Raw genomic sequence first — 61,788 nt, forward strand, 5'->3', positions numbered from 1 at the left:
TGGTAAATACAAGAAAGAAAGTGACTGGTCCTTAACATGATTAGTTTGCATGATAAATTAAGTTGGAAGTGCGTTTAGATTAAGTTACTTTGACAATGAAAATTAATTTTAGAAACTGTGTCCTAGCTATGAAGTCCAAAAAAGCATAAATTGATTTAAGGTTACCACAGTACAACTGAAAATATAGTCATGTTGAACAAAAAGAGGGGCAGCCCAAGTTTATTGTGGTACCCTGAATACCACATGCATAATGCATTAGTTATTTTAGGGCCTGTTCTATCTTTCAAACCTACCACAGAGTGACTGAAGTCATTCCACAGTACTTGTACCACACTAGAAGTTTGCCTATTGCTAAAATCAAAGTTCATACAATTTGGCTCATATTTTGTTTGGACTTCTTAGGAAAAAACTATCCCTAACAAGTTTCTGCACTGTTTAAAATGAAGAAAATAATCCCAAGCAATTAAGTTTAAAAGTAAAGAATCAATTATCAGCTTTGCATAACTGTTACAACCTCAACACCCCACACAATGACCCTGAACCTTTCCTGTGGCCATACATACTCTTAATTTTTCAAGAATCTTCAAACATGGACCCAGAACTGCAAGCAGTGACCTGCTCATGTCGCTTTTGCAGCCCACACGTGTCAGAATATCCTCCATGTCAGCCCATTTTTGGCAGAGCACAGCACTGGGACCTTATGTTACAGCTGGGCACCTTTCAGTGCTTCCCCCACAGCCTGTTCAGAGGCCACATATTTCAGATCCAGTCCCTAATATTGTAATATGTTTCATAGTACTAGTGTCCTGCACATCAGCCAAATTCAATATGAATTGATTTTTTTTGTCTGGGTTTTTTGGATTTTATGAGTTTTGGGAGGTGTAGTCTCCTCACTGAATCACATCAAAACATCCTTTTATTTTCACCGATTTTAATCCACAATCTCTATGATCTTTCATTTGATTTTAGAGACAGTTCTTTCTAATTCTCACCTGTAATGCAGAATTCATGAAGCAGGTGTTTCCAAGGTTACTGAGTCCACAAAGTCCAGGCTGTGACAGGGAAGCACTGTCCCTGCAGTTGTAAGAGTTACAGACAAATCCAGAACCTCTGGAAAAGAAGACAGCACAGTGTACTCCACAATGAGTTTATCAAGTCTCAATTCTACTTAAAAGTCACAGCAAACACAAGTCAAAAAACTGTTTAATGAAACTGTTTAACCAGACTATGTGTTTCTGTTGCTTCATAGTGGCTAATACTGAATACCAAGAACATGAAGTGTACGTGCTAACATTGGAAACATTAATCCTTATACAGTCTATTATTAATTTATGTCTCATAACACATAAATTTCCTCTAAGTACACAGCACACTACCCTATTGCAGCAAGAGTCTATGTAGTACAGAAAGAACAAGAAAATTCTCATCTGTACCTGGAAAGGTTTCTACCATAATGGCAGATGGAGAAAAGAATATAATCCCTTCCCTCATACTCCCAATCCCCTCATAAATCAGGCAATCCTTTGGCAGTTAGTAAGCTCTGGAACTTTTGCAAGTGAGCAAGGAAGAGCAGAAGGCAGTGGCTTCCAAGAGCAAAGTCTGATAAACAGGTACACAAGAGAGGCAGAACTCCTCACAGGGCACCATCACACTCCTTCTCTGTGCTGGCAAGGATGCAAGGGATTATTCACACAAAGGATGGAGAAACAAAAAGAACATTCCTGCTCTTACCCCCTGCCCAGGTGGGAGCTGTTCAGTCCATAGGAGTTACTGCTATCACCGTTAGTAATGACAGAAGTGGCAGACACTGAGGAATAAGAACTTGATGATGATTTTGAAGAGGTAGTAAAGTTTCTGCTAGTTGCAGTGCTTGATCTGGGAGAAAGGAAAAAGAAGTAGAAACAGTGCTACTACTTTTTTTATCCCCAACCCCACCTCCCACAAAAGTCCAAGGACTTGCCATGCTACAGTTAGTTACCCCACACAGAATGTACTGCTTTGATTGTGCAACCACACTTCCAAACACTTGTCTGGAACAGGAACATTGGGGAAAAAAGTACCAGAAGCAGGAGCAACAATTCTTGCTTAAAGCAAAATCTGGGTCCTAGACAGAAGTAAGTAGCAATTCAGATGGTGTGAGTGAGAGGGAAGCAAGCTTTAAGTTTATCAGTAAATCACCTTGAAACAAGCAAGCAAAATCCCCTAAATCTTAACACCAAAACACACTCAACCAGCATTAAAAAGTGACAAGGTCAATCCTTCCCCACCTGACACCCAGACCACCCATTCAAACAGAACCTTAATCATAAAGAAGATAACCAGGATGGGCACAAAGCAGTTTGTTCCTTAGCCTGGTTGATTTAAGTACATTGTGGTACAACTACACATTGCAGACAAGACACACCATCATGTACATGCAGCATGCACAGCAATCCTCAGCATTTTGAGACTGGAGATATTGAAACAGATTAAAAAAGGTCACATATCCCAAGTTTATCTGATTGTGAATCCCACACTACTATTGTCCTCACTCCCAGAATAGAACACAAGACCAAAAAGGCATTAAAGTTCAGTGTCCTAACATAGACAGCTCCATAAAAAAGCAAACCTACAAGATAGTAATACGCTAATAAGCTTAAATAAATTATTTGGACACTAATTAATTTCTCTACAGCAAGAGTTGACTGGGAAATGGTCTATTCTCTCCATCTTTGCCCAAATAAACACGTAAAACCAAAAGCAAAAAGGTGCAGGACACCAACAGCTATTCAACAGTGGCTACTACCCCAATGCAGAGTAGAGTGCCAGCAGAGGACAGGGCCCTCAAGCTTTGGCTTGTCCACTTATCTTTTTTAATGTGGCACTCATTCTCAAATGATGCTAACTGAAAATGCATATTCATAGCTTAGATGGTGCTAAAAGAACTATGTTGGAAAACCTCTGTGGGGACAATGAACAAGCCATAATGGCCATGACAAGGTAGAACAGCTGGACAGCCTTCAAAGTTTGGAAATATAACAGCAGTAAATACCAGCAAAATAAACACAGAAGTAAACAAGTTACAACAGGATCTTGCAGATGAAAACACCAACCTCAAACACCATCAAAACCTGAAATATGTTAGGGAAAAAAGAAACAAACACCAGCCAGCACGACCAAAAAGTACACTGGAAAGTATCCTAGAAAGAATGAGATCTACCAAAATAACTAAGGTAACCATTTCTGGGACAATAAATGCCTGTCATTGCATGTTGGAGGTGGGACTTCTCAAGATTACCTAGACACAAAAATAAGTTCAATGGGAGAACAAAAGGGGTCTGGACTAAACAACAATTATCACACTTATACTGCACATGGATGAGTTTCAAGGGTCAAGAACAAACTAATTTAGCTAACAACAGCATGTAAATCTGCTCAGAACACATTTTAAAAGTTTGAAGGAGTGAATTATCTAGAAGCAAAGAAGGGCAATCTAGAAAATGCTAGACTTGAAAACCCAGCATCTCTGCTTGACACATTTGATCCCAGTGAGAGAACAGAAAAAGATGCTCAGAAAATAATATGAAGAAAATCTATCAGGGAAAAAAGAAAAGGAGGACAAGCTCTTAAGGGATTTCAATGTTTCAAGTAGAAGCATAGAGACAGTGCATAATCAAGAGTCACATGGCAACAGAACAGTCACAAGCACTTCAACAGTATCCCACACACATACAAAAGCTAAGAAACACAGGGAGGATAAAAAAGGGATCAGAAGGCAAAGATAAGAGACAAGTCACAGAGTGGGGGAAGGTCTACCTACAAAGACATCAAGGTCCTCAAGAGAATTCCTGTTAGAAAATTGTGAAGGTTCATATAAGCAGTAAAACAATAGAAGAGAGGCCAAAACAGTTTTCCAAGCAGGCAGACAAGAAACCAAATCAAATACACTTGGGAAGATAAAAAAATTCTAAGAGGATCTTACATTTTACAAGTTACTCATCTATCTGTAATATCTGAAGGATCTAGTAAGCACAGTTGCTCCCCCTTATTTCACAAGATGTTCACAAAGGGAGCCATGATTCCAGGTGAAGGGCACAGAAAGCAGCTGAGAAAAAACATTTTTCTCTGAAAGCTTCCCATTTTAAGCCTGGGAAGCTACTGTCAATGAGCCCACAGTACTGAAGGCTCTCAAGAAGACTGCCTCATTCACACAGAGGTGACAACAGAAGTCCAGGATGCCAAGTATTTATCCCCAGTGCTCCATGTTTCACAGAAACATGAAGACTTTGACTGGTCAAAGGCATCTGCCCTCTCCACTGACATCTCTCACAGGATGTGACTTCTGCTCCCTCGGAAATGGAGGCCCCAAGACCTTGCTCTGAAGGAAAAGACAACTGTTATTTCTTCTTTGAAGTTTGTGACTTAAAACCTTCCAAAATGTTCTGGGCTTCTCAGTGGGTCATTACTGAAACTACCCTCAGTTTGCTTAGTTTGCTCTTTGCATGCACAACAGCCACTGGACTGGACTGGAAGGTGCCAAGCTCCTGCAGCTTCCCTTTGACCACCACAATGTTTCTGACAGGGATAAACACGTTCATTTACATCTGATCAACAAAACCTATACAAGAGTAAACCATAGTAAAGAAAGACTTCATAAAACCATGCAAGAGTTCAGGGCTTGAGAAAGTAACTTCACAGGTTTGAGGACAAGACTCCAAGGTACAACTGCTCAGTCAGTCTTCCTGCTTAAGCACAATTTAAGTCTCTCAAATTAAATCCTGTCTGAGCTAAAATACACCTTCCAGAAAAAACTCCCACCACAGTTTCACAGTGGCCAGCATCAGCCAACCCAGAAGAGCACAGATAAACTCTCCCAATGATCAATACCCCTTATGGTCAGAAGAAATGTGCATTTCATGTGCAGCACAACTATCTGGCTTCACCATCTGGACATTGGTTTTTGCTCATCTCTGTCTGATGCCTGGAGAGTTCCTTCTTCAATTTTCATTTCTCATATCCCATAGAAGCTTTTAAGTGTTACAATCACCTTTTAAATTTATCACCAATATAATACTTTAACTACCAAGCACAAAAACTCTTTGCTAATTCTTCAACAATTCTCTTGGCTCCTTCTGAAACCTCTCATAGTCTACTTTCCAAATTTGCTGACAACCTCACGGGACATGATCATTTCCACACACAGTTTTATTAGTGTGCATCAGAAGACTTTTTTGGTAACTGGCACACCAATTCAGGAGAACTGGCACTCCCATTCAGGAGACTGAACCAGGACTGGAATCACATTCCTACAGAGTCCAACATGTATTTGGGGCTCATGTTCTTCACCCCATGTACACAACTCCATCTCACAATACTGATGCACATTGCCCCTGGGTGCAGGTAAAGACCGTTGGTTTATGTCTCGCTGCAAAACATGTCAAAATCCCACATAAATGGCAAGTGAGGAGAAATCTGGACAGTTGCAGCATAAAGAGGACAAGGTCAGATTAATCTAGTACAGAAACTGAAGCCATATGGTTGATAAGCAGAAAAACTGCTAAGCTGAACAGCTTGAAAAAAATACTGAAAAAGGAAAGAGAGGGACAGAAAAAGTGTTTCAATTCAGCTGAGGGTACCTTCAGAGCTTACAGTAGAATTAGTCCTCCTCCTTTAAACTAATACTGTGACAAAAGGTTTTTGTCAGAGCGAGAAGAACCAGGAGTTCCATTTAACTGACAATAAGAGATTTTCATTTAGGAAGTTCCTACATGCAAATGCCTCCTTAACTTATGTTACACACTTAATGCTCCTCTGCAAGCTCAGCATCTGCTACAAACTCAAGCACTTCAAAGTCAGGGAATAAGGATCTGCACACATAATATTCAGCCCAGCTGCTGAAGGGGTCCTTTAAAATCACACAGTGTCAGGACACAGTGCCATCAGTAAACAGAAGAGCAGAAGAGGAAACAGCAGGAAAATTCTAGCTCCAACCAAAGAACCAAAACGTATTTTACTGCTGAATATTGCAAAGGGAGGCAGACAGTTAACGAGGCAGACACTAAATACAACTTCACTTCTGTTTTCAAATATACCACCTCATGGAAAAGATGCTATTTTTATAGATCTAACAATTTTTTGTTTGCTTTTGATAAGACAATGATACCCAGGATAAAAAAATGTGTGCTAAGGCTGAGCTGGAACTCTGCTGGCTCAGGATTTTATTTTGGGAGCCTTGTAAGCAACAAAGAGTACCAAGTTCCACAGAGTCATTGATATAGTCTCCCTTCAGAAACAAAGTATGCCCCCAGTTCTGAAATTCCTAGAATGAGTATAATCAATTCTGTCTTCTGAAACCTACTTTAGTAGTGAAAATGGTTTCAAACTACAAGAAGAAATTATTTTTGTTCTTTAGGGAGCAGCAAACTAACAAAAAGGAGTGGCCAAGCATAGGCCAAATATACCACCCAAGGACTGCTGTGGAGTTTAAGAGCATTTTTCCTGTAAAATATCAGCCAGCTGATGGCTGGGGAAACACACAGAAGGTTGCCAAACATGTGGAAAAGCTAATTCCTCTGGTAGGGGTCAGTGCCTCTGACAAGCAGCAAATGGTGTTGAAAAATGATCACTACACAAAACCCACCCACCCCACAGTCACCTTGCACACAAGTTCTGTGAGTAGTGACTGATATGAATTCCCAGCTTTCCAGACTCTCTTTAGGCACACAGGCAGTGATGCAGGTGCTCACCCTTTCTCTACCAACAACACTCTGGTTTATGTCATCAAAACTCTAAATTTGGGGCAAACTCTCTCATAAGCTTCAAGCATTAAAGTGATGCAGCTCAAAGAAAGAACACCAAATACTGAAGTTCTCCATGGTGTTGACTAAACAGTATTTTCTCCAGATGAGAAACAGAACATTGAAGTTGTCAATGTTTGCCTGAGATAGGATTAAGCACAAGTACAAAAGAACGGGTAATCTTGTACATATGACACAGAACAATTCTTTCAGCCACCATTATCAGCATCAAGTCAAACACTTTCACAGGTTTCATGTTATAATAAGCAAATATTCATTTCTTTGCCATTGGAAAATATTAATCTGCATACCAATAACAATTTTCATTTACTTATCACTGGAGATTAAATCAAAGTCTTTACACAGCAGACTTGCTGTTGAAAAAGGACAATTCTGAAGCCTGGGAATGCTACAGGGCTCCTTTTTAGCTTTGCTTCATGTGGAAACAAAATGTTATGATCTGGTCTTGCACAGCTGTCTCTCTAATGCTGTCAACCAGTACTTGAGTAGGTACTTGATATGAATGTTTAGTTGCTTTTCACGTGATACTCCTACAGAAAGTTCACTGTAATCCCACTGGAATTCTAGTGATTCATTTACCCAGTATGATCTCTCAAAAGTGTTGTTTCAAAACAGGTTTCACTGACCTACCTGATCCATTCTTCAAGTTTAACACTAGTGTATCTTGACCTCAAATGAGATCACTTGGCAGCAAGTTCTGTAAGTTAACTGTATTGTACAGAAAAGCATCACCAATATCAAGACTGATGGCTCCCAGGATGGGAACTGAGCAGGCCCATCAGACCAGGAAAAAAACTCAAATTCTGCTTTCTGTAGTAGGACTTCATAGGAGCAGTTCCTTGTCATTCCAAGCAACTTCCATTCTACACCATTCACTCTATACACACATTATTTCACCAAGTCCCCCCTCCTACCCATCTCTTCCCTAAATCAGACAGCAGCAAGAGGATCTGTGTCATATTTCCAGGCTTCTATGATTGCCTCTGGGGGCAGTGGGGTGGGTCAGCTACTTCTGTACCCTTTTAAAGGGGGAACTCCCAGAACTCTGAGCATTCACTACTGGCAGCTTTGGAAATACACTCAAAGATCCTTTCTGTCCTACAACAGTAAAAGACATTATTTGTTTCTCTGTGCAGTCTGCAGAGGCAGCTTTTTAAGTAGACCAGTTCAATGCAAATAGCACTTTTGTCTAAGCACTATAGAAACCCTAAGCTATTTATTTAATCCTCACACAACCTACTGGAAACAGGCTTTCAAACAGAGGCATTTGCTAAGACAAGGGACCAGCAACGGAACTATTGAAGAATATTTATATTTGAGATTTTCTCTGCTTCAAAATAACCAAAGCAAAGCAAACCACAACAGCCATTGATAACCAGGCTTCCACAGAGAACACGTGGTCACTAAAGCCAAGCAAACAAGCTGGACAACATAGCAGAAGGCTTTAGAACATGCTTGCTTACTTTGCCAGGAAATGCTGTCCAGGCCACGTGCCATCTTCATTTTTCACTTCTATTAGAACCACCTGAAAGAGAGTGCAGGTAATAAAGGTAACTGCAAGTCTGTTACACATTTTGCAAAAGCATTAACAAATCACATTGTCAATGTTTGCTCAAAGCACACAAAAGCAAGTTAAAAAAACCCCAAAACATACCAGCAAGAGCACTACATGAGACTGAAAAGAAAAAAAGAAAAAAAAAAGGAAAGTTATGCCCCTTACCTGACCCTGATAGAGCCCTGCATCTTGCACTGTGCTATCCAGCTTGCTGAGCTGCTCGTAGGTGTTGCTCATATACCTGTTCCATAACCTGGTTTCCTTCTCAGCTGGGATATTAAATAGTTTTCTCATTTCTTTCTCGATGGTAGCTGTTCAAGAGGAAAAAAAAAACACCACCAAAATTCCTAAAACGTGAGTGCTCTTGAAAAATAACAAAGGCAAACCAGACATTCTACATCATTGATCCTTCAAGTTCGTTCGAGTAGAAAATGTATCATGGAAGTTATAACTGCTCATACAGCTTGTCTAATATTAGGTCTGAAAGAATGAAAAACTTCAGTTTTACATCATGCATATGCCTGTCAAGCCTTCAAATCAATAAAGCACAGAACACATTGAGAACTTTCTGCCCCAAGGACAACTTCTGTGAAACAGTCACCATTTGACAACACAGGCTCAAGATGGGAGTGTTTTCAGTTACTCCTGTAACTCCTCAAGCCAAACTGAAAAAAAAGCATCTTTATGGACATAGAGGACAGCTGACATTCAGCATTTTCACGTGTGAAAAATATAGCAATGAGAGACAGAGAGAGAGAGAGAGAGAGAGAGAGAAACCAAATTTCAGGACAAGAGAAGTGTAGAAAAAGCCAATAAGAAGATGTTTAAAATATTCACACACTAGGGAGAAGGAATTGTAGAGGAATCAGAGAATCAACTGCTTTACATGAGTGACATGGATGTTTAAGGACATGTTAAGCCATGTGCTCCATAAGCTCTCAATCACAACTCCCTGTGTTGCACACAGAATCACTGTGGCTGGAAGAAACTAAGGAGGTTCCTACTCCAACCACCCTAAGTCAGGGATCAACACTGAATTCAGACCAGGCTGCTTGGGGCTTATCTAATCAGGTGTTCAGCATTTGCAAGGAGATCCCCACCCCTCCGGGCCCTGCTCACATGCCTTGCTGTCCTAATATGGAAAACATTTTTATTATATTCAGTTGGAATCTGTCCTGTTTCAATTTACAACTACTGCCTGTTGTGACTCAGTAAACAGCCTGACTCCAAGTTCTCAGTAACCTCCACACAGGTGCTATGAGGTTCCCCCAAAGCTTTCTCTCCTCCAGGCCAAAGGCAGCTCCCTCAGCCTCTTCTTGCACACCACATGCTCCAACCCTGTCTAGTTTAACAGCATCCTTCTTGCTCTGGGGGTACAAATCACCTCTTGAAGCTGTGCTCTGAGGCTGCCTCATCTACCAGAGAATACTCACCCACAGTATCTGCTTTGCTGAAGTGGCAGCTGACGACATTGTCGGGGTCGCTGCTCTCGCAGAGCTTCAGCTCCAGGAGATAAACTTCAACCTTGTAGTGCTTCACAAACAGCCCATACTCCACCACCTGCAACACAGAACAGAGCAGCACGAAGCTGAAACCCTGGGCAGTCCTCTGTGGTACACTGCTCTAAACAATGCAAGCTTTTAGGAGTCTTGAGAGTCAAGCCATAAACTGAACACTGTCCTCAGTCCAGATTCAGTCACCTGTGTCAGCTTGTTTGGGGGGTTTTTCTTTTGTTTTTAAAACACAGGAAATCCCAGTGCTTTCCTTCCACAGTGCAAAGTTCCCAAGGTCCCCCATCACAGCTGAACTGATAGTGTCAGCTAATTATCCTTGAAAAATATTTGATCACACAGAGAATTCTAGAAAAAAATTATCTTTTTGCCTCCCGCCTTTGGCTAAGGTTTACATAGAGAAGGAAACAAGCCCAGAACAGTTGGGCAAAATCTTTTCTATTAGAAGAGAGCAAAACAAAGCATCAATTGTTTTTCTGCATGGTACACAGAATCTGCCTCATTACTCTCTCCTTGCAAGAACAGAAAAAAGCCTTTGAAGTTGTTTTGATGACATTGCTTTACTTCAGAGTAATTTTCAAATCAATTTTGCATCGGAGAGAATACTCCAATAGGTGCATTTACCCATCCCAGGATATTCCAGCATATTTTTAGAAATGTTTTCTCTAAGACTGGACACCACTTTTTACCTACACATCATAAGGCACACTGAGCCAGAAAGAAAAGCACATTCCACGGGCCAGTTTTGAGACAACTGCAACATAACAGGAGGGGAAAGAAAAAAAAGGTCACACCCCACCCAGCAATAACAAAGAAAACCCCACACCTCAATTATCTCCCGGGTTCTTGGCAGCTGTAAAGCCTCTGAAATTGAGACCATATTTCATTGAAGAAGCTGGTATAGTTTTTAAGAGTAACAGTGTTTGAGAGGCCTTTGGACAATGCCCTTAATTTGCATTAAGTTTCAGTCAGCCCTGAATTGGTCAGGCAGTGGGACTAGATGATTAAGTCCCTTCCCACAGAAATATTCCATTCTATTCATGTGACACCAGACTTGGTATGAGCTCCATCTTCAACATTTTACAGAAAAAAACTTCACCCAGCTTTGAAAGGAAACAAACAATTAAGTGAGAATTACACTAAATTATGCTTCCCTCTTCTGAGCTTTTAGAGGGTTGTGTTAGATATGCAAGGTGCTTTAAAGGTAAAAAAATTAACGAACACATTTGGAAAGATCTTCAGTATTTTGCTGTTACAACAGAAAGAGAAACTAAAGCTCCCTGGTTCAACAGCTTCTTGATAGGCAGAGTAGACCTTTTTCAAGAAAGCAAAGGAACCAAATCACAAGTTCTCCATTTCTTTTTCAGAAGGAATTTCAGTAAACATGACTTCCTGTTCTCCACTATTACATACTTAGGAACAAATAAAGAGCCATATTCAGAAATGGAAGAGCTCTTTCCAAGAAGTTCCTGATCAGATCACCATGTTCATTAGGATGAATGATAGGTAAGAAGAGTCTCTAATCACCTGCAGATGCTTTTTAAACACTGTCTGAGCAGTTTGCTTGTTCTCTGCCAAAGTAAAACTCAGGGTCATCCCTGGACAGCAATCTGAGCACAACAATTCAACAACTGAGGAAGCACATTAAAACACTTTCTAGTGGGACTCTATAGAAGACTGACCAAAAATACGGTTTGAGATTATCAAAAGAAACCTGAATCACAAATAAATCTAATCTAATCCTCCTGTACTTGTTTTTGATCATCAAACACAGAAATGGAAGAAATATCACCTTGTAAAATCAAAGATGCCTGAAAATTACTTCCCAGATCCTACTTTTATGGTTATTTCAATGTATGAATTACAGTTGATCCAGCTTTAGGAAAAGGCTTAAAGCATTCAAGGACCACAAGTTTAAGTGCTTTACTTCCAGTGCTACCTGGAGAATACTGTAACCAGATCCTTCCCATGTTCTACTCAGCTGCAGCACTGCAGCTTCTGTGTCCCACTGACCCACTCTGTATTTTGGTAAGAGGCTCTTACATCCCACAAACCCACTATTCTGCTACATTTCAGCATCTTTTTAGATATAAAAATCCTCTTCAGTTACCAGGTTGACATTTAACAGAGACAGTCTCACAGTAAAACTTTAAAAACTGACTCTTAACTGGACCAGGATAACGTGGCATGTTCTGTCTGAGCTCTACCCCTTGGTAATTACAGTGTTGAAAGTGGCATCTGATACCCCAAGAAAAGGAGGCTCATACAGTTAAGCCTGTGTTTCCCCAGTAGCTCCCAAAACCCTTGTCAACTTCTAAATCATTCAGAAAAGGGAGTGTGCAATAACAGGACAGGCTTTGTGAAATCAATTCCTCAGTTTAGGAAGGAAAGCATCCCCACTGAGAGAGGCACTGATCAGTAACAGTCCCATTCTCCCTCTCAGTGCAGACTTGCTATTCCTCAAGAAGTTCTCTAAAACCACATCTCCCTTATGTAATTCTTTCACACTTCCCTGCTTCTTGTTTACACGGGAGTTCTGTCTACTCAGCTGAGTGAACCAGGGGTCACCTGGTGATCCCAGTTCATTCAGGGGTTCTGAAGATGTCAGAATTTCTGCTTACATAGCATTTCTAGCCCACACTGATTGACAACATTCCACTACCACTGATCAGCACAAGCAGGCCTGCAAGAGAGGGATCATAGTTCCTTGCCGGTGCCACACTTTCCTGGGTCTTGCACACCTTGAAGCCACTCTTACTGTAACACAAGTGCTGCTTAAATGTAAGAGATACTAATTCTGTTCATGTATCAGTGCTATTTCACTTGGTGTAGAGATTAGCCTTTATGAATCCCCCAGACTGGCACTGCTCAATTTAGTCCCTGCAAAACCACAAGACTAAAATAAAACAAACAACCCCTTTTGCCCACAAACAAGAGTCTGAGAGATTTCCGAAAAAGCAACTTGCAAATTCCACCTTCTGGAACTCAGAACACATAAATTACTGCATTTGCCAGACAAAAGTGAGACTTACAGGACAAAACCACAAATATGTCTCAAGATTTTTGAATCACAGAATTTTGGAAGAGAAAACAAGAATCACCTTAAACTCCAGAGGAAGTTCCTAAGCCATCTGTACCAGAAGACAATTTATTCAAATGCCTCATTCTGTCCTGGAAGATCTACGGGCTTGACCAACAACCTGCATTTGTCAACAAAGCACAAACTATTCTATGCAACTTAAAAGCACTGCACCAGTCCAAACAATCATTATGTAAAAAGTTCACCAGGACAAGGTTCATGGTTCTCACCCCTGAATAATGCATCAACTGAGAACCCCTGAATATTCAGGCATTTAACTGCAATACAGGCAGGTCTTTCATTCAGACAAGGCAAAAAGACCTCTTGTTATTATCTCCAAAGAGCTGCTGAGGATCCTGTCTTAGCTGATATCTACAAAATAAACCGTCTGAGGGAGAACAGAAAATGAAACCAGGACGAGGAGAACTTGATTCGCTCGTACTTACTTTCCTCACAATAGGCTGCTGCCCGTCTATGCAGCCATACCACGCTACTAGTTTGTTCCAGGCTTCAGTGGGCACCAACACGTAATCCAGCTCATCAATGAGGTGTTCTTTCAAACTCTGAGTTTCCGGATCTAAAAGGGAGACAGAGGGCAGAGCGTTCGGCATCAGACTGCACCTTTACATCCCCAGACCCACACACGTGCTGCCAGGGCGCCCAGGAACCCCAACGCTGGCAGGGCAGGCAGAGCCCCGCCGGTCCCGCACGCACAGGGCGGTGCTGCCGTGTGCCCTCTCCGAACACCCGGCTCCGAAAGCGAAAGCAGCGCGGGGAAGTTCCTCGGGCGAGCCCGAGCCGCGCTACCCCAGCACTCACCGTCGAACAGGCCCGAGTTGTCGATGGGCCCCGGGAACAGGCCCGCGTTGTCCCCGGGCCCGGGGAACAGGCTGGGATCGCCCGCGCCGAACATCTCCCAGTTGTCGAAGCCCACGTACTTCTTCCACTGCTTGAACCACCGGCTCTCCACCAGGTACCTGCAACGCACGGCCCCGCCCGGCGCGGCCCCTGAGCGGCGGCGCGGCCCGGGCCCGCAGGCCCCGCCGCCCGCAGGGGAGGGGGACGGGAGATGGGGACAGGGAGAGAGGGAGAGGAAGGGAGGCCCGTCCGCGCTCACCAGGACTCTCCGGGCCGGAGGGCCGTGGCCAGGAGCGGCCCCAGCTCCGCCCGCTGCGCCGCCGGGTCCGGCCGGGCCCGCTCCGCGCCGCCCGCGGCCGCCGCCATGTCCGTGCGCGAGACCCGGCGCGGGCGGAGGTCGGGGCGCGCGCGCGCGCGCGCGCGGGCACGAGCGCGGGGAGGGACGGGACCCGCCCCGCCCGCGCGCGCCCTGTGACTAGAGGGTTGGGCGGGGCCGCGCGCGCCGTGGCGGCAGCCGCCATGTTGGGGCGGTACCGTGAGGGGCCCGTGGGGGGTGCGGGAGCCGCCGCCATGAGCGTCCTACCCGGGCCGGGAGCCGGGGGCGCTGCGGGACTCAGCCCACGGGGAGGGGTCTCGTCCCCGAGCAGGGTCGTTCTCGGGGCAGCCTCTTCAAGTGCTTCAAATAAAGACACACCTGCCAACACGCTGTTCCCTTCTGTCTCTGCAGTAGCACCAACCCAGTGAAAGGGGCTGTTATCACCGTTAAATATTTTTGCTTAGCTTGCCTGAGAAACTTAGTTGAGTGAATTCTTTGTTTCACCATCATTCGCCAGACCTGCTGCCAGCCCGCTGCTCTGGGCTCCAGATACCTTGTGCTTCACTTTCTCACCAAGAGTCTTCTCCCTGAGCTGTGGCTCAGTGTTTTCCACAGGCTTTGAAGATTAAACCCCGTTCTTCATAAATACTTTATTCTTCTCTCTCCCGGGGCAGCCTCTGCGAGAGCAGGTGGCAGAAACTCTTTGGGTGGACTGTGGCTCCGCTTTCTCTCCTCGTTAGGGAGCACACTGGTCAGGGTATGGGTTAGGGAAGGGGACTTCAAATTATTACGGTAGTAAACAGGAGAACAGGTCTGAGTAACTGGCTGGGGAGAGCTCAGAGATTTTGAAAGTGTCTCAGGAGAAAACTTCAGGCGTTTGTCTCTCAAGTAGCCCATCCTGTGCTGTTCAGGGAGCCTGTCCTTGAGAAGTGGGAGAACTGGGAATGGCGATTCAGACTTTGAAACATGCCTTAAACTGATACCCCAAAGAAATCCATTCACCTTATGGAAAAAAAAAAAAAAAAAAAGAGGCAGGGGTGATGTGCTGAGGCTGTGACTGCCTGCACCGGGAGAGTTCTGGTAGCACCATGGGCAGGTGGGCTCTGCCTCCTGCCAGCAAGCTGGGCAGTGCTGCAGCTGTGGAGTAACACGATAAAGGGCTCTTATCTTTCTCAGAGTAGGGCAAGTCAGTTTACTGAACACTGAAAAGACCATTTTCTCCTTCCAGTAAGTGTTAAGTGTTACTTATTCCAGTTTTCCTCAGAGGACCGGCCCCTTTGGGCTCTAACACATCCTGTTATGGCAAGGGTGGGTGTGTTTTTAGAATGAGTCAGCTATTCTGAGATAGTGCTTACATGGCTGACCTCACTCTGCTAATGAATTACATGCTCCTCAAAGAAAGTGTGGTAAACAATTAAATGGTTTCATTCAGACCTTTCTAATTGAGAACAAGGAAATTATATTGTTACAGTTTCACTGTAGACAGGGATGTCTCCATTCTCCTCAAGCACTTTCAGCCATTTGACTTCCTGCTCTTGCCTCCAGCTGAACCCGATGGCTTCGAGAGTGGCACTGACAGGAGCAAAGCCCTCTCAAGTGCCACACAGCTGGAAGCAGGTGTTTCCTACGTGCCTTACAATGGCAATGATCAAACAGGGTGACTGAAAGCTGTCTTAAAAGTTACTGGGTGCAACAAAGCTCAGCAGGAGGAGAAAGGGATTCTAAATAGCTGAAAAAACCTTGAACAGGCTGAGTAAGAATGGTCTCAGACTCCAGCATTCCTGTTCAGAAGACACTTCTGAACACCACATCTCACCAGCCAGGATTTCAGGAGATGGGACAGGGGTTGGTGGGCAGAACACTAGGGAATGTGGGAGAGAGAGGTGGGGACCGGAAGGATAATTTTCCTTGGAACTAATTAACACTCCTGACAGCTTCAAATATCTGAACTTGTTTAAAGATTTAAGAAGTTGGTGGCAACTACCAGCAGCTAAAGGGGGGAGGGAATCATTTGGAGGGGAGAGGAGAGGGGGCAAACACTTTCTAGAAAGGAGAGAATATATGGAACTCTGATGGGTAGAGGAATGGAAAAGCAGGGGAATACTGGCAGAGAGATTAGCTGCTTGCAATAGAAGTGCAGAAAGAGCGAAAAATAGTGTAGGAATATAGATTTGACAGATGGGAGATGTTTAAAGGACAACATCCTCAAGCCAGGGAACCACCCAAGTGTGCTAAGGTAGTGTTTATTTTAAGGTTTCCCTCTGAGTCAGTCTGTTTCTCTCTGAAATTACAGAAATTACAGAAATAGAACTGGGCTGGTTTATAATCCCTGTGGAATCGCCTGGGATTATTCATGTCTCCCCTCAGCACAGAGCTGCTCCCTGTAGTGAAACATCTTCATCCCCTCTGGTCACGACACCAGCCAAGGTTTGGATGCGAGATCCTGTGTGGGGGCCGTGCTCAGCTGCCCCTGTCACTGCCAGAGGGCTCCAGCCCATGCCCTTTGCACCACAGCCCACTGGAGCCCAGAGCCAGCTATTCCAGGGAATGTGAAACGTGCCAGGGAATAACAAGGCTGGGTGGCTTTCATCCACACTGCAAAGTTCCTGCTGGTGTGCTTACACTGGGAAGGTTCGTTTTCCTGCTAGTATGGCTGATTTTTGTCCTGGAATTACGTCACTGTGCTGCTGCTGGCACGGCTGGATCTGTTCTGGAGCTGTTGCTTTGTTTTTCTGCTCGCACAGCCCCTGCAGCCGAAAGGTAAATAAATCCCTTGGCCTGAATAAGCACAGTGTAAAGTGCCTTTCTGACCAGCAGGGTCAGCCAGAGGCCCTTTCTGGCAGGGTGGAAGAGCAGCAGGTGTTGGGGTGTGCTCCCTGTGGCAGTGGGGCTCAGTCAGAGCCTGGTGAGGAACTGGCAGAGCAAAGGAGGCCCCGCTCAAATGGCTCGAGTTTGGTGAGTCAGGATTGAGGAAGTGCCACAGCTCACGTTTAGAAAGATTTTTCAGTGCCGTGAGCTCCTGCTGAGAGGCCCTGGGCTCTCCACGTATTTCAACATCCTGCATTAATGAGGGAAGTAGACTTAACTGAAAAAATAATCCCCTAAACCATATATCATCTGCTCCAAAGTTGAAATAGCTGCTGAAAACATCCTGTTGTTTTCTACGAAGCTGCGCTGGGAGTTAAGAAATAGCCCAGTGAGGATTGTGCAATCTGAATTCAAAGCTCAATGACTCAGGGCTACAGAGTGGTGCCAACTGGAGGATCTGCCCCAGCCTCTCCTCAGCCTTGAGAGAGCCTTGGATGTAGGTACAGTAACAAAGCAGCTGGGGAATTTGTGAAGTGAGAAGCTACAAACAGGAAAAAAAAAAAACCAAACCCTCAAATCTCAAATGTTTTTATTATGAAAACTAATGCTTGAAAGTGTTACATCTTCCCTTTGAGAGCCCAAGTTTCTAGTCTGGGTTAGGACTCCTCAGTCCCACACCAAGTTTATAATCAGTGCTATGAGGCCTTGTGAGGAGTGGCTTGTAATGAAAATGTGCTCACAGAGCCATTTAAGGAGTGAAAATGTCCCTGCAGAAGGACCTGAGCCACTGGGCAGAAGGACAGCGGGTAAAATTTGGCACAGGCTCACAGTTTTTCAGGGAAAACCAATCCTAATTCCAGCCATTCAGCAGCAGCCTATAAAACCAGGATTACTGTGCAGGGACAACATGTCAGAATTATTATTGAATCATAGAATCATTAAGGTTGGAAAATACCTCTAAGATTATCGAGTCCAATTGTAGCAACTCCATGAAATACTTGTCAGCTGCATGGTTGCCAGGAGTCAAAAAACTGTTAGGGAAGGAGTAAAAAAGAAAAAATATTTCATGAACCCTGACAGACCTGCACTTGGAGTGTCACATGCACTTCCCATGCCCAAAGGGCAACAAGGACACTCCAAAGCAAGGCACAGTTCCATGGGAGAAGTGGCTGAATGGGCTGGTATTGTACTGGGAACAGGACAGAACTGGTTATTTGTGTGATTCCTGCACTGCAAGGTGTTGGGGATACACAAAGGGGATTCAGGTTTCATGTAAGACTGAGCTAGTATGTAGGGATCCATGTTGGGCTACCAGCAGTGCAAAAGGCCACAGAGCCAGGAGACACTAAGGCAGTGAGGGTGCAGTGGCTCTGGGACAAGGGGAGGTGCAGCAACAACAGCAGGTGCTGCTCCTGTTCTAGGTGCCCCCGCTAACAGAGGGCAGATAACAAGATGGACCTTGGCCAACAGGCTCTTCTTACCCCAGCCCAGGCTGCAGGATCACTCATCTCCCTGTCCCAACAGTTATCAACGTGTTGCAGCCTGTTGCTGGTAGCTACGCTGGGAACTTGTCAGTGTAAAATCACCTCCTGGCCATGTGCCAGCATGTTCCCTCTGCAGGTAAGTCCTGAGGGAGGTCCAGTAAGCAGTGGGGTGAGGTCTGTCTGTTCCATGCCACCCTCCCGCTCTGCCAGGCTCGCTACATGTGGGGCAGACTCTGGTTCACAGCTTGCAGAGTTCATGAAGGTTGCTTGCCCATCACGCTGCCCTCGGCCTGACTGCACCACCACACTCGAGTGCTCTGAGTCTGTGAGCACCCACGCAGGCTGATGAACAGCTAAAGCACCCACCACGTTTCACCCAATTCACCCAGATTTATCAAGCCACAGCCTTAAAGAAAGTACACATTTTTTTATTCAGAGAATCACAGTAAGGTACTGAGATTCATAGCTGCTTGCCCTGGCTTAGCTTCCCAAACATTCCCGTGCAACTTCTGAAAACATCAAGTACACTTCAAGGATTTGGAAGATGCACCATCATAAGCAAAACCTGCACGAGACATTGGGATTTCTGCCAGAGCAGCAGCTCCCTGCGAGAAAAACAAGCAGGTGCACAGCGAGGGGAGCAGGGAGTGAGGGGAACGCGCAGAGGACTTTCTAGGGAGCCTTCTGCAGAAGCAACTCGATGTCGTCCTGGATCTTGATGGTTTCGAAACGCCGGCTGTAGCGTTTGAAGGGCACCCCGTCGGGGCCGATGAGGAACTTCTCGAAGTTCCAGGCGATGTCGTTGCGGCAGACCGGGGACCAGATGATGTACTGCGGGTTGGTCATCAGCGAGGAGGGGTCGTCGTGCGGGAAGGGCAGCGCCTCTTTCAGGAACGTGAAGAGCGGGTGCGCGTCCTTCCCGTTCACCTCGCACTTCTCGAACATGAGGAAATTGGGCTTGAACCCGTTGCCAGGACGAACGTGCTCCAGCATGGGCAGGATCTCATCGTTGGTGCCATTTTCCTGGGGAGACAAAAACGAGCCCGCCCCGCGCAAAGCCCGTGAGAGCCCGCATGGGGCGAGCGGCTCCTCCCCGCTCCCCGGCCCCGCTCCCCGGCCCCGCTCCCCGGCCCCGCTCCCCGGCCCCGCTCCCCGGCCCCGCTCCCGCCCTACCTGGTGGCCGAACTGGTTGCAGGGGAAGCCGAGCACCTGGAGCCCGCGGGGCCCGTAGCGCTGCTGCAGCTCGTTGAGCTGCAGGAAGTCGCGGGTGGTCGTGCCTCAGAGCGACGCCACGTTCACCACCAGCAGCACCTTCCCCCGCAGCGAGCCCAGCGACAGCGGCTCCGCCGCGCCGAGCGGCCGCGCCACCAGCCCCGCCAGCCCCGCCGCCAGCCCCGCTGCTCGCCCGCCCGCGCCCGCCGCCGCCATGGTCCGCACTGAGCCCCCGCCGCCGCCGCGCTCGATCCGCCCCGAGCCGCCTCCGATACCCCCCCGAGGGACCTGCCTCCGGTACCACCCCGAGCCGCCGGGACCCGCCTCCGGTACCTCCCCGAGCCGCCGGGACCCGCCTCCGCCACCGCCCTGAAGTGCCGGCACGGCCCTGCTGAGCCCTGCCCCGGGCCCGCGGCATCGGCGCCCGATGGAGGAGTCCCAAGGAGAATCGGGCCAGGCGTGTCGGCTCTGAAAGGCTGGGGTGGGTCTCTGAGCGGTGGAAGGCACGGAGCGGGGTGGTTTGTTACGTCCACGGGTAGTGGATGTAGAATCCACAGGGAAGTGTCGCAGCTCCTCGGGAACTCTGTGGAAAAGCAGCAAAACGCAAATTGGTCAGGGAGAGTGGTCAAAACGTTGGAATGGGCTGCCCAGGGAGGTGGTGGATTCACCGTCCCTGGAGATATTTAAGAAGAGACTGGATGTGGCACTTAGTGCCGTGGTCTAGCAAGCAAGGTGGTGTTAAGTGAAAGGTTGGACTTGATGATTTCAGAGGTCTTTTCCAACCTAGCTGATTCTGTGATTCTGTGATCCCAGGAGCTCCAGCCTTTGTGGTGACAGCGCAGCACCAGGGCTGCAGCATCCTCCGAGGGCACTGCTGCTACTGAGAGTGGCTTCAGGGAGAGGAACACCTTCAGTTTGTGTCCAAGAGGGGCCATAAATTCCCTTCTAGTATCCTTCTATAGTTTTTCCACTTCTTTGAGGCTGGTAAAGCCTACATACAGGGCTACAGCTTGCTATATCCTCCTCACTAGATAAAAAGGAGGAGGCTCCCTCTCTAACACCAGGGGTTGCTTTTTCCTATCCTTGACTTTTCCATTTCTTGCCTTACTGCTTCCATAAGTCACACAGGAGTGACTGCTCTTTTTTCCCATGGATTCAAGGCAGCCCTGAGTGAACTAGGCTGTGCCCACACCAGGCAACGTGGCCCAGCCCCTCCTCCACGGGTCTTTGCGAAACACTGCCCTCCTCCAGAGCACCTCATGAAGAGGCAGGTCCGGGGTCAGGCCTCGAGGCCATGTCCATGGGTTGGGCCAGCAGGGACCGTGGGGAAGCACAGCTTGGCAGGGACAAAGAGCCAGGGCCTCAGCTCCAGCGCAGCTCCCAGGGGGAAGCAGGGAGCCCCTGCTGAGGCTCCTGCCAGCATCTGTGCCAAGTGAGCTCCGTTCACAACAGCCCAAGGTCAGACAGCTGCTTATCAGCCCTGGCCCCCAGCCAAGGCAGCCTGGGCCCCGCACGGGGGATGCACTCAGGCCCCCCCCCCGTGCTGTCTGCCTCTTTCATGCTTGGGAGCAGCGTCTTGTCACAAAATGCCAGCTGTCACTAACGGGCACCACACAATGCTCTGTCTCTGGCCTGGGTGCCCAGGTGACTGCAGGGTCTGGGGGTTTTGCTTTAAGCCACTTCTGGGCACCTGCCCTCACAACTGGGAGCTGGAATAGTTCCACTTCCTGGTTGTGGCAAGTTCTGGGGACTTGCCCGATTGTCTTGCATCTTTGGGGACCTGCAGTGTGTTGCAGCAGCAATGGCATGAGCCGTGACAACTGTCCTGAGGGAGATCAGAGCTGGAAAAATGGCTGATGGATGAGCAGAGACACATGACTTCTTGAGTAAATTGACGGTTACAGTCTGCACAGATTCCTCCTCACCTGCCCCCCGGGGCACAGCAAGCCAGGGTTCCTGGAGAAGAGGAATTGCCCTTCGGGGTGACCTCTAGGGCAGGGCCACAGAGGCATCTCTGCTGCCACTTTTGACACTTGTTCAGGCTGGCACCTTCAGTCCTGTCTGGACCTGAGGAGTTCATCTGAAGTACAGAGTTTACTGCTGGGGCCCTGCCCTTTTCAGAGAAGTGTAGGTTAGGGCTTTCCTGTCTTTGATGAGCGAGGTTTGACAACACTGAATGAGCTGAACTTCCTTGTTGGCTCAGAGTGATGGTCTGTGCCTGGACACATTCTGTGGAGCCAGCTGAACTTGGAGCCAGAGGAGTGCCAGAAGCTCCCGAGGGACTAGATGGGCTCAAGGGACACCTTTTGAGGTGTGTGACAAGTGATGGTTGTCCTACAAGGTCAGAAAACTGCTGTTTAACAGCAGTGAGGAATCACAAAGGCCACAAAACCACACCTTCTGGCCTCCTGCTTACATCATCTCCCCAGTTCAGGCGATGAACTCCCTCCCCTGCTCAGGGGGCTGGCACTCCCAGCTTTTCCCCTGCCCCTTGCCAGCCTGGATCACTCTGCACAAGTGCCAAGCTCTCATTTCCCAGGTCAGGTCTGGCCGTCTGTCTCCTCAGCTTGGTTTCATCCAGAAAAAACGTGGCTTCCAGAGGTGACAGATATGGCAGGAACCTAAAGGGAGCCAGGCTGCCAGACCTCGAAGGCAGATGGTGCTGGAGGTCAGCAAGAGCTTAAAATTGGGATAACAGTCCCTGCTGGGTGGAAGTGCATCCACAGATACACAGTTGGCTCTGAGGAGCAGGCCTGACTCCAGGCCCCTGAAGAGCTGCTCTGTAACTGTGACCACAGCAAATTGCAACCCTGTTGTCCTGCAAGACTGAAAAGCCCCGGTTTTGTTCAACTGCAACACCCCCCAAAAAAAGGGAACTGCAAGTGAGTAACTAAACTTGTCAGCAGAGCAGCGAATGAAATCCTCCCAGGCAGCCCCCGCTGCAGCTGTGAACTTCCTGCTCTGTTCAGCCCAGTCACCCACGGGGGGAGGACAAACACCCAGGAGAGGAAGGAGGGAAGGGTGGGGCAGGTGACACCATCGGGCTGGCCAGAGGCTCACTCTGGGTGTTTGTGGCTGTGCAGGGAGCACAAGGACCAGAGGTACTGGGCACTCCTATGGCTGGGTCTGTGTCTCCTTTGCTGCAGGAAAAGGAATCAGGAACACTGTCCAAAAAAGAGAAAAAAGTGACATGGGTGTTTTGTAGGCCATTATGGGATGCAGCCAGGTGCTCACTGACATGGGCTGTCATCAGCAATTGGACTCCCTCCTGCTCAGCCCAGCGTGGAGGCTCTTGGCTCAGCAGCAGCTGCTGTAAATCCCAGTGTGAGTGTAGAGATGCCCGCTGCTGTTCCCTGTCACTTCTCCCCCAGGAGCAGCACAATCTGCTCTCCAGCCTGGGTACAGCACAGGGCCTACACTTTGAGCCCAGCCCTTGCTGCAGCACTCCAAGGCATCCCTCATGGAACAGCCCAGCAAACACCACCTTGCCAACCGCCTGCAAACCATCACATGCTCCCACAGCAACACTGCTCCTCCCTTCCTCCTGCACAGTCTCCTCCTGCTCCTCTAGTCTTGTGCTCAGGACCAACAAATTCAGCTCAACTGATGGCCTCTCATCTGGTCTGAGTATCAAAAGCTCCTGGGAAGCTTTACTGCTCACTGCAGGGGCCAGGTGAGATACTCCACCTCTGCTCTGCTGCAGCACTCGGAAACCACCATGAGCAGCGGATGGCATCACTTGCTGGGAAACAAAAATGAGTATTAAAGCACTTGCAACTGCTCAGTGGATCCTCTCACAGCTGTATCAAAAATGGTATTTCTGATTCAGGCTGTCAGATGCTGGGCCAAAAACCCAAAGTGAGGAATACAGACACCAGGATACAGGGAGCTTAGAAAACTGCCTTTATTCTATTAGTTCTTGGAAAAATGAAAATACAGAAAGAGTTTAGTTGGCTGCAGAACAGCAAGAAGTTCACAGGTTAGGAGTCTGATCACTACATGGTAACCAAACTTACACAAAAAGTTTCTTTTTTTTTTTTTTTTTAAAGTTTTGAAACTGGGTCCAGCAATGAATTTAAGGCAACTGAACAGTTCAGAAGCTTTGAGTGTGAGCAGGCTCTTTTCTCATCCCTACATCACGTCATGGAAAAAACTCCTCCTGGGTGTGCAGACCACTCAAATCATTCGAATGGGTCAGACTCTTACAAATGAACGGGGAAGAGGATCAGCTGCTTTCCATCGGACTTTATTTTCAAATACAGTTTCTTAAAAAACCCAGAACACCTTAACGCAGAGGTTACAAGTAACAGTATTAGGAAATCCAATTATACAAAAAATACTACATCTAAGCTGGGGTAAATAGATTTATTTTTGGTAACATACATTTAAACTGGCACTAATTACACAGTAACTAAAAGGTAACTAACATGAAACCACAGAACCCTCACTTTTCCTTAGCTGAATGGGACTTGGTCATTTCAGAGTGATCACATTTTCAAACTCATGTTTTTACACCACCTTGCCATGAAAATCAGATCTTCCTAAATGTGATAGCACTGAAGCTACGCTCGATTCCATACAGCCTTGTAACTGTTGTACTCAATTAGAATAGGACGTTAGTTATAAAGTAGTTACAGACCAATCCTCTGTGTTGACAGCTTTTTCTCTTTCTAGAGAGAAGAAAGAAGATAGAGAATTGTCTTCAATTAGCGCCTGGCATATCCTGTGAGTGCAGAAAAGGTTTGTTAGAGGAATGTTGAGGTTAACCTTGGGTGCACAGATGAATTTGATGCAGATTGTTATAAAAATCATGGTTGGCTTCTAAATACTGGTAGCAAGATGACTCGATTTTTAAATCTCTTAAGTAAATTATAGATAATGAAAAAGGCCAGTAATCATACACTAAGATTAATAAACAGCACTTCAAAATTACTCAAGTGCAGGGTGCTGCTTTGGCCATCTTCCTCTGGCCACGCTTTATAAGAGAAGGCACCCGGACTTTTTCTTGCCACGCCGGGCTTGCAAAGCAGCTCTAGTGGCCATTTCAAACACCTCCCTCACACCGTCTTTGGTCTTTGCCGAACACTCCATGTACCCGAATGCACCAATGCGGTTTGCCATATCCCGGCCTTCCTCGGGCTTGACAGGCTCCTGAAACAGCACAAAACCAGCAGGTGAGGTCAATCCAAACCCACACCGATCCTCCTTTTCCCACCCAGCTTCCCAACAAATGCAAAGGAATTTCTGGATTCAATGCACATAATTAACTGGATAGTTAAGAATCCGATGCCTGAGGACATGATCAGGTTTCTGACACCTCTAAGCCTGAAGGCTGCAAGACCCTTTGCAACTTGAGCAAATGATTGCTTATTTCTGAGGAAACATTTATGCAATTCTTCACTACAACTGCAAAAAACCCTATGAAAAAATCCCAAAATTAATGCCTCAGTCTTTGTATAAGAACCTCAAATATTATGCTACAGGAGCAAAAATTCCAGGACAGAGCAGAATATCTGCAGTCCCATTACCAAGCTGGGGGTTTCAGGCTCAATCTGAAAATGAAACCTAGTGATAGGCTCAGGAATGAGCTACAGCACCTGCAGTTATCACCTCGGAACACCCACCAATAAAACCATTTCCTTTCACATCCTGAACACACCAAATAAAGAACAGCTCCAGAGTGCCTGCTCTGATGTGCTGATCATCTCCTAATTAATTCCTTTCTACCTCAGGGATCCAGCTCTGCAGCAGAGAGCAGCTGACTGTGAGTAACCCCATACAGCCATTCTCATTGCTGAGGATGCCTTCTCTAAAAATTACATCTCCAAATAGGAAAAAAGAGACACTCAGTTAAAGGCAATAGATACTCGTGGTGTCTGCCATGGGCAGGTGTTGATCACACAGCCCACAGCAGCTGACAGCCAGCTGTGGGTGCCTGCTACAACCACCACACATCTTCCCTTTATTGTAAGACTCCCAAAGGAACCTGCCTGCTTCATTTTGGCCAGCTCTCGTCTTGTGTGCTCGTCATTCCTCAGGTCCTTCTTGTTTCCTACCAAGATGATAGGCACGTTGGGGCAGAAATGCTTCACCTCTGGGGTCCATTTCTCTGGGATGTTTTCTGAAAGAAATAAATAGAAGTATGACTGTACTAAAACCCACTTCTGGGGAGTTTTAGTTTAAAGCTTTTACCTGAGTGGTTGTATCTTGCTAATCCACACCAATGCCCTTTTTTTTTTAACTCTAACAGCAAATAGACTGTTCTGGTATTGCCAAAAAAACCAAGCCTTTCTGTGGTAATTTGAAGGCTGAAGGGCACGTAACCTCTTGGCTTCTCTACATCTCTCAGTAGATACCTGGCAAGGGTTAGCATAGAGGCTGCAAAGAACAGCATGCAGAAGAATTCTGAAGTAGAAAGTTATGGAATATTTTGCTTCAAGAGAAACATTTTATTCATCTCCAGAAGCTAAAGATGGGTGCAACACTGAAGCCTAAGTTTTAACTTCACTTTTTATAAAGCAACATCAAACAACCGCTTCCAACTCTGCCATTAACTGTAGCAGAAATGCTCCACACACTAATTAAAGATATACAAACCCAAATGCTTTGTGTAACTCATTTCCAATCTGCCATTTCTCCCTACCTGTAGCAAATGAATTTGTGCTCATATACAAGAAACCTTCTCCTCCTCCTCCTCACGGCCCTCCATGACTTTATTTTTTTAATGGAAGGATGATTTAAGGGCTTTTGAAAGCAAAACCTTGATAAATTGTATAGAACAGGAAGTGCTGAACAGCCCCAAACATCTGGCTTTGCTTTCAGAAGCTCTCAGACATTTGAGATTCACCTGTGGATGTATCTGCAGGCTGTGTAACCCCATTTTATCTTCATGAAATTCCATTCAGCTTTTGAACAGACATTCACTATTATGTATTATGGTATATTTTCTTGCTTGAAAGAACAACTTAAGGATTTTGAAGCCAATTTTTGCTCTACAGCCAAATCATCAATTCTGCAGCTGCACCTGCAGTGCTCAGGTGTGCTGGCCTTTAGATACTGCACAGCTGAAAAGCTCTTCACTGCTCCCAGGGACCCTGGGATATTGGTGAGCAGGAAGGGAGGAGAGGAAAGAAAATTTTTACAGAAACTTACTTCTTTGAAAAAATGCTACCACCATGTATTTGTTTAGCAGACTACACTGGACGGATGGAGTAATCACCATTTTAAAGGGACAGAAATCAAAGTTCCAGAGATGCTGAGTCTTAGAAATGAGAGTATCTCTATCTCCTGCTCCTTATCCTCTTCAAAAACATCTTTGCAAGATCAAGTACATCAACATCTACAAATTAGATTTATATATCAATCAGTGAAGACTTGGACTGCACACAGAAGAGGTGCCCATCAAATACACACTTTTGAAATGTATTGTTTTTAGAGCTCAGAAGTCATAAATCAGGCAACTCTTCTCTTTTCTCCAACACAAGCAGATGGAAATCTCCATCTCTTGAAAGCAGACTAGGAGAGTGTAAATCTCCAGTGCCTGATCATTTCCACCCATGAGAGCCCCCTCCAGTGCAGCATTAGCCCATGTTTTTAACTCACGAAACAAAGAGCGAAAACCCCGGGGTTATTTGGGACCGATAACTCACAGCTTGAACAAATGGGGGAGTAAGGGGCAGGGAGGGTGGAAGGAAAGAAAACACAAAGCTAGTTCTCCCACATAGAAAGAAAGTTACTCCATTTTCCTGGATACAGTGTGGTCTTGAGTGTGTAAGAACCTACAGCTTCCAAAGAGAAATTAAAAAAAGAAGTAAAATTAAAACCTGGGAGGGCCATGCCCCTCAGTGGTCCCCTTCTGTACTCACAGGGCTCCTGGACACAGCAGAGTGTAGCTGCAGCCTTTGTGTGCTGGGGGTCCCCAAGGCAGCCCCTCCAAGGGACAGGCACACAGCTGGGCTGGGGTGCTGACCTAGGGGAGCTGCCCCCTGCTAAGAGTGGCTCAAATTAGGCAGCAGAGCCCTGGCAAACACAGAGTGTGCTGTGGCTCTCGTGACCCTCAGTGCTGCTGAAGAACACAGGTTCCTTTAAGGTCCTATGTCTGACAACTGTACACTCAAACCAGCCCCAATTCTGGAACTAGGAAAGCTCTCAAGTGAAAATATATTCTACAGCATGATTTCCAAGGGGAATACAGTGATACAGAGAAGTGGTTCCAACTCAGTGAGTGATCTACTTACCTAAACTATCAGGACTATCAATTGAAAAACACATAAGTATAACATCAGTATCTGGATAAGAAAGCGGTCTAAGTCGATCATAATCTTCCTGTCCTGCTGTATCCCACAAAGCCAACTCAACCTGCAAAATAAACATAAGGAGTTAGTCAGATCACCAGGGATGTTCTGATTCAGAAGCCATTTACCAAACAGCAGTGGATAAAATATTTCAGTCAACGCCACTCAAAAGGAGGAGACTATGGGACGAACCGCTTTGACAGGAGAAATGTGAGGAATTTTACATTCTCTAACCCCAAAAATCAATTTATTGCAGCTTATGAGATTTTTCTTTATATCCATGACCAGTGTCAATTCTTTGAACGGATGTTAAAGCTATCAGCAGAAAAGCAAGACAGAAGAATCAAAGTGAATCAGCTCCAAAGGGCTGGTAATCTCTGACAAGCATCCTGGAAACACCAGTTTGCAGTGAAAGTGGACTAAGTATATACTTTTTAGGATTATGCACATTTTCAATGGGTTACAGCTGGAACCTGTAGTGACTAAGAAATGTTAAGATTGTACTTATTTGTGCACAAATTCATTACAACTCCATCACAGCAGAAATGTACACTTGTAATTTGCTTTGAAACAAACCTGATTTGTGTGCAAAGCTTCTGGTTACTAAGAAGAAAGTACAGTACCTAATGTTCTGAATATTTCCACTTATGCTAGAGCCTGGGGAGAACACACCCACCATAGGATTGTTTAAAACTATAGAAGGAATTAGCCAACATTTAATCCAGGAAATTTAAAAACTATAATCAAGCTCTTGAGGCATACTCTAGCTTGAGATTCTCCGATGAGTCTGCCTTCGCAAAGGAGTGGGTTCCTTCTTGTTTAAACTCTTATGTTCAAAAACTCCAGGAAAAAAGTCCACAGCAGCTCAGATAAAGACAGATGGGCAGAACTGGAACACAAATGTGAGCCTGAATGTGCAATGCAACTGTTTAGTTAAATTGTGAAGAGACAAAGCCTTAAGTTGCGCACATATACAAAAATAACCTTCTGTACTTCTGTCAGAAACACTCCTCCTCTCAGAGTCACTTCTGCACTTGCAGAAGTGAATTCTGTGGCAAATGTTTATATTTTCTAGAGAGCTGTCTGTTGAGGGTTCCCTCTCATGACACTGGAATCGTTTCCTTTGCTCTACCTAAAAAAACACATCTCCTTTTTGTCTTCATGTGACTTCCGGACATTTCTGGTAATGCTCTTCTAGGAAAACAGAGGTAAGTGGCTGGCAAACAGAACAGGCTTAAGCACTGCTCTCCTATAAACCTCTGTAATCAAGTTTTCTGAAGACAAAGTCCTTGGATAAAATATATCCTCTAGTTACAAAAATAAAATCAGCTGACACTGCTCAAGCTGCTCATGCAATTTTTCTTTAGCTACCGGCTGCATATAGGCATGACTGCTGATAGGGCATGACTCCCTGTTCACTCATTCAGAGATGCAGAGATTCAGGCAGAAGGGAATGAGGAAGTTTGATTCAGTGATAAGAGAGAAATGGATCTCATACATGTTTTAAACAATACTCCTTAGAGTCTAAGATACAATATAGAAACTGTAGAAACTGTCACTTGGGGAAAAAGACATGTTCTAACATTAGTCTAAAAGTAAATTTTCTTTTACCAATTTATATTATGGGAGAGATAAGATCAGCTAGCATGAACTATCAAGACTAAACCCACAAGAAACCCATCCCTGTAACAGCAGGAAATCAAATGTAACATAAAGCCCCAAACTAGCCCAAAAAACTTTTTTGCTCCAATGAGGATCAAAACTGAGCAGTTTCAATCCATCAGTCACTGCATCTGAACTAGAATGGACTGAAAGATGTTCTGGCTGTACCTGAACCCAGAGCAAAGGCACATGTCACAGCAAGAGAGGACACAGGGAAGCTCAGCAGCAATCCTGCCACACGCCTGACCTGCAGATCCACGGCACCGAGTCAGCTCTGTGTGGTTACGGGAACAAAACAGACACAGGCTGTGGCTGCCTGAGAGGGTTTGGAAATAGCTGAGCTTTCAAGGTGCAAACTTTCTGCTTTGTGTGCTTCCAGAGTATCCTGGAAAGTGACAATTTTACACATCACCCAGCACCTTGCTGACGTAAGTGCAGAAGGCAACCCACCCAGGGATCAGAGAGCAGCCTGGCAGCTGCCTCTTGGAGCAGGTGTCTGGCATGTCTCCTTGTTGGTAAACAAAAGGACTCGAGAGCTCCACAAATTGAAAACCAATTTTCAAAATATTTAAAACTAAAATGAAATATTTTAATGATTAATTTACTGAAGTACAAACTAAAGATGAAGCTCAGTGAGCCCTGGGTATGCCTGGCTGCTAAGAATTGTGCAGGACAGATGATGTTGATGTACACTACAAATATCAACCACCTTTGAAGCCTGTCAGTCTTCTGTTCTCAAAAGGATCCTGCACGTTGCCAGGAGTGGGCATAAAATAAAAGACTCTCCAGGAGTTAGTCTTTGTTAATCCAGGTAGGTCCCTATCAAAGGAGGGACTCCATTCCAAAAGCCAGTAGCCCTGGGTTCTCAGCATGTCTTTGAATTGCTCCATCCCCTCCCACCTGCTGCAACACTCTACTTGGACTAACTATGTGACTTTTAGAACCTCATTTTGTGTAAGGTTAGAAGCAGGTTGTTAAACACACATTGGATACGAGCAGGTTCTAGCAAGGCAAATATTTTTTTCCACAGGAACATGCTTAATATTGAAAAATACATTTACAGCATAAGAACTACTCACACGTACTTATTAAACAACTCATTAAAGAAGCACGGAGATCTCCACGCTATTCTGAACAAACACAAGTTCATTCTGGCTCTTACAGAGGGGTTCACATACCTGCTTTCCATCCACTTCAATATCTGCTACGTAGTTTTCAAAGACGGTGGGAACATAAACTTCAGGGAACTGGTCTTTGCTAAATACAATCAACAGACAGGTCTTTCCACAGGCACCATCTCCCACTATAACCAGCTTTTTTCGAATGGCTGCCATAGCTGAAAAACAAAACGACAACTTATTAATTCAACCGCTACAGCTTTTCACTGAGATGCTGCTAATAATTAATAACCACTAAGTTTTCAGTTAATGAGAACTTTTAAATCCGCTCTACATGTCTGTCAGAGATGCAGACAGGTATTTCGAGTGAGTTCAAATTCCCATCCTTTTAAGAAAAAACATTCCCCAGAACTTGTCAACACACTGATAAGCCACCAGGTGCAAAAATAATAGAAAGGAGAGGAGATGGGTCTGGTTAACCATTTATTGATCTGTTCTAAAGGTTAAGAGAGGAACACCCAGAGAAAGCGAGTGAGTGAGCAGCACTGTCTGAGAGCACCTTCTCAAAAGTGTATTCCAGGCACTCAAATATGAGATGCTTCGATTCAAGGGCAGGAACCTCTTCTTGTCACACTGAGTTGCCTTAACTACAAAGTGCCAGTCAGCTGGACTGAGGAGCACCTGCTGCCACGTCAGAGCACCAACAGCAGGATCTTGAGGCAGCCAGCCCGTTCCTCAGATTCCAACCACCACACTGCAAAGGATTTGGGCAGGGCACATCTCACTCCTCAACCCACTTTCCCATTGCTGCTACCAGGTTAATCCAGCCTGCTACCAGCTTGCAGTAAGTAAAGGGGGGACACAGAAGGGGAGACCCCTGTGATGCTCCACACAGATCTCTGCTGTGCAATGGGTCAATTTGTACATCCATAACCTGCTCACAAGCAACTTTGACCTTTAGAAGATAGTATGGAAGCTTTAAAGGTTTAAGGAAAGCCAAGAGTCAGGGTGAGACTGAAGGGGATTTTTGTGTTGGATCTGGTAAATCAAACAAAACCAGCACTATATATGTGCCTGCTCTCTTCTTTCTTTTCTCCAGGCACTTACTTGTGACCAATGCTGGAACAAGCCAGAGATTTAGGGAGTGGCCTGGCTACAAGGGACTGGAATGAGGACAGAACCATAACTACTTTCTTCTCCATAACATAAAGGCACTCCGGGGGAAGCCGCTTAGTCATCCTGTGAAGCTTCCTGGAAATGGAGCAAACAGCAACGCCACCACAATACCTATGACTGCATGACCAAAACACCACAGAGAGAGCACCCCTGTGAGTTAACTTTTGCCATGACAAATCCAGAACAAAGTTTATGAGCATGACTAGGGCTGCTGGCGAGGAGGGAGGGGCTCAAAGAAGCACAGAAGAGATTTAAAGGACACAGCAAAAACATATTCCCCTTTCCAGCTCTTCTCTTGCCTTATGAAATTAAGTGAAAAGGTAGAACTACCCATCTAAAAGCAACCTTTAGTACTGGTATATGGTGAAGAAGCAGTGGATTTTACAGAGATTCTGTACTTCTGCTTCAGGTGCAAACAGAGAAGGACCATTTCAGCCCATCAGGCAGCAAGGGCTCAAGGATTTGTAGAGCATAGCTTTGCCAGACACCACTGCTCAAGAGATCCAAATCTATCTCTAAAGTGAGATTCTTTCACCTTGTGAATATATATGTACACAAGTTCAAGTTATTTACTCTGGGGATTTGGGGTTATTTTTACATTTGTGGAAGGTTTTAAATGATCCAAGCTTTAAAAAGGTGGGTTTTTTTCAGTGGTTCTAGATGGGTTTGTATACTTTCTAGCAGTGGTAGTATTTGAATTTTACAGAACTGGAAATCATCTGTCCTCTGTACCACGTCAAGATCAACTACTTACAAGTTCTACCTAACATCAGCTTTGGCTTATCTGCTCTTCAAGTCCTACAAAACCCCTGAAGCCGTCTACTCTTGTGCTCCACAATATTTAATAGCAGAAAACTTCCCCCAATAGTACCCTCAACCTTCTTTGATGTAATGTAAGCACATTACTGTTTATCCTATTTGTCACGGCCACTGCAGAATAGATTATTCCCTTTCCCCAGTGCAGTTGAGAATATGTGTCTTCATTTAGTCTTCTCTTCAGGCAAAACAATTCCAGTTTATTCAAGCCTTCTCTGTAAATCGTATTTCTTAGACCTTCCCGTTGCTCCCTTCTGGGCAGAGTCCAATTGGTACAAACGTACCCAAGGGTGGAGCCCAAAAGCTGAATCCAGTATTTCTCCTAGGGCTGTATGAACAGTGCCCAGAGCTGAAGGATTATTTCACTGATCTTTCAGGATACCCTGCTGCTTAAACACCAATCTGGAAGCGTATGACTTTTTCTTCCTTCCTCCCTTCCTCAGAAGACAGCACTGTTGATACATCCGGGTTTTAATTCCTGATAAATCCCAGATCTTTTTTCATCTGGACAGCTATACAGTAAATAGTCCTCTATTCACACAGCTGAATATTCCAGTGTCAGGCTTTTATTTATCCTTCCGCTGATTGATGTTTTATTCTACCTCCAGGTCCTAGCTCTGTCCTCCAGCTTAATCACAGTCTGTCAGATGCAAGTTTAATAATCATGATTCCCAGATAATTATCTAGGCCATTGATGAAACCACCCTGGAGACAAAGTAGGCGGATGATGGAATGGGATAACCTGTCCTTCCTTGGTATCCTCCCTCTCTCTCTCCTCTGTGCCAGCAGCTGGGGCTCTGGCCTGTGATCACTTGTGTCACCTGCAATAGCACTTGGGGTAGGTGACCTTTTTGGCATCACCTGTGGATAACTGTATTTTTCAATGGATTATCAGATCAACTCTTCCTTTATCTTCCTCTAAATACTTCCGTCACTCAGATTATTTTTTAAGTGCTCCTTGCCAGTTCAATCTCATTTTATGCTGTGGCCTTCTACATACTTATGCCTCAGGTCTACGAGGAAACTACAATTCTGTTAAAAAAAAAAAAATCATTATCATCTAATGTATTGCTTTCTACAAATCCTTCCCTATAAAAGCTTGAAAAATTTATGTATATATATATAAATTTATTTCAGCAGCTTTATTTTATCTCCTCAATATCTTTTTCCTGAGAAAAGCTTATCATGAAACTCTCCCTGCCTGAATGCTTCCTGAGATCCGTTGACATCATTCTGACCCAAGATGCCCTTCAGCAGTGTTTGCTCAACCACTTCCTTCCCACTGCTCAGGACCCGCCCCATGAGACTCTCCCCTGCTCACAGTCTTATGTGCAGGACAGTCCTCAGGGCATCTCAAACCTGCTGAGCAGTCCCCTCCATCCAGCACAGTGAAAAACTAGGGAATTAAAATTCCCTCATTGCCAGCTTCTGGAGGATCCTTCTGGACAGTCACAAAAAGCCTCAACCACCTCTTTTGTTTTTTTTTTTGGTGACTATGGCATCCTCATCTTTTTTATTTTAGTTTCACCTTTGAGAGCACTACCCCAGAAGAATTCCTTCTGGAACAAGTGTGTTGTATAAAATTCAATTCAGGATGCAAAGATCATCACTTATAACCTCAAATTTTCAGAAACAGCCCAGATTATAAATGCTGGGTAGACACAGATGCCTCAGGATGTCAGGTCTGATCACTAGATAGACCCCTGATCCACCTCAGAAGGAAGTCACCAAACACCACAACCATGTCTTCCTTCCTGACGTTATCAAAGAACCACAGAATGGTTTGGGTTGGAAGAGACCTTCACCATCATCTCGTTCCAACCCCCCTGTCATGGGCAGGGACACCTTCTACTGGAACAGGTTGCTCCAAGCTCTGTCCAACCTGGCCTTGAACACTTCCAGGGATGGGGCAGCCACAACTTCCTTGGGCAACCTGTGCCAGGGCCTCACCACCCTCACAGGGAAGAATTTCTTCCCAACCTCTAATCTAACCCAACCCTGCTCTGTCAGTTCAAAGCAGTTATCCCTTGTCCTATCACTACATGCCCCTGCCAGAAGTTCCCTTTCCAGCTCTCTTGTAGCCCCTTTAGGTACCAGAAGATGCTCTAAGGTCTTCTCAGAGCCTTCTCCTCTCCAGGACGAACAGCCTCAACTCCCTCAGCCTGTTTCCAGCCCTCTGATCATCCTGTCCCTCCTCTGGACCTGCTCCAACAGGTCCACATCCTTCCTGGAGGTGCTGGGGCCCCAGAGCTGGATGCAGCACTGCAGGTGGGGTCCCATCAGAGCAGAGCAGAGAGGCAGGATTAGCCCCCTCATCCCGCTGCTCACGCTGCTTTTGACGCAGCCCAGGACACGTTTGGTTTTCTGGGCTGTGAGTGCACATTGCTGGGTCATGTTGAGCTTCTTGTCAACCAACACCCCCAAGTCCTTCTCCTCAGGGCTGTTCTCAATCTGTTCATCCCCCAGCCCCAACCCAGGTGCAGGGCCTTGCCCTTGGCCTGAACTTCACTAATTTAACCACATTACTGGTTACAAACTTTACAGCTTTATGGTACCTCAAGTTTCTTCTCTCTGGTGAGGGTGAACTCTTATTGGCTGCCAGAACACCACACTTCACTTCTACTGAACCTGCTCAGGGATGGACACTGCTGGTGAGCCTGCAACCAGCTTTCTTCTCATGACAAATTCATCTTGTCTGGACCACTGAAAGTGTCTGTGTATGGAAACCGGTCTACTGGTGCCACAATGTCCCAAATCCCCACGTGTGGTCCTCAGATTTTAGCAGCTATCTGGCCATGGCAACAGCAGCCCGTCATTCATGCATTAACACATTTACAGTAATAATTTCCTAATTTAGAGGATTCAGCGTGCAGATCAGCATCTTTCAGCTGGTTATTTTTAGATAAAATAAATACATTCCTCTCCAGTGGGCAGCTGTAAGGGATTGTCGGGTCTGGTAAAGATTCAGAAAAACAACATCTTGGTAGTACAATAGAGAAAAAAATTGATTGTTAGAACGGAGCTACGTCTTAGCGGTGCGTATCACAAGGACAACATTAAGAGCATTCACAGCAGTAGGGTCTTTCTGCTGCATTTTGACATGCCCTGATTTTCTTAATCAAGTATTCTGAAACATGGAAATACATCAAATTTGTACGAGCAGCGTGTGGGAATCAAAGCACTTTTCTGGGCTGAAGAGTTTAAGATGTCCATTACACACAATTTAGTATTTGCTGCAGCCCAGTCTGTCACCAGTGAGCGTGTGTCTACATTTAAAGCTAAAAAACCTAAGAGGATGTAACAAATAGACCAAATCCAAGCTACTACTACCCCACTGTAACTGAACACAAGTGCTACACATTCATCCTTTTACACAACACGTAGAGCAGGGAGAGACCAATAAATCCAGAAAGCTGCTGGAACTGCATCACTGATCATGCATACAGAACATTGAGCAAGAAATGTTCTATCTCAATTAGTGTAGCAGAATGGCTGCAATGATCTTCTAGGAGAATCTGTGCTGTCTTCTGCAGCAAGACAAGAGATCTGAAATTTTTCCTACTCTTAAATGAACCACTCCTCCCACCTTTGCATTTATAGGATTCTCAAAACCAGCTAGTCTGCTAGATCCAAAGTGGAAACTCTCACAATGTGACTCAAGTGACTCATCTGAATGGAAGACATTCAATTCTGACATTTCCTCAACCTAGGCCAGTGTCTTTCACAGGTATTACAGGAGTTTTAGCCATCATTTACTCAATCCCACCAACATCACAGGAGGTTACAACACAAGGAGCTCCTGTTTGCCGAGTTGCCACACTAATATCCTTGTTACATTAGGCTGCTGTTTCTAAGGGCAGTAACACTCCCAGACTTCTGCAGCATAAAGCCCTGCTTGTTAAGGGAATCTACTCCAGAAGTACTCCAGAAGAATTAGAAGTGGGAAAAATATTTTTTTCCTGTGTTTTAAATGTACTCCCCCCCAAGTATTACTGTTCACTGCAAGGGAATTTGCCTCTTCAGCATGCTATTTATTTTTCCAAAAAACAACTTTTCCAGTGCCTCCTCTCCTGCAAATCCCAAGGCCACACAGCATGAGTGAGGATTGTGGGCACTGCTGACATTCTGAAGTTGGATAAGCTGCCAGGTTTGTCTATCTCACTATGGATCTCATCCTGGAGAAAGTAATTAATGGAAGAAACAGCCCTTTACCATCACATAGATATCATGACTAGATTTAATTTCAATTACTAGTTAACTACTACCAACTTTATACTGCCTGCTATACCACATGGGCAGATCCCTTGTATAATGCAGAATTTTGTCCAAAAAAAGTACCCAGTAGAAGCAGTTCAGCAGGACCATTAAGGATGTTTCTGATGCTGGGGTAGGGGAAACATCCTTTAAATCCCTTCCCACCTAATATTTCTGAAGTCCTTAAAACCAGAACGTTGGAAGGCAAAGGTTTTGAAATCTTAGAAAGGCTGCCTTGCTGCTGACTCCTCCACACAGCACTTACAGAGTTTGCTGCCAAGTGAATTACAGCCTGGCACTCTTCTCGCTTGCTTCATTTCCCCTTCATTCCCTCAGCCCTGCCCTGGGAGGGACCAGAAGACAAAACACTGCTCAAGTGTCCCCCACCCTGACCAGTCAGGCCCTGCCCTCTACCTACCACACCGGAGAACTGCCCCTTCACCAGCACCTGAACTGCCTTGGCACCAGCACCTGGATTTACTCTTAAAATAGACTCACTTTTGTTCAAGTCTGAGGGGAATGAGGAAAGATTTTCCCCAGAGACTCCAGTGATGAAGAGTGGGTAAGCAGGTTTTTCTCATAGTTTTCTTCTGGCCATCTAGCAAGATCCAGCATCAAAACTGAGAACTACCAAAGCAGTTTGGAGCTCAAAGCAGATCAGCCCAGAGGCAAACAGGTCTGCTTTTAGGGCAGTGTGTACAGCCAGTGAAGAAAAAGACTGAACATGGAGCATCTCACTGAGTGAAATGGTCCAAAGACCATGATCAGGAAATGGGGAGGGGACAGGCAAACAGGACAGGAGGGGACAGGAGGAAGATGGCAGAAGGGCGTAACAGCTCAAATCCACCCTCCCCTAGAGCAGAATCCAGGATTCCCACATCTCCTAACACGGGGCAAGAGTCTCAACCTTCTCCATGGAAGTCCCTATGGAAAATGTCAGCAACTATACACTTTGTAATTCTTTTTCACCACTGCACTTCTCATTAGTGAAAACATGTATAAACAGCTGTCAGAAACATTGCAGCTTGCTGCTGAAATGCTAATCCTGCTACCTTAAATCAGCTTCTTTGAGCATATGCAAGCCTATATGTGCTGTCATGCCTTTTCTTTCCCACATAACCAGCACAGGATGGCCATGCTCTTACACAGCAATAGTTGTGAAGTAAAGGAAAGTAGGACCCCAATTCACCTCTTAGAAAAGGTGCCAAACAGGGAGCAAACAGCCTTGGGACTGTAACAAGAGTAAGAAAAAAAAAATTAAAGAAAAAGGTGACTCAATCACACCAAGGAGTCAGATACAACCCATGTTTCTGCTACAGGGTTCCTAAAGGATCCTGGAAGAAGTACACACCCCAAAACATTCTGCAAGTGACCACTTATTTATTGTTCTGAACTCATCTGTACAGCTGCACTGACAGTAAACCCAGACACACTCTGTGCTCAGAGTGATCTGCCCTTTTGACACCATGTACAACCTGAAATCAAGCACTACTGGGGTGGAAATACAGCTCAATTACAACCCACTGGAATACAAACACTAAAAACATGAATGCAGTCTTTGCTATTGAGGAGACAGTCAACACAGTTTATTGCAATAATTGAGATTTTCTTAATTCTGTGCAAGTTTGCCTGTGAACACTTGCACTCATAACCAAAAAGCCACGCTATTTAAAGCGTTGCTAACAAGGCCTTTGGGAAACAACTATATTTATATTCCTTACTGCAGCCAGCACATAAAGCAGTTTGACAGTACTGCAAAATAGACCTATTTCTAACTACAGCACTATGTGGGAGCAGTTGGTGAGAAAAAGCTATCTGCTGGGGTTTTTTTGGACAGTTACATATGAAATTCAACACTTCCAAAAAGTCCCAAAGCTGGCAAATAACAGGGCAGGCTACTGATGTTGCACGTTAAAATGTAATCCACAGAGAAATGGAAATTTTCTGTTTTAAGACTGAAGCACAATTGAAAAACTGACATAGAAGGACGGTGTAGTATCCAAGAGGATTAAATACTGAACAGGGGAAGGTCCTTGGACAGGGCAGGCTGAGTGCTTTCTGCTAGCAGTTCATTCAGACCGTGTGTTAACCAGGCTCAAGTCTGGCAAATTTTACTAGTCTGGAAAAAGTGCCTTGCAAACAGAGCTGTGCATTTCCAGAGCCAGCTTTAAATCGGGAGCAGTGCAGCTGTGTTCACCCCCATCTGATGAACCTCCCCAGGTCTCAGCTAACTCCACAAATAACCAGCTCAAGCCTCTTCATACCACATCACCAGAACTGGGAGCAGTGTCAGCTTAACTGCATTAGGTCTTCGCAACATCGGTTGCCAGCCCCAGTGAACCCTTAATGACTGATTAATTTTATACTGTCATTACAAGTTATCAAAAAATATAAAATACATGTTTCATAGGCACAGGCATACAATGCATCTCCGTTCAGCACACTGTGTTGTTCATGCTGCCTCTGCAGTGCCTGGGATGGGGCAGGAGATTGATTCCACATCCAGCACAAAGCCTGCCAGTGCAACGTTTTGGAGGAAACCTGAATCACCTGTCAGCACTAGATCTGTGGTGAGTGTCATGTGGACACAGTACGTCTAATCCGAGATATCATGTGAAGTCTCAAAGCAGGATTCATCCTATCAGGTTGCAGCCTTTGCCCTTGCTTTCCTCTTCAGGATAAATCTGTACGACAACACTCAACTCACCTCCCTCTCAGAGAAGAACATTGCTTTGGATTCTAGTAAATTTCCTTGATTTTTAATCACCACAGGGAAGAGCAAAACAGTGCTTTGCTCTCCTGCCCTGTACAGCCCACCTGCCCCTGCTTTATGGGAACGATGCCCCAGCACCATCAAACTGGTGGGAACACACAAACTATCTTTTGTTACAACACACAAACCACGATCTGTGCAACCTTCTACACCCAGCACTGCGTCCCATAAGCAGCTCCAACACAGACACTGACCACTGGACCAACTTGTCCTTGCAGCTAAACTTATCATTTCCTACACCTAGAGGCTCACAGACCATCCCTTGCTACAGGTCTGCACACATACAGGAATGGGTATATTGAACTGGAGCATTCTGGATGACCTTAGGGTTGGATTCCTATGCAAAAGGAAAAGAGGAAAAACGAAGGAGAAGCTTCCCCCTCCATGCTCTCCAGCCATTTTCAGCTCAGGAGCTTCTTGGGTCAGATGTGGTTCCCATGAATCTGGTAACCTCAAACAGATTTCTCTTCCATGAGCTTGTCCAGACTCCCTTTGAACCCATGTAAACTTCCAGTACACACAATATCCTGTTGGAGGGAGTTCCCACAGCTTAATTACACATTGTGTGTAAAGCCACTTCCTTCAAATTCAAGATTGTCCCTATTAGTTGCTTTTACTGCCTCCTAACTCTGAAATGGAAAAAGAATGAACATTTACCTCACTCACCCTCTTCCTGCTGCTCACGCAACACACTTTCCAGACTGCAGCATCCTAATACAGAGCTGGTTATTTTTTTTTTTAAATTACCTTTACACCTTTGACAGTAGTTACTGTCTGCTCCCAGCACAAGGAGTAACAAAGTGGTAGAGGTGTCACAGTGAAGTGCTTCAGCCGGGAGGGCTCTTGAAAGCCCAGCAGCACAGCTCTGTGTACCTGCCCATCCCTTCTCCATCCCACCCCCAAACACCCCTGGGCTGCTGCAGCAGCTCCAGGAGCGGGAGCCTGGAGGGACACCCCTGTTTTGACAAGGTGTGCTGTTAAATCCATTTATGCTGTATCAGAGAACCACACCCTGAGCTGCGTTTCAAGTGCAAACAAGCCACAGCTTGGCCATTCCCTGGTACACGTTTCACTTGGTGCATTAACTCAAGTGCAGACTACCTTGACTCTAAAACAGAAGTAACAGAGAATCCCGGACCAAGCTCCTGCTCCAGCAGTTGGTTACATCTTCTACATCACGATGAGGTTTTACTTGTCACTTTCTCATTTCTTCAATCTCTGTGAACTTCCCATTATTGGCATTTTGCATTTTCTCCAGGTGACCACTAAGAAATACGACCCAAGAGCCCAAATCCTTCATGTTCTCACCAGACACAGACTTACTTGAGCCTTCACTTGCCTTTTACAGCTGTCCTCTTTCTACTAAATTTAATATGAACCATATTGATTTTGCTCTCGCTTAGTTTCTCACTGATAATGACGTGCAATTACTGTCAAGTGCTAACCAAAGGCTAAGATGAACACTTGCACTTAGGAACCAAACTAAAACAATTAAAAACCAATTGTTTCTATTTCCCCCACTCCAGGTTGAGTGACATTGCCTTAATTCTTTCCTGAACGCTTTGTTACTTATTCCATTATTGTGCCTGGGATTGATGTCTTAGTCTGATGGGATTAAAATCATTAAGCTTGTCCTACTTCTCTTTATTATTACTGCATATTAGCATTCTTTCAAACTCAAACTGTGGCAGTATGTAAAGAACTTTCTGGAAAAAAAAGTTACATAAACCCCCTCCATTCTCAGGCCTGAGATCTTCAGAGCTGAGATATATCTCAAAACAGAGGTGTCAATTACCACCATTAGGTGTGCAGTATAATTCAACCTTTTTTTTTTTTTTAACTTAATGAGATAATCAAAATACCTGATTACAGGGAAGTTCCCTGTGTATAGATAAATAACTGCCAAAAGGTAGGAAACTGGACAGAAAGAAATGCTCAGCACACTAAGAAAATCACCCGTGGAACCTGCACAGCTTGACATTCATAAATGACCTGAAAAAGTGAGGAAAAATAGCAATACAACAAAATTTACTGATGATGTCAAGATTTACAGGCAGTAAAGGCAAGGGCTTAGTGTGATGAATTTCAGAACCTTAACAGGCTCTGTGCCTGAGCAATAAAATTTGAAATAGATAAATGTGAAGTGATACGCAAGGTAAAAACCAAATTCAACTTCCTATGTGAAATTATGGACTGGGAGCTGATCACTGTAACCCAAGGACAGTATTTTAAGGTTATAGAGTTAACTCCTTTAAAATACAAGCTCAATACTCTGAAGTGCTACAATTTTTGTTTAAGACTCCAGTATTAAGAACTAGGAAAAAGCAACTAAAACAGATATCTTTAACATGATGTAGGACTCACGCCTGCATTTTCTGCCTGTGTGCAGCTGTGATCCTGCCCGTGTCAAAAGGCTGTACAGGAACTGGAAATGACTCAGAGCAGAGCACACGGATGATTAAACTACATAACAGTGACCATATGAGGAACAACTATGGCAGAACTGGGAAAAAAAAAACTGGAAGAGACACGACCAAGGAAGAAAATGACCAAACACTGTGCTAAGATCCTAAGGAGGGGTGAGGAAACAAGGGGCCTGAAACAAGGACAAGGGCACAGGGGATGAGCCAGGTTGGAAGCAAAGGCAGGCCCAGCAGGACACATGGCAAGGCCTTGTTGTTTCTACCACATTTCAACTTTTTAGATTCCATAATTTCTTAGTCATCAGCTTCTCTTTGAGCTCCCTTTTCCTCCCAGTTACTTTCCATGATTTTGAGTTTCTGTTTTCTATTTTCTACATTCAGTTTTTGCTTTTCTCCTATTTCATCTGTAGGGCTTTCTTGCATTGTTTTTTAAGCGTGAACAAAACAGATGCCTTCATTTCCTTTCCAAGCCAGGTTATTTAATTCACATTCAACACTTGATGGGGGAAAAACAGCACAAAAGAAGGTTCCTGAAAAATCTTTTTAAAGCATGTTTAAGCCAAAATTGTTAGAAACTAGAACAGCAATATGGGCAAGCAAAACTCTCTTTTAACATTGTCACCGTGCATCCTGTTTTGCTAACACCAAACTTAGCAAGGCCCTCCTGATCTACTACAAGTTGTTCTGAACTATCTGCAAAGTTCACTTCACACTGTTCACCTCTCTATTGTTATATAATTAGTAAATTAACACTATTTCACAACCCAAGGAAGAAGCCTAATTTGAGCATTTCTCCCCTGCCTTACTCTACCACGCCAAGTCCCTCTCCAAGGCTGAAGGCAAAGTTTGGATTACAGGGGCAGGAAGCAGGATTTTGTCCTCAGGATCTGTGGCTGCCATTGCTGTCCTTCCACCCTCACTTCACACTCTTGCTACTTTGCCCCTGACTACATCTTTGCTATCTGCAGGCACGGGGACTTAAGAGAGCACTTCTCTTATGCAATACCGAGTCCCAAGATTACTTGGCACAAAATGAGATTAGGGCTTAATATTGAGGTAATTATAGTAGATCTCTGGATTTCCACGTGTGTGCAATCTGCAAAAAGCTTTGCATTTGGGCCAGTTTTTTCTTGGAAGTCCTCTCTTCCCAGACACCTCCAGCATGTCAGATGGGATGTGGGGCACCACACACCGAACAAGGCAGGTTCTGCTTGGGTGAGGTGGCTCCGTCTCCCGCTGCCCCACGGCAGGCAGCAAAGCACATATGGACAAGAAAAACTAACACTAACTCTTCTAGACAACCATCTTCTTGTACCCACAGCTGACACTCACCTGTGTCCTTTCTCTTCTCCCACCACAAGATATCTGCTGCAACTGCACAGGCTCAGATCAAACACCCAACAAGCCCAGCACCCTGCCCGACACATGCAGGGATCTCAGATGACCGAGTAAAAGAAGGAACAAACACACTGATGCCTCTGAAAGTGTATTTTCTCAGTTTCCAGTTTGGGAGGGTTATTTTTTTTTTTAATTCTCTGGGTGCAACAGCCCCTTTGACAGCATTTTCTCCTGTGATTTCATCTGTTGGGTTCTGAAGCCACGTAAATCGTTGTCATTCAGAGCACTCTGTGGCGCTGCATTCTGCGGTCTCAGCGCAGACTGAGGGAGAGGCACCATCGGTTTTGATCTAGACCAGACTGTGCTCAGTCATGTCTTTGCCAAGCTGAAGAGTTCGAATCTTTTTAAGCATCCCTTGTATGGAATCCATTCCTTATCTCTGATCACTTTTTTTCAGCCTCATCTTTGCTTTTGCAGTTGCAATGTATCTCAAAGTGCATCTTCCTTTGTGCCAACCCACTGTAATCGGCGTGCTGAGAACTGAGAGCCGTGATGCTATCCCCCTGTTTTCCTTTTTTATTCCTTTCCCAAAGCCTCTCACACTTGCTCATATGATCACTGTTGAACATTAAACTTGCATTTTCACAGAATTATGACAAGCTCTTCCTTTTAAGTGGCAATAATTAACTTTCACCCCATCAGTGCATAAACAAATTAAGATTTCCCCCCTCCCCCTTGTATTTATCTGGAACAAATTTAATTTGACATTTTGCTGCCTGTAATTCATGTCAGAAGGACAAGCTGCAATTCTTCCTAGCCAGCTCTTGTTGTTTCTTCCCTTTCTACTCAACACCTTTCTCACCAGAACATTTATGAGTATGCTGAGCAGTAGAGGTGTAACACACATCCCTGTTCTTCTCTTGCCCCAAACTTCCCTTCTCTGTCCTTGTTGAGTCATTTAAAACCTCCAACAGATATAACCTGCACTGTTTCCTTTGCAAAAGTCACACCAGCTTTCTCCTACTGTAAGTTGTTAGTCCATCTGGTTACTTCTTTTTATCATTTATTTTTTAAAAAGGCATTGAACTCTGTGATATCCTGCTGAACTGTCTTTAAGAACTGCTACCATGTAAATCATCTTCTATTTCTCTGGCTTCAAGGTATTAAGTGAGAAGTTACACAGCGTAATTAATAATTTGGTCATTTCAGGCCCAAGTTTCCTTTGGAACCCTTGGGCGAGCACCATCTGGTCTTGGCATCTTGTAACTGTATTTATCACTTTGCTCTAAAAATTACTTTGCTGACAATTCAAGCACAGACAGATCTCCCAATGAGTCCTGTTCCCCATAAAGAGAATTTCTGGCATAGGAACCTCTTTGGACTCCTGGACTCCTCCACGGGAAACAGGAACACACATAAGTCATCTAACTTTCTACTCATGCCTTCATCATCAAATATTTCTTTCACTCCTTCACTCCAGCACCCTTCTGCTTCTGATGTACTTGGAAAATGTTTTTTTGGGGTTTTTTTGCCATTAGTATGACATTGCTCAGAGTCTCTCTGGCAGGTCCTTGTATTTTTCATTTGACTTGCCAGAGTTCACGTTTTTATTTACTTTTCTGGTCAACTTCATGACTTAAAACTTTCTGAAGGCTGTACTCTTATTTCTAATACTTTCTTTATCCCAAACTGCATGCTCATTCTCATCTGTCAACATTCCACAGTGTAATTTAAAATCTTCCCAAAAATATTTTCAATTTCAAGCGCAGAAGCCTGGTTCTGCTGTGGTTTACATGGAACCCAGCCTTTCCAAACAGCTCCTGGACTGAGGTTCAAAAAATGAGCCAATTCACTTGGTCAGTACCAAGTCAAGATCCCACTGTAAGATGGCCTTCTCACCTCCCACAGTTGCAACAGAGCAGACAGGAGGTGAAGAATAAAGAGCCTCCAGGTGTGAAATATAAGAAAAACGAAATGTTAGCAAAGAATGCAAACAGAGATAACTGGTACTTGGAGAGCTGCTGGTTCTTTCAAACCCCTGACACAGGCAAGGATAACTTTCATTAAAACTGTGAAGATGAGGAGGAATCACTGTGTACACTTTCAAACCCCTGACACAGGTAAGGATAACTTTCATTAAAACTGTGAAGATGAGGAGGAATCACTGTGTACACATCCACACTGGTGACCTGCTCCAAATGTGACAGTTCAGGCCAGGTGAGACAGAACTATTTGTGGTTGTAAAGCACTGCTAATTAACTGAGCAAAGAGATTGAATTGAGCCCTGTTTCTGATTAAAAAACAACAATAAAAAAGCAAGCAGAAAATCCACAACTGTCAGAGCCTGAGGAAAGCAAAACCTCATATTTGTTGTGGGTGTACTGCCCAATTCCACTGGGTATATTTGTGACTTTCCATCTGTTCCTTTTACCAGGGACCCTGGTCATGAAGGATGGTCAGGGAAAGACAGCAAACCTTCTCCTCATTAGTTTAATTAGATGATTCACTTAGGAAGGACTGGCTGTTAGTTGTGTGGATGGCAAATATCTTAATTAAAAGGTGGTCTATGGATACCTTAGTTATTTTACAGTCTCAAATGTTCTTCCCAAGCGAAAACATGGTGATAGTAAAAGGACAGAAGAGACTATGGACAATGCAGTGTTGTCCTACCAACTCCAATTAAGCTTTTGGTACTTTTATTCAGTCCAGAATGTGATAATAAAGGCCAGAAAGCACCCAGACACCTGGCACTGGTGTAAAAGCAGCAATAACTTAACCAGTGTACCACAGACAGTCTTTTAGGATATTTGTGCTTATTTTTGAGATGATCTCAAAAGTAATATGCAACTACTTCTTTCCATTTAGCTACTCAGCTATTCACAGTAGGAGAGGAATCCCATCAGCAGGCAAGGAGCAGAGGATTTCCATCCAGGTGTGTGCAGGTGCATGGCTGTACCCTGGGAGGGAAGGTCAGCTGCCATTTGGTGCATTTATTTGTTCTGCATCAGAGGGTTTCACCCCTTACTACGTGTTTACTGGGACAGAGTCACGGAGCTACTGTGAAAAAACACAAGCAAAGACGATGAACGTTCCAAGCCCCCTCCATAATATCAAACTGCTTTTTATCTGGAATTTGCTTATCTGAAGAGCCATCACCAGCCCTACATCCTAGTGGCAGTTAGGATCATTTAGGATGTTTTTACTGTCAATTCCTGGCTCAGAGAACTCCCCGCCTCTGGCGCTCGGGCTGCTGTGGCACCGAGCCAGAGCGTGAGCTTGGAGAACCAGGAGGGAGAACATGAGAGCTGCTCAGCTGAGCTCTGCTGTGACTGAGTTTATTTTGCCCCTCGTGTGAAGGTGCATTTATGTCTTGAGAAACTTTAAAAAAAACCCAACAACAAAACCCCCCGTGTATTCTAGTGTTAAATGACACAAATCACCCATTCAAGTTAATTTATGTCAAGCGTTTATGCTGAACACGCTGTTAAACAGTCCAGTGAACTAATTAAAGTGAAATAAGGCTAATGGCAGTTTTTCTTTTTTTAAACATGCAGCCTCGGTCCAAATCAGAGCCCGAATTAGACTGCATATCTGAGAGAAGAGAAATGTCAGTGCTGTGTGACTGGAGACCTGGGTAAGGCCAGAATAGGGCAGGAGGAAGGCACACAGATGAGAAGAGCATTAGAAGAGCCTTCAACAGAAAGCAAATATTTTCACAAATAATCTTTTCAGAGTGGGAGAGACTTTATATTTCCATACTGGGAAAAAAATCCCCAAATAAAGCCATTGGAGAATGTAACACTTTCAGTCACAAACAACACTTAGGGCACGTAAACCTAACTTTTGAGATTTTTGAGAGGATAAAAGTTTGCTTCTAGAAGAAGCAGGCCATTTCAAAGTCACACAGATGGCAGAGTTGTTACCTAGTTAAAGCTCTGGGGTTAAAAAAAAAAGCAACAACAAACATAACATTCCCTAGGTAGGTCTTAGGGTTTAGTTTTCTGCAAATCCTGTATCACACAGAGAAAGGGTGGGTGGGAACCACTACTCATGAAGAGTTCCCTACAACAAACAGGTGAACTGCACCAGAGAGAAACAAAAGCTGGATATGAGACAGCAACTAAAAACAAACAAACCTCCCTTCCAGACACCTCGCAGGACAGACTTAAAGGGATATCAAAGTAGTCGTGGTATCATTTGAGTGGGAACAATACTTTGTCCTGAGCCTCTGTAATGACTTTAACTCTGCAAATCTCTATGAGAAGTTTTTGGGTCATTTTTTCAGACTGAAACGCAACCGAAGTGGTCTCGAAGTTCCTCTCGCCCCTTGGCACGCACGGTCCGGGCAGGTTGTAGTTTAAGGCCGGGCAGTTTCAGGACCCCGACTGTGCCAAAACCCGCCGGGCGCTCCCCGGCACACCCGCCCCGGCAGAAAACCACCCCCCAAACTTTGCCGTCTCGCTCCGGAGGGGGATTCCTCCCCGAGCTACAAGTTGCACCCCGCACAACCCCCGAGCAGCCCCTTCCGCAGGGACCCCCGGGCGGGACCCCGGGGCGACCCCCGGGGCGGGCGGGGCGCGGCCCCGCGGCGGTGACGTCACGCCCCGGGCCGCCCCTCACCGGGACACCCCCGGTGCCGCCCGTGTCACCGCGCGGGGGCCGCGCCGCCCCCGCCTCGCCCCGCACCGCCCACGGCCGGGCGGCGGCACCGAGACCCGGGCGGGGCGCGGGCGGCTCCGCCGGGGGAGCCCCGGGGCCGCGCCCCTCCGTCTCCTCCCCTCCCCCGCTCCCGCCGCCCGGAAAAGGCCCCGTTACCGGGCCCCGGCAACTCGCGGAGGGGCCGCCCCCGCCCTCCCTCCCTCCCTTTTGTGCGCGGTGGTGGCGGCGAGAGGCCCGGCCGGGCCCGGCCGCCCCCGCCCGCAAGGCCGCGGGCTGCCGGCGGGGGCGGGCGGGCCCCACCCGGCGGCGGCAGCGGCGGCGGGAAGGGAGAAGAGAAGCCGGCGAGCCGCCCTCACGCCGTTCCCGTCCGGCGCGGAGCCCCCCAGTACCTGCGGCCTGCGCTGGTCCGGCTCCCGCCGCCTCCTGCTCCACAGGCCCAAGCGCGAGCGGCGGCGGCGGCGGAAACGGGCGGGGCGGGGCGGGCCGTGCGCGCTCCCGGCTCCGCGCGCCGCGCGCGCCCCCGCCCGGCCGGCTCGGCCCCGCCCGGCCCGCGCGCGCCTGCCCCGCCCCCGGCCACTCGCGGGCCAATCGGCGGCGGCCGCGCGCGGGGCATGCCGGGAAGGGGCGCTATAAAAGCCCCGGTGCTATTTACGCCGCGCGGGTTTGGGGTGTGGCGGGGGCTGAGTGGGGACGTGCATGAGGAGTTCTGAGCACTCGGCGGCGGGGATTCGTGTAACAGTGCCTCGTTTGCCTACAGTTCGCTCAGTTCCCTGTTTTCTTCTAGTAGATTCCCACCTCGAGTGCTGTGCCCAGCTCTGGGTCCTCCAGTTCGGGAGGGACGCTGAGGTGCTGGAGCGGGTCCAGGCAAGGGCAGCAGAGCTGGTGAGGAGTCTGGAGCACAAGTCCTGTGAGGAGCGGCTGAGGGAGCTGGTGGTGTTCAGCTTGGAGAGAAGGAGGCTCAGGACTGACCTTATCATTCTGCAGCTCCGTGAAAGGAAGTTGTAGACAGGTTGGGATTGACCTTTTTCTCCCAGGCAGCTGGTGATAGAACAAGAGGACACAGTCTTAAACTGTGCCACGGGAGGTTTGGGTTGGACATTAGGAAGAATTTCTTCACAGAAAGGGTGATTATTGGAATGGCTGCCCAAGGAGATGGTGGAGTTGCCATTCCTGGAGGTGCTTAGGAAACACTGGATGTGGCACTTAATGCTGTGTTGATTTGGTGTTTGGTCATAGGTTGGACTCGATAATGTCAGAGGTCTTTTCCAACATAACTGACTCTCTGGAAGACATACATGGAGTTGTATCACTGTGCTCCATTTGCCTGTGGGCCTTTCAGTTCCCTCCTGCTTCCAGTGGAGCCAGTGAGCTGTGCTGTTGACAGACACTGGGCAGAGCAGTTGGAGCTGGAGGAAGCCAGGGAGCTCACAGGCAGTGTAGGAAGGGGCTGGAAGGGTTGGATTCACTGCCACTTCTCACTGGCAGGATCTCCTGAGCATGTCTATGGTCAGCCTGATGGCAAGGATTGCCCTTTTCCCAGGATGCAGAGCCCTGTGGTTGGTGCAGTGTACCCTGGAGGAAGGATACTGCCTCGTTCTTGTTTCCCTCCTTGCCCACCTGAGAAGGTTCAACAGGTGGAACTGGCCTTAGGGGACTTGGGGGGCATCACTGGGAAGGGAATGTGTGTACAGAGGGAGTTGATGACAAATACCCTCTGCTGTCTTTCAGGGTTCCCTTGTGCAGCAGGCACAGGAGCCTTTAGCTGGCATGTGGGGATAACCTATTTAACCTGGGTTTCCCTAGAAGCTGGTGCTGTGCCAATCCTAGTACATGATCTTAAGTGCTTGTCCCCATCCCCGTTCCTTCCTTATTTGACAGCATTTGCATTGCCAGCTAACTTTAGCCTGACCTTTTCATGGCCTGCACTCTGTAGAGGAAGGAGCTGCTTAGCCCCTGTCACTAAGCATGTCCCTGTAAAGCATTGCAAGGAGCTGACTTTTTTAATCAGGCAAATGTTTGATACAAACTGGTAAATGCTCGGTACTGGTTCTTGACAGACAGCTGACAGCGTGCACAGTCAGAGGCCTGTGATAGTTTGCCCTGTGGCTGACCAGTACATCTCCACCTCTGATATTTGGACAGAAAGTCCATTTGTCTGAAACCTGTAGTGAAATTACCTGTGGCTTGGACACCAGCTTGGTGGGGCTTGAACCAGAAATCAGTTATTTTTAGGCCATGGGTTCTTTTCATAATTGTTTTTTTATTCTCACTGTTTGATAGAGATCCTTGTGGCCAACTACTTTTTTTCATGGTCCCTTGGGAAATTTGGCCTTTGTTTACAAAACACTGTCAGGTGTTTTGATCACAGTATGTGTGTGCTCCTTGCCCAGGGCAGAGAGCTCTCTGGATTTGGATGGGTCTGTGGCCCCAGGTGGGCATCATGTTAATCAAAGTCCTTCAGGAGCTGATTCTTCCCAATCAGTAAATAGATAGCTTTTAATGGATTGAAAGCTTTGATTTTAATCAAGGTAGCCAACAAGCTCTACTACCAGGAATAAGGATCCTCAGTCTGACTCTCTGCTAACCACAACTTCTGAAGTTGTCTGTAGTGTGAACTTGACACCTTCTCTTGTCTCATGTGTGTGCCATTGTTCAAAACATCCTGACTTTCAGGTTATGGCCAGGATCCAAGTAGTTTTGAAGCTTTAAGGATGGGAATATGATAAAGAAGTGCAGCTCTTCTGACAGGACACATGGAGAGTTCATTTATGAGTAAAAAGCAATATATTCTGAAACAATTAGTTTGGTCATAAACATAAGTCCCCCTTCCCCCCAAAAATAATTCTTTTGCAAAGATAAGGGTTCATAATGGGAAAATAAGTTTAACTAATAGCAAGGAACACCCCAGAATATCTTTTTGCAGATATTTTTATTGCAGAGATACCTTTTGCAATCAATTCCACTTAAGTCAGGCAGTCTTCTAACTGTGTGTACAGCTATCAGAAAAAAAAAAAAAAACAACCAACCAAGAACTAAGAGGAAATAATAGGAAGCAGTAGCTGATAAGATTTCTTTTCCCCTTAGAGAATGTACCCAGGGTTATATTTTTGATCAAGCTGTACACTTGATTGAAGAGTAAATGTAGTTTTTGTGTCAGGAAACAATGAAAGCTTGCTTCCAACACCACAGCACTGACATGGTTGTCTGTAAACTGGGAATAGCGTCTAGAAATGCTTGCCAACCAAACATGATGCTATGTCAGTGTTGTCTTTGTTCTAGAGCTATAAGCAGAGCAGTGTGTTTTACTGTCTACCCCAGTAAAAACGTGGGTTCGTGTGTGGCATTTAAAAAAAAAAAACCCAAACAAAAATCTCCAACAACTTACCCTTAGCAGCTGATTTGGATATCCAGCTCCTCCTAAAGTCAGGAACTTTCATCTGAACTCAGGCTGCTCACATTCATAAAGGATGAAAATTAGCAGGTCAAGCCACTCCAAATATGCAAAGTGTCTTCCCAGGTTCCTCATATGTGGCCTAATTAAGCAAATGGGAACTCTCCCAATGGTGCCAGTATAAAAAAAAAAATGTGAAAGCAGCAGAGCCCAAACCAAAAGGAGATCTATTTCTTCCATGTAGGACATTCTTCCTCTCTCCGCAGTCTACACCGCATTTAGGCCAAGTGCAGGCCTTGGTCAAGTTAGTTTTTGATCTGTCTCACAGATAAAGAATCCTGAAGGACAAGTCACCTGTCTGAAGTCCTGAAGGAAGCGGCCACCTTGAAAGCCAGACCTTTAGCCTCCTCCTTCCCTGTTGCTGTAGCAATTAACTTGCCTTTGTCTGTCCATGGGCGGTAGCTTCCAGGTGCTGTCAATGTGCTGCTGTCACGACAGCCCCAACAAAGGGGAGAATTCCAGTGCTCTGAACAGGGGGTTTTCTCAGGAGAGAGAACTGCCCATCTACAGGGATAGGGGAAATCCAAAGCCTCTGATATGCAGAGGGGGAACAGAAGCTCCAAAAAGTTGCTGGCCTCTAGTCCAACACAGGCTCTTGGGCGTGGTTGGAGAAATGAAGCCTGTGAGCCCCAGCTCAGTGCAGTTGAAGTGTCTGACACAGGCACAGGTTTGTGTGGGGCACAGGCACCTCCAAGCTGGCATGGGTCAGGCTTTCCTGTTGCAGGATTGCAGGAGAAAGCAGCTCTGTATTTCCCACTGAGAGAATCCCTGGTATGGAAACCCTCGAGGCTCAGAGGGACACAGGCCTTTAAAATCCTACAGCAAAGCCATCAGAAATCTTTGTGTTCTCTATTCCCTGCCCAAGTGTGGGATCCTCCTGGTTTCCTCCTGCAAAGATTCATTACCTGAACTGAAAGTTTATCTTGTGTCCCTGCCTGGGATTGTGTATCCAGGAGGCTGTACCTCTTAGAGACCCTGGCTGGCTCTTGGGCATGACAGCTCCAGACAGCAGTGACCTGCACAAGCTCATCCCTTAATCCCAGTGTGACCCACCTTCCTCTCTCCCACAAATAGAGCACAAGCAGCTCCTCCTGCAGTCCTGAAAGCCTTTCCCATATTTCACTATCATGTTTTTTGCAAGTTGTTTATTTTTTGCATAATTCTCTTAGCTTGTGTCTCAGTTGAAAGCTGAACAATTATTTAATTTACTTCACACCAACACAGCAGCCTTGCTTCAAGTGCATGGTAGCTGCTGTGGCAAGAAAATGCAATGGCAATGAGTAAGCTTACCTTGTGGTATGTGCAGAGAGACTTAATTGAATTAAAAACCCTATCAGAAAAATCTACAGTTTTCCTAGCAGGCAGCAAGCAAGACCAGTGAAGTCCAGTTTATGCTCAAAGACTAAATTATCCCAGAACTCTGAGTTTGTAAATGGAGCAGAACAGACAAAATTCAGAGATGTTTAGTAGGATCCAACAATAACTCTGTTAGAGAAACTTTAATGCTTTGTAAAACAATAGATAATAGAGGGGGAATAGAAGATTTGAATTGTACAGTAAGGCATTTAATATCGACTCTTTTTGTGCCGTTTAAGATAATCTGATTGTTTTCTTCCTGTTTTCTGAATTTAGAAATATTTGAAAGAGCTCTAGTAAACTATACCACGAGAAAGTGAAATAAAACCACTTTCCACTTTAAATTTTAAAGGATAAACTGAAGGGAATATATTGATGCGTCTTGATTCTGAAATAATTAAGCTTCCCCAACATTTTACTAGTATTTCAAAATTGTTTTTTCTGTGAAGTGCCCATGCCCTCCTTTTCCAATTTTGTTTCAAGAACCAGCATAAAAGCCTTTAGCCCTAAGCATGAGGCACAAAAACGTTCAGCACATGCAACACTCCACTTATATCCCAGACTGGCATGTCAGCAGTGGGATCACATCAGGGATAGCATCCCCCTGGGACTAAATTTTCATTTGTAGTTTCAACCTCCCATTAAATTCTCAGTAAATCCAATATTTTTTCTCACAGGTAGAAGTGAAGGACTGGCAGGTACCCCCTTAGTGTGAAAGAGGCTGTAGCTGGGCAGGAAGGACAGACAGACCTGGCAGTGACCTACTACAGGAACCTGCAGTCCTGCCTGGGCAGGACAGTGCCTGTGCTGCACTCTGGAGAAGCCAAACCTCAGAAGGATGAGAGCAGGACACATGACATGAGCTTTCACATCTGGAAGGGAAAGCAGGTCCTGGCCATGCCCTGCTGCTGTGAGAGGCTCACCCAGCTCAGCTGCAGCAGCGCAGGATGAGAACTGGAGCTTTAGCAGCACTCGGTGCATTTGGCAGGAGGGTCCTGTACCACCGGGAAACTCCTGTCTGCACGCAAAAGGTGAGACAAAATGCATAATAACCTTGGCTATTCAAGTCTCCCGCTCGGACGGACTTCTAGGCCGCTCGCTTTTAGTGCTTTCTGACAGAGGAGGGAGCTGTCAGCTCAGCTTTGAGTTGCTCAGCAGGCAGACGTGCCCACCTGGGAGCTGACTAAGCTGTCTGGGCAGCCCACCGAAGGGAGATGTTAAGCCTGACTTGCAGGAGGTGGAATGCTAACCTGAAAGTGCTTAAATCTTTTGCTTTAAGTGCGTCTATGGGGTGTTTTGTGTCCCTGTACAATGAAAACCACAGTCACCAGCCTGCAGGGACAGTGGGAGCAGCAGGCTTGAGCTGTCTGAAGGTGGAACATTTGGCAGTGGGGTCTTGCACTTTCCCTGGAAAACTGGAGCCTGTGCAAGACCTTCCTGTTAATGTCCAGAGCCAGAGCAACCTCTTCTGTGCCTGGGCGATGCAAGCAGCCCTTTTATCTGGGAGACCTGCCAGGCAGCAGAGGCAGGCAAGGAAACAGCAAAGTTAAACTGGTCTGAGGTTGACTCAAGCCAACGTGAACTGGTCTGAAGTGGAATAACAACCTGATCCTATCAGCCATTTCTCCTGGTACGACCCGTCAGTAGCCTTCCTGCCTCAGCCAGTGGCAGTGTTACGAGGTATGGCTTAATTACAGCCCTGAAATAAAGAAGAATTTCTTCATTAGATGTTGCTTTACAGCTGCATCAGTCATCTTCTGTCCAGCTGCTGGTGGCAGAGCTCCAAGTGGGCTGAATGGGGCTGGTTTGGCAGGTACGGAGGGAGGTGGTGGTTGGCGCGCGCAGCTGGGCAGAGCGGGGCTGAGTCAGAAGCTCCTGGTGACGTTGCTAAATTCAGTTTGCCACAAAGATCTTTTTCTCCTTCACACTGGAGCTGTGTTTATGCAGTCTTTCTGCCTTCAGAAATGTGGCTCAGACCCAGTCCCTGAGAGTCACACGCATTCATTCCTTGGCCGTTGAAAAGAGGCAAGTAGGAAAACGTGGTGTCTGCGTTACATGTTTGGGGACTGGTTTCCACCACGCTTGTCTTCTGACAGTAGTTAGGTGACAAAGATTGAAAGCCTGTCTTCCCACCCAGGGTATTGTACTTTATTTCTCAAGCCACAGAGATAACCCCTGGCAGATGACTTCATTTTAAATTGTAGTGAGACCCTGAGCTGATGATTTAGGAGCACCTGTTTTCTTTGTTGTGGTTCTGATTTTGGTGTGTTGCTTTGTGCCCCAGAAAGATGGATTGTTACTTGGCTAAGGCTAAATGAGGAGGTTATACCAAATGCTGTGTGAAATGGAATCTCTTTCCGGTCTGAGTCAGTCCTTCCAAATCCTGTTCCTCTTTCCCCCAGGTACTGGTGCTAGAAACCAGCAACCTTTCCTCCACCTCAGTCGATGCACCAGCATCAGCTTAGTGCTGATGTTCTGAACTGCTCGGAATTAATGGTAAATCTTATGTGTCTTATATAGCAGAGACTGACTCACATCAGCTCACTTGATCACTTATTCCAGGAAAATAACACTCAAATTTGCCAGAGAACTGCCCCTGACACTGAAGTACTTGTGACTTCAAAGCTTTTGCAACTCAGAATGGCAATTTCTGTATGTTTTCCTCTAAAATTGTTCATTTTTGAAATATGGGAATTGCGCTAAGAACCTTGACAGACTCTTCAATTTGAGAAGATTTTAAAATTGATCACATTCAGGAACCTTTGTTCCAGGCAACTCAGCTTAGACTAATGTACACAAAAACCTCCCTAAGAAAAACCAAGGCATAAACTTGGGATTTAATGTCTCAAATTCATGCAGAGTTTGTTTTAAAGAATGTTTTAGTCTCAGTAACCCAGGAAAGGGCTGTATTTATCTGGAAAAAGCGTCTTTTCCCAGTGATAGCCTTAATTCAGTCCTTTTACGGGTTTTTTTTCTGTCATTTTTTTTGGACAAGAAGCAAAAGGTGCAGGAGCAAATACTGCAGAGGCATAAAAGTTCCCCTCTTGTATGAGAGGAGCGGAGGTTTAAATGGGAAAAAGTCTTGCTTTTAGACTTCTGAGTTTTGGCACAAGTCCCAGTGGGATGTGTGTGACTGGCCCTCCCCAGCTTCTGCACAGTGTTGCATTTCTACACAAAAATAGGACCTTTGCTGGTTCTGGGGTGAACAGAGAAAAACGTAGGGGAAATGCTCTGGGCAAGGGGGAGCAAACGAGGTGTGAGGTATGTGATAGATTAACTCTGGGTTAACTGCTCCTGCTGAGTACCTTTATTGTTCAATATGCTCAGTAAGGCTGTATCCTAGGGCTGCTGGACCCTCCTGCTCTCTCAGACCTTCTGAGGGACTCTGTAATGGTAGTTCAGACGTGGCTGACTGATCCCTGACTGGCAGCAGGACGAGTTACATCTCAGAACCACCTCATAAACCTCTAAAATCTTGGAAAACCGATTTCCTTGCAAAAAAGCCAAGACAAAATATGCAACGTTGAGCCAAAATAACATTTCGTTATTTGGAGATTGACCTCAACTCAATTTCTGATGCTGGGTTCAGGCTCAGCTGCTGCTTAAGAGCCAGCCAGAGAAACTGTGTGTGTGTGTGCTGTTACCCCCTGGAAGTGAAGGTGCTGAGGTGAAGCCTGACCAAGCCACAAAGGGTGAAGCTGTGTTATGTAGAGGAGGGCAATGCAATTTCTAGTGGTCACTGCTGTTCTGGTGCAGTGCAAGGGTTTCTCACACGTTATCCTCCCCTCTACAGCAGCAACAAACTTTATTGCAAATGTGCAATATAAAAAACAAGAACACTGCAGTGCTTTATTGTGACACTGTTCCCTCTCCTCCCCATGCTGCTGGTAGAGCTCTGCACTCAAAATTCAGATGCAGCTCACATTTGGTGTGATAGCAGAATAAACTATAGGATTAAAAATGTTCCTGGATCTCCCTTTAAATGCTTTCCCTTCTCACTATGGCATCCTTGGCATCCCTGGGGATGGGATCTGCACTTCTGTACTCTGTTGCTGCAAAATTAAACCTGTGGCAGTGACACTTGGAGGAGGGAAGGGAGGTCATGTTGAGGTGGACTAATGTCAGAAATCACTTGTGTTTAATAGCTTTTACTATGAATAATATGTCCCCTACAATATGAGGTAGTAGGAAAAGGAAGGGAAATATGAGAGTATATATAATCAGAGTTTCTGAAAACCCTTTTGGAAGTGCTCCCCCTCCTCATATGTACAGTTGCTCCCTACAGATGTTCTTTAGCTGGTAGAGGTTCATGAAGTATTTTTTCAAGACAGCTTTTTTGTCAGGAAGAGATGAAAATCTTAAACCAAAAATGTCTTTCAACTTTAAATTTGGAGTTGTTGTCATAATGTATTTCTTCACAGAGCTGCCAATGAGGTTTTTAAAAGCGCTATTTATGCATGTGTATTAAAAGCAGGAGCACACCATGGCCATATGAAATTAATTTTCTGGTTTTGAAGCTTGCAATTAAGGTTGGGACAAATGTTCCTGCTGGTTGTTCCTCCTGCAGTCACTCTTGTAAAACTAAAGGAGAACCACTGGCATGAAAGCTCTGTTGGTGTCATTACTGCTGGGCTGCTTTGCTTTGTGGAGCGTCAGCTCCTCTCTGGTTAGAGTGACACTGTGTAAGGCTCTTAAAATCCTGCTGAAACCCCTGAAGCCTGTGAGGGGATCCCTCATTAAAAATGCTGGAAGACAGTCTAAAGTGTCACTCGCTGTAGAGAATGAGCTTGTTGACAAGACCACATTAAACTCAGCACTTTTCGCAAGCACGGTTTGCAAACCCAGAGAGATGGAGCATAACGTGTTCCTGCTTCCCTTCTTGTTTCTGTCTGGATGGAAAACAGAAAAACACTCTGGGGAAACTATCTCATGTTTTCAGTGAGAAAAAACCTAACTTAATCTAGACTTCATGTACAAGAGAGGAGGTTAAAAAAAAAGACAGCAAGGCCTGGTTTGTATATGTGTATTCTTGTGCAGCTCAAAGACAATGTAAGATTGTCCTCAGGATGAAGTAGGAAGTACACACTCACTGCTAAGACAATGAAAATTGAAGGCATGCCACAGGAGGAGAAATTAAGATAATATTTCAATGCAAATGTCCCTATAAAATAAGGTTTTCACCAGGAAAAGATGTGGATAGCCCTGTGCTTCATGAGTGTGTGATACACTGCAGTAGGAGCTGCAAATATTCCCAGCACAGGTAAAGGGAGAGATTCTCCTCTGGATCAAACACAGATGTCTGTGAGAAGCATTGCTACTGATGTGAGAACAGATGATGGCTGTGGAGCAGAGATCCCTCTGAGCACTGGCCCTCGCCTGGCATCACCGAAGGAATTTGGCCAGACCTGTTCGGTCATGAGTCAAAGTTGTGCACCCGAGTTCCAAACAACTGGAGCTATAAACAGTTTAAACTGATTTTCAGTGGAGTTCAATGCATCTCTTCAGGCTCGTAAGTGATCTTTTATTCACAGAAAATCAAAGCAATGTGCAGTTGCTGGCCTTGGGGAGGGGAGTCTGAATGACTGCTCGTCATTCACTGCAGCTACCAGAGGTGATGTGACATCTGAAAGGAAGAGATGAGAGCTCCATGGCAATTTGTTAAATAAAAACCACCTCAGTATCTCGCTAAATAGCTGATAATCAAAGGTGAAGAATTCTAATCTGCTGTTCAGGGCTTCAGTAGCAAAAAGAGGAGCTCACAGGTTACAGCCTACAAAAGTTTTTCTTCCGCAACTTCATGGAAATTTGCTTGTATCCATGGAAATTCCCTGTGACAGAATTCCTTGTCCTGCTACTGTAAGTCTGTGCTGTTCAAGACACTCTGCAGGCACTACTGAGTGTTTTGTCCATCACTGCAGTCCATTCTGTTTGGTTTGGTGGCTAGAGTTTTGTTTTAGCCACTAGATCCTACACCATCCAGGTTTGTATGGTTCAGGACTGGGATCTGAACACAAGGTGAGAATCTAAACTTGGTCCTTCTGGTTTCCAAAGGCAGGAGGTAGGAAAAGTTACATGTCTGCCTGAAAAGTTCCTGCCATAACTTAAAAATTTTGCATTTAATTATAAGACTATTTCTGCTAACAGATCAAGGAGAAAGACAGTTTGCTCTTTAGCATTTGTGGCCTAAATAGACAGTTAACCATAATTCACATATTTCTTAATACTTTTGAGTTTGTTTGAAAAGATGTAAATGCCTTTCTTTACTCTGTAACAGTAAATTTTTTATTCCTGTCATGAGAAAGAAATGTTCCCCTGCTCTGCAGTGGGAAATGAATTTAAATCTGAGGGCAAACTAACAGATCAATAGTTGATCCTTCAGTGCATCCCCTCTTTGCATTAGCAGAGTCACCAAAGGTGAAGGGTTGAAGTGCTCCTTACGCTGCTTGCCTTTCACAGGCCTGGCTCCTGTGAGATGCCAGGACATGTGTGAGCCCTTCCTAGTCATCTCGAGTTTTCCCATCAACAGCAGTTGCATTTTGACAAATGAATAATGCTTCAGAAAATTTATTGATTGGTACAAGAAGCTCCACAGTGGCAAATACTAAAAGTTTGTGGTACCAGTACTGGGTGATGAGAAGTGGAATCCTTTATGCAGAGGGGATGCAGATCCTTTATGCTGTCCTGTGTAGCCTTTGGGGATGATTCCCAGAGAGTCTTCTGCTCCCAGCACCTAACCCTGCCAGTGACACTAACCCTGTACTTTGGGAGGCCGGTGGCCAAAACCTTACTGGCTTAAAATCTGAGCCATGCCCTGGTCCTGGCTCACTGGACTAAGCAGCATCTGAATATACGTCTGTGCCCTCACCCTGTGCACAGAGCCCAGTCCTGCCCTCTGCCAGCACAGTCCCTGCCCTCCACAGTGTTTTTCCTCTGGATAGGACCTACCAGGTGGGCATTTTCTGTGCCTGTGCTGCCTTCCTTTGAGTTATTCCTTCAACTGATGGTCTCCCTTGGCTGTAAGGGACCAAGTGCTGGTGCAGTAATGCGGAGCTGCCGTGTTTTGGGCAGCCATGAAGGACTTCGGAGTGGAGCCCATCTATGTCTGATGGAAAGTTCCCAGAGCTGTGCACTCTGTTCCAGCCTCTTGCCTGCCCCTCCAGGGAGGGTATTTCCATGTGGAGTTAGTCAGAGCTGTTTGTGTTTTGCCATGTTCCCAAGGCAATCAGCATCCTTATCACACCTATTTGCCTGCTGGGCAACCAAAGTGAACTTCACAAAGCTCTGCTCACCTTGTCCAGCAGGTAAAGGCAACTGAGAGAGGAAGGGCAATGAAGTATCTTGTTGGGTCACTGGAGCAGGTGAGGGCAGAGCTGGGAGGCCAAAGTCTGGGCCACAGGCTGAGCTGAATGTCCTGGCACAGGAACCAAATATACCCTGCTGAGATGATGTGGAGCATTGGAGGAGGGCGATGTGATGACTGCTCTGTTGAGCATCATTTCTGACTGTTACTGCCGGGATGAAGCTGGAGTCCCTCCCTACAGTGGCTAAGGTGAATGGAGAAATATTATCTGGGTCTTGAGAGGTAGGACTGTGCAAGGCCAGCTTGCCCACATCTGCTCCTGCTCAAAACCCACCTCACTTTCTGACTGCCACTAAGAGAGAATTTGAATGTGAATGGGCTGATCTGCATCCCCCATTAGAGATGTGAGGGGTCCAAAGAAGTCTGCTGAGACCAAGTGTCTGCCATAGCCCAACACCCAGGGTCTCACTGGACAGTACATCTTCTGCCTCACCTCTTCCCGAGGTACTGGATCAGAGTGAAGGCACAAAGCTGCTAAATGAGACCAAATTTTAGTGTTTAGTGTTGTAATGGGAAAACATATGCTAAGTATTAAATGTGTGCTGACAAATAAGTTCAAGACTGGAGGAAGGAGAAGTGTGTGATGGTCAGAGCTGGCAGTTACAGGGCTTTTGAGTTCTGTTCCTCTTCCTGCCAGTGATTCACTGCATGGCTCCAGGCGAGACACGTAACCAAGCTGGAATATTTTCTTCCAGCTGCAAAAGAGCTGTAGCGCCACATACAAGGAGGGCCTCTGAGGTTTAACTAATCCCGGTTTATGGGAAGCCTCGAGGTCCTCGCTAGGAAGCTGCTGGAGAAAGGCAAGTATGACAGTATTTCACACTGCTGTTCATAAATGAGCTGCACATCAGTGAAAAGCACCAGTTGGTGCTGGACTCCCCCTTTAAACAGCCCTGATGGAGGGGGCTGGGATGTATGGGAATGGATGTGAAACCACAGCAGGAGAGGCAGCAGCAAACTCCACTGCTCCTTGTTGCTGTGTCTGAAGGTGGCTCATGTGCCAGTAGAGAGCAAACTTGCCCTGGTAAGAGGGTTGAAGAGGCTGGAGAAAGCTCAGAGAGGTGCGAAGGTTGCTTTTATACAGGGGGAAGAAAAAGAGAAGATGTTTCTGACAGGTTGCGGCAGCCCCAGCAATGGAATCTGCAAGTGGCTGCTCAAAACCCTCTCTGGGTTTGGTGGGAAGGGCTCAGGTGCTGCAGAGCAGCTCTGCCACTGCCCCGACCAGCCAGGCTGTGTGGTCAGGGCTGGTGCAGGGTGGCACCTGCTTGTCCAGGGCCCGAGGGGAGGGACCCAGTCACCAGAGGCTCTGGCTGTTATGGAGCCTGAGGCTCAGGGGTCACCCAGGCAGGATGCTGCCGCAGCCCCAGCACAGGGGAAGCTGTAGGACACAGCGCAACCATTCACAACCAGCAGTGCCCTGGACAGAGCACGGGCGGGGGCGGGAGAGGAGAGCCCGCCTTGCTGCAGGGACTTGGGGGTCCTGCGCAG

At 45.9% G+C, this 61,788-nt stretch overlaps 3 protein-coding genes across 3 annotated transcripts in view; all 3 read right to left on the reverse strand.

Moving 5' to 3' along the window:
• USP4 (ubiquitin specific peptidase 4) overlaps positions 1-14,166 on the reverse strand; it is a 34,595-nt gene extending 20,429 nt beyond the window's left edge. Inside the window, exons 1-8 of the mRNA XM_032698834.1 lie at positions 14,060-14,166; positions 13,762-13,919; positions 13,389-13,519; positions 9,786-9,912; positions 8,518-8,663; positions 8,261-8,322; positions 1,732-1,875; positions 993-1,110 (exon numbers count right to left, since the gene is read on the reverse strand). Coding sequence (XP_032554725.1) covers positions 993-1,110; positions 1,732-1,875; positions 8,261-8,322; positions 8,518-8,663; positions 9,786-9,912; positions 13,389-13,519; positions 13,762-13,919; positions 14,060-14,166 — 993 coding nt within the window. The remainder of the gene's footprint in view (positions 1-992; positions 1,111-1,731; positions 1,876-8,260; positions 8,323-8,517; positions 8,664-9,785; positions 9,913-13,388; positions 13,520-13,761; positions 13,920-14,059) is intronic.
• A 4,649-nt stretch (positions 14,167-18,815) lies between these two features.
• GPX1 (glutathione peroxidase 1) lies at positions 18,816-19,836 on the reverse strand. The gene is made up of 2 exons (XM_032698973.1): positions 19,582-19,836; positions 18,816-19,431 (listed from the first exon to the last, which is right to left on the reverse strand). Exons 1-2 carry the CDS (start codon positions 19,834-19,836, stop codon positions 19,081-19,083), a joined length of 606 nt encoding a protein of 201 aa, XP_032554864.1. The 3' UTR covers positions 18,816-19,080.
• A 3,664-nt stretch (positions 19,837-23,500) lies between these two features.
• On the reverse strand, positions 23,501-48,640 carry RHOA (ras homolog family member A). The gene is made up of 5 exons (XM_032698833.1): positions 48,523-48,640; positions 30,755-30,912; positions 27,858-27,978; positions 25,611-25,741; positions 23,501-24,771 (listed from the first exon to the last, which is right to left on the reverse strand). The coding sequence occupies exons 2-5, from the start codon at positions 30,908-30,910 to the stop codon at positions 24,598-24,600; spliced, it is 582 nt and encodes a 193-aa protein (XP_032554724.1). The 5' UTR covers positions 30,911-30,912; positions 48,523-48,640; the 3' UTR covers positions 23,501-24,597.
• Between the last annotated feature and the right edge of the window lie 13,148 nt (positions 48,641-61,788).

Source organism: Chiroxiphia lanceolata, chromosome 11, assembly GCF_009829145.1.
Source record: "Chiroxiphia lanceolata isolate bChiLan1 chromosome 11, bChiLan1.pri, whole genome shotgun sequence".
NCBI classification, from domain to species: Eukaryota; Metazoa; Chordata; class Aves; order Passeriformes; family Pipridae; genus Chiroxiphia; species Chiroxiphia lanceolata.

Excerpts from the sequence above, each read along its gene's own strand:
- RHOA (XM_032698833.1), bottom strand. The coding sequence starts at position 30,910 with ATGGCAGCCATTCGAAAAAAGCTGGTTATAGTGGGAGATGGTGCCTGT. Across the intron at positions 27,979-30,754 it reads TTGAAGTGGATGGAAAGCAG|GTTGAGTTGGCTTTGTGGGA; the intron begins GTATGTGAACCC and ends TTTATTTTGCAG. Across the intron at positions 25,742-27,857 it reads TGATAGTCCTGATAGTTTAG|AAAACATCCCAGAGAAATGG; the intron begins GTAAGTAGATCA and ends TATTTCTTTCAG.